This window comes from Sphaerodactylus townsendi, linkage group LG01 (genome assembly GCF_021028975.2).
Source record: "Sphaerodactylus townsendi isolate TG3544 linkage group LG01, MPM_Stown_v2.3, whole genome shotgun sequence".
NCBI classification, from domain to species: Eukaryota; Metazoa; Chordata; class Lepidosauria; order Squamata; family Sphaerodactylidae; genus Sphaerodactylus; species Sphaerodactylus townsendi.
In genome coordinates this window covers 15,657,795-15,728,986 of record NC_059425.1, presented here as the reverse complement: position 1 = coordinate 15,728,986, position 71,192 = coordinate 15,657,795, and the positions used below count along the sequence as shown (strand labels likewise).

General features: G+C 49.4%; 2 protein-coding genes across 2 annotated transcripts in view; both read left to right on the top strand.

The window, feature by feature from the left end:
- The first annotated feature begins 18,270 nt into the window (after nt 1-18,270).
- Nucleotides 18,271-39,545, top strand: LOC125436754 (vomeronasal type-2 receptor 26-like). The gene is made up of 8 exons (XM_048504021.1): nt 18,271-18,482; nt 20,446-20,737; nt 23,372-23,579; nt 25,481-25,614; nt 27,946-28,173; nt 35,227-35,350; nt 37,464-37,466; nt 38,365-39,545. Exons 1-8 carry the CDS (start codon nt 18,271-18,273, stop codon nt 39,258-39,260), a joined length of 2,097 nt encoding a protein of 698 aa, XP_048359978.1. The 3' UTR covers nt 39,261-39,545.
- Nucleotides 39,546-61,890: 22,345 nt separating this feature from the next.
- Nucleotides 61,891-71,192, top strand: part of LOC125436750 (vomeronasal type-2 receptor 26-like) — a 63,745-nt gene continuing 54,443 nt past the window's right edge. The window contains exons 1-3 of the mRNA XM_048504008.1: nt 61,891-62,052; nt 64,077-64,620; nt 65,801-65,966. Of these exons, the coding sequence (XP_048359965.1) occupies nt 61,891-62,052; nt 64,077-64,620; nt 65,801-65,966 (872 nt within the window). The remainder of the gene's footprint in view (nt 62,053-64,076; nt 64,621-65,800; nt 65,967-71,192) is intronic.

The following is a 71,192-nucleotide window of genomic DNA, read 5'->3' as shown; positions in this document are numbered from 1 at the left end:
TCCGGGATAGGTGGAAAACAGAAACGAGGCTTTTTGTGTGGCTGGTTTTTAATTTATGTATATTTGCAAACCTGGACGGGACTGAGATGGGTGGATTCGGAACCAGGGAAGAGCTCAATGCAAAGGCGTAGCTCCAAGGGGACAGGGGGGGTGCACGACGCACCGGGCGCGCACCCCTGTGGGGGTGTGGCGAGGGCGTTCCAGGGGCATGGCAGAGGCTGAGGACGCACCACTTCACCGGGCACTTTCCCCCCTTGCTACGCCTCTGGCTCAGTGGGTGGGATTGTAGCTTGCTAGCAGAGTATCTGCGCAGCATGCAAAAGATCCCCAGTTTAACCCCAACTCCAAGGGTCTTACCTTGCCCGATATGCTGCTAGCCAGAGGGCAAAATCTTGATGGATCAATGGATAATGTTATCAGCACTTGGTTGGAAAATAACCTGGAGATTTTGGGGGTGGAGCCTTGCCAGTGCAGGGTTTGGGAAGGGAGGAACCTCAACAGGATAGAATACCACATGGCCTACCTCGCAAAACAGCCATTTTCTCCACGGGAATTGATCTTGGTTGCCTGGAGATCAATTGCGATAGCGGGAGATCTCCAGGTGCCACCTGGAAGTTGGCAAACCTACCAGTGGACCAACGGTCTGTCACAGCATTAGACCGCTTTACATGTCTTTATAGGCCATTTATTTATGCATGCACTACTTACCTCACGGTCGATTCTCTAACTTTGCTTCGACGTGGGGTTTTCCTACAGTGTTTTTTTGTTTTATCCTCTGGTGAAGTGTCCCTAGGGTGGGGTAGGGCATGTGGGTGGGTAATATTTTGGATGTGTTTTATAGTGTTTTTATGATTGTTTTTATACCCTGTGGAACTATCTGATGTTGTGTTTTTTTGTAGTTTTGTAACTTTATTGTAGTTAAGAACATAAGAACAAGCCAGCTGGATCAGACCAGAGTCCATCTAGTCCAGCTCTCTGCTACTCGCAGTGGCCCACCAGGTGCCTTTGGGAGCTCACATGCAGGAGGTGAAAGCAATGGCCTTCTGCTGCTGCTGCTGCTCCTGAGCACCTGGTCTGCTAAGGCATTTGCAATCTGAGATCAAGGAGGATCAAGATTGGTAGCCATAGATTGACTTCTCCTCCATAAATCTGTCCAAGCCCTTTTTAAAGCTATCCAGGTTAGTGGCCATCACCACCTCCTGTGGCAGCATATTCCAAACACCAATCACACGTTGCGTGAAGAAGTGTTTCCTTTTATTAGTCCTAATTCTTCCACCCAGCATTTTCAATGAATGCCCCCTGGTTCTAGTATTGTGAGAAAGAGAGAAAAATGTCTCTCTGTCAACATTTTCTACCCCATGCATAATTTTATAGACTTCAATCATATCCCCCCTCAGACGTCTCCTCTCCAAACTAAAGAGTCCCAAACGCTGCAGCCTCTCCTCATAAGGAAGGTGCTCCAGTCCCTCAATCATCCTCGTTGCCCTTCTCTGCACTTTTTCTATCTGTTCAATATCCTTTTTGAGATGTGGCGACCAGAACTGAACACAGTACTCCAAGTGCGGTCGCACCACTGCTTTATATAAGGGCATGACAATCTTTGCAGTTTTATTATCAACTCCTTTCCTAATTATCCCCAGCATAGAGTTTTCACTGTGGTAAGCCACCCTGAGATCTCCATATAGGGCGGGTTTAAGTTCCAATAAATAAATAAATCTTGCTCGCCTCCTTTTGTCTCTTTCCATGCAACCATGTTGCCTGCTGCCTTTTGTGGTTGTTGTTGTGGCTGCCTTCAGTCTAGCATTAGTTTGCCAGACCAGCTTGTCAACGACACTGGGTATTTTCTTCGAGGTTCCTGTGTTGTAATGGAGAAGATGCCTCAATGGCACCAGAAAGATGTCAGCAGATTAGCCTGAGGGGCAGAGGCTGAGGCAATCAGGCTCTCAACATATTAGCTCCTTAATCCAGATTGTAAAAAGAACAACACCACCGACACAGATCTTGTCGCAGGCAGCTAACAATCAATTAATCTCAAGTCATGAAGGAACTTCGAAACAAGGACAAACTGAGCCCCAAAATAACTGTTGACAACTTGACAACGGAGGCAATTATGACTCATGGATGAATGGCTGTGTGTGGAAAGCTTGGCGGGGCAGGATTCCCAAATGGGTTTACCAGGGAGTAAGTCCGATTGAATGCTGTGGTAAGCATCCCTAGTGAGTGTCCCTAGTAAGGCCCCTTCCGCACATGCAGAATAATGCACTTTCGACCGACTTTCAATGCACTTTGAAGCTGGATTTTACTGTGCAGAATAGCAAAATCCACTTGCAAACAATTGAGAAAGTGGTTCTGGTGGGTTTTCCGGGCTGTGTGGCCATGGTCTGGTGGATCTTGCTCCCAACGTTTCGCCTGCATCTGTGGCTGGCATCTTCAGAGGTGTATCACAGAGGGAAGTCTGTTACACACTGTGTCTAGAGAGAAGGGAATGTTTAGTGGGGTATATATTGTCCATGTCCCAGGGTGGGGAACCAATCAGTAAGTGTTTGGGTAGAACTTGCTATGCAAAGATGTGGTTGATAGTATTGTATTGCGGGTGGGGATTATCAGTCCAGGGAGCGATTCACATTTTCATGCCTTGTGAAAGTGGATTGGAAGAAGAAGAGAAGAAGAAGAGTTTGGATTTATATCCCCCCTTTCTCTCCTGTAGGAGACTCAAAGGGGCTGACAATCTCCTTGCCCTTCCCCCTCACAACAAACACCCTGTGAGGTAGGTGGGGCTGAGAGAGCTCCGAGAAGCTGTGACTAGCCCAAGGTCACCCAGCTGGCGTGTGTGGGAGTGTACAGGCTAATCTGAATTCCCCAGATAAGCCTCCACAGCTCAGGTGGCAGAGCTGGGAATCAAACCCGGTTCCTCCAGATTAGATACACGAGCTCTTAACCTCCTACACCATTGCTGCTCTTATTCTGCATGTGTGGAAGGGGCCTAAGTATTGTAGGGGGGGAAGCTCGGGGCCAAACTGGGCAGGAGCTCAAGAGTTCATGGGGGATTCTGAAAAAAGCAATATTGGGGAGAAATTTTAGAAGCTCCAAAGGAAAGGGGGATTGAGAACAGGAAAACTGAACTTCGACCCCTGGTCTAAATATCCTCCCTCAACAGCTGCCTCTGCACAGGTGAAAAAAAGGGGACAAAGCATCAGAGATCCTGATCACAGAATTAGTGCATCAGGGTACTCAGTTTACCACAGTATGATGTAGTGCTTAGGATACTCTGGGCTCGAATCCCCACTCTATCTCGGCTGACCTTGGGGTAGTCATTCTCTGTGACCCTTTCCACACGGTCAAAACAATGTGGGGTGCAGCTGGGGTACATGAGCCTGGTGCCATTTGCACGCCTCCATGCAGGCGGCCCCATAGCTAACGCATCACCAACGCGCCTTCACAAGGAGGCGTGTCTTCCCCCCCCTTACCTCCCACCGATGCGCAGCTATGCAGGCAGGCACACTTGAACCCCCGGAGCCTTGCTGTCCCCAGAAGTGACTGCGCGTCTCTGCAGATGGGAGCTGGGAGTTGTTGTTTTTAAAAAAGCTCAGCCGCATAATGCGCCTTCTGCCTGGCCGTTCGTTCAGCAACGGCTGCAAGGTGCCTTAAAACAAAAGAATCGCACACATTGTGATTCTTGGAAAACCTGGGTTGGGGGCAGTGGTGGGATCCAAAATTTTAGTAACAGGTTCCCATGGTGGTGGGATTCAAACTGCGATGTAGCGCCAATGGGGCTGGGTGGGGCACGACGGGGGCGGGCATTCCGGGGGTGGGGCATTCCTGGGCAGGGCTGTGGCAAGGATGCAGCCACTGAGCCGGTGCTTGGGTGGGAAATGAATACACGCAGGCGCACCTCCTGCTAGACTGCTTCAAGTTCTGCGTGCTACTGCTGAGAGGAGGGGCGTAACTAAGGCAAAAATCATGTGGCAAAATCACCAATTAGTAACCCCCTCTCAGCCCACACAAATAATTAGTCACCTACTCTCAGGAACCTGTGAGAACCTGCTGGATCCCACCTCTGGTTGGGGGGGAGGGAAACGCAGAGTGGACTCGAGTTAGGAGCAGGATCTGTGTGAAGTCCTCCTCCCCCCCAACCCGGGTTTTATCCCGTCTTAACCCATGTTTATTGGCCTGTGCAGAAAAGGCCGCTGTCAGCCTAACTTAATTCGCAAGCTTGTTGTGAGGATAAATTGAGGGGGAAAGATGGCCACATTTACTGCCCTCCGGTGCCTCAAGGGAAAGGCAGATAAAAATGAGGCAGAAAACTAAGGTGTTCCTTTGAATCACCTCCTTCCTCTTTTCTTCATATTTTTTCTCCACTAGTCTATGTTCATCTCTCTTTCCCGCCTCAGCAACCAACTTCTACACTCCTGAGATGTCCCTCATGTCCTGGCTCTTTCGCTATCCCATAATCTTATAGGAGAAGGCAGTCCCATGACTGTTAGATACTGGGTTGCCAACTGGCCAGGAAAAAAATGACCATGCCTGTTCTTGTGCCTTTAGAAGCAGTTTGGTATGCTAGAATCATTCAGTGAAACTTTTCTCAGAGTTCAGACTGTCTTTTTAGTGTATTGAGGTCAAGGTACCAAGCTTATGAGAAAGGCAACAGGTACAGCAGCTCCGCTCGTGGAAAAGTTGGTGAGCCACGTTCATGCAGATCCGCGGGCTGAATGTAGCCAGCGAGGCAGTCAGAAAGCTTAGCTGTAGAAACTAGATTTTGAGAAACAGCCTGAGGTGGGAGTCTCCAAGGGCCTGCTAATTGCCTTGCGGGAAACTGAGTTATTAATAGTAAGGACTGCCCTGCTTACTTCCTGCCTACTCGCCTTGTACACTTGGAAATAAACATATTTTATAAAAGCTGCCAAGTTTTCCCTGTTCTACAAGGGATCGGATCCAGTGAAAAGGGATCCTCCCAGACCTATCATGCAATCTTGGAAGACGAACTATTAGCCCCAGGGCAAGCAGGGGGGGGGGGGGTCTGCTTTGTGTTCGAAAGCCATTTTCTCCTCTTTTTCTGCTTTTTCCCTAGCGTGCGAGGAGGTATTGTGCTTTTCGGTACCTCAAACTGCTTGGGATACCCAGAGCAGAAAAATGATATGAATAAATAAATAGCATTTTGTTTGGAGTAATAATTCACATTGATTTATGTCGGAGGTATTTATTTATTTGTATTGTCGAAGGCTTTCATAGGGCCTTTCCCCACTTTTCCTTCTACCACCGTTTGCTTACAGGCGCTTACTCCACTGGCAAGTATGCCATTTCTGGCATGCGCCAGGGCTTCCCCACGACCCCGCGCTCTGTGCGGGGTCATCAAAAGGCGCCGTTTTGAAGAGCGCCAGGAATGATGCGCACTGTGGGGGCGCGAGAGTGATAGCGTTGGGGCGGCTGCGTTGTCGCCCCCCCTGTAGTGGGGAGTGCTGCGGGACCCCGCGCTACTTGGCCTGAGTAGCGCACAGCAGAAGGTAAGTGGGGAAAGGCCCATAGTCGAATCAACTGGCTGGTGTGGGTTTTTCAGGCTATGTGGCCGTGGTCTGGTAGTTTTTGCTCCTAGTGGAGAGAAACACATCTTACTGTGACATGCCTCTAAAGAAGTCAGCTGTAGATGCGGGTGAAATATTAGGAGCAAAAACTACCAGACTACCGGCCACACAGCCCAGAAAACAGCCACTATTTGTTTGTTTGTTTAACTTATTCCGCCCTCCTCCTCCAATGCAGGGTTTGGGACAGCTCACAAAAAATTTTTTTACAAATAATTTAAAACTGTCAAAAGGTGGAACCAAAAATATACTCAATTGCATCTAAAACAACACAGTGGTGCTTAATAAACCGCACAACAACCCTTCCAGAGGTTAAATCTCAACATAAAATAAAAATTGTACAGAACGGGGTGGGGATAATAATATCTGCAAGAACCCAAGCAGTGATCTAGGGGACCAACAGGGTAGAGAGGCTGAATGGCAAACAATAAAGATGACTACCACCAAAGGGGATCCCACAATATGTGCGTCTGGAAGGGTTCCAATTTTATGGTTAACATGTAAGCAGTCCACATAGGGTTGCCAATCGCCAGGGGGTACCTGGAGTTCCTCCAGACTTACAACTGATCTGCAGACACACAAGCGATCAGCATTCCTGCAGAAAATGACTGCCTTAAGAACATAAGAAAGAGCCTGCTGGATCAGACCAGAGTCCATCTAGTCCAGCATTCTGCTACTCGCAGTGGCCCACCTGGTGCCTTTGGGAGCTCACATGCAGGATTTGAAAGCAATGGCCTTATGAGGACAGATCGGAGGTGGGTGCCTCTCTTTTCTCACTGAAGGGCAGGGCTTGAACAGCAACTGTCTCGTGGTCTCTTATTCCGCACTCTGCTAATTATCAAGTTAACAAAATAACTTGATAATTGGGATAGTGTGACCAGACGTCCTGCTTTTGGCGGGACAGTTCCACTTTTAACCAATTTGTCCCGCGTCCCGCGGGGTTTTTTAAATGTTCCGATTTTTGGAAGGCTGCCGCACTGTCTTCTGGGGCACTCCCCTTTTCCCGCCATGTCACAGGGCGCGTCCCAGAATGCAGTGCGCTCCTGTGGACATGTGCGCTCGTGCGTCCCGCTTTAAAAAGGTGAAAATCTGGTCACCTTACTTTGGGAGCCTTACTTTGGGATGTGAAAGCAATGGCCTTCTTCTGCTGCTGCTCTTGAGCACTTGGTGGATGCTATAGCTATAGCATTATACCTGTTGAGGTCCCTCCACCCCCTACCCCCGCAAATCTCCAGCTTTCTACAGGCAATTGTACACTCATGTAGGTCAAAGTTTGCTTTTGAAATAGGGGGAAAAGGAAGGAAAGCAACCCTCTTTGGTTGATCACAGGACTCCAGTATCATATGGTTTTTAAAAGGTCAGCTGGGGGTGAGGTAGAACTGATCCAGGATCTCACTCATGTGAGTAAGATTCACAAGCACCCTGTAGGAGCAGAGCGGGTGTCTCTGGGACATGCTTTCTACTTAGCTTCGTTTTTCACTTCCTCAACTTTAAACAAAATTGGGCAGTTCAGCGAAACCTAGATTGTTTCTTTCATTTCCAGTCCACCACTCGTCAGTCATTCCTGGCTCTTCAACCCTGCCACCTGGTGGCCACGTGCAGAAACTGCTCGTTTCAGCAGTTGCTTTGGCGATCAAAAATTGTTATACCATATTATGGGAAATCCCCATTAAATGCTTGGAAAGAACACAGGAATCTGCCGATCGAGATTCTTTAAAGTTTTATCTTCAAATATGGCACTAGCAGTCCTTAAAACCATGAAACTTCAAACCCATATTCACCTAAATTATGTCCGATAAAGTTAACAAAGTCAACAATAAAATAAAAGCACCAGAGGCGTAAAAAGATGTAACTCTCCCCCCCCAAACAACCATCTGAAAAAGTGAGTTTTAATTTAATGAGGAACATTTGGGAGGGAACCACAACAGACTTTTTCAAAAAGGGTTTTTTTTGGTTACCACTAAAAAGCCCCTATCCTTGATACCAGTGAACCTGACTTAAAACAGACCCAGAACCGGTTGGTTTTTATACCCACTTTTCTCTATCATTAAGGAGTCTCAAAAGTGTTTACAAACTCCTTTTCCCTTCCCTTCCCCTCCCCACAACAGATAAGTTGTGAGGCAGGAGGGGCTGAGAGAGTTCTGAGAGAACTGCGACTGGCCCAAGGTCACCCAGTTGGTTTCAAGTGGAGGGGCAGGGGTAAAAAACTGGTTCTCCAGATAACAGTCTGCTGCTTTTAACCACTATGCCATGCTGTCTTTTCAAGACTTTCAAGACAGACCTAAGCAGATAGAAGTGGGCATTCCTTTGGATATCCAGTGTCCAAAAATGTGCTGGATTTAAAAGTTAAAAACCAGCACCATGGATTGCACGTGATTGTTTGAAAGTGGATGTTGCTATTCCGCACAGTAAAATCCAGCTTCATTGAAGGGCTGGGGACTTCCAGTAACTCCGCCGTCGCCGAACGCAGCGGCCTATTTGGGACATATGGGGTAAGACGTTCCCACAGGTATGAGGGCCCCAAGCCACGAAGGGCCTTGAAGGTTAGTACCAACTCCTTGAAGATGATCTGGAATTCCATAGGGAGCCAGTGCAGACGGGGCAGCATGGGGGTAATATGATCTTGATAAGTACCCCTCGTAAGAAGCCGAGCCGCTGCATTCTGGACCAGCTTCAGCTTCCGGGTCAATCTCAAGGGAAGTCCCGCAGAAGTCCCTGCAGAAGTCAGATAGCTGCATCACTTGGTTGTTTCTGTTAAGGCAGGACAGGTGAGCTGTTAATTGCCCCTTCTGCATATGCAAAATAAAGCACTTTCAATCCACTTCAATCCACTTTGCAGCTGCGAAAGTGGATTGAAAGTGCATTATTCTGCATGTGCGGAAGGGGCCTCTATTTTAATTGGGGGTCACCTTCATTGTCTGCATATAATGGTGTAGCTTTGTCTGCGCCATCCCTTCCACTCCTCCACTGTCCCCCCTTTTCTCCTTAAGCTGTATTGTTGATGCTGTTTTACTGTTTGATTATGTAAACTTGTTTGCTTTCTTTTTGTTATATATTTTGTTATATATTTTTGTAGCCTAACTTTTAATAACCAGAATCCTAATAAAGGGTTTTTATTTTATAACTCTTGTTGCGTTTTACTCTGCTAAAGAACTGGGTAATTTCAGTTCTTCTATCATACCAAACTGGCTCTCTTTGTTGCTTTAGCTATCATTAATTTCCACAAGGCTTTCGGCCTATGCATCAATTCCCCACCCTCTTCTTTTGAAAAATACGCAATGCCAGGCGAACATTTTGCCTTCTCCCCAACGGCACTGGTCGCAACTTCACAGCTGCCTCCTAGTCAGAGAACAACCCCCTCCTGAAGTCTACAGACTGGAAAACATGTTTGTCAAAGTAACTTCTGTCTCGATGACTATTTCCTCAGGGACCTGATGTGACGAAGCACCTTCCTCCCAGTTTATAACTTTATTGGCGATTTCGACCTCATCCACGAAAGCGTAACCCTACAAGTAGCACCATCGTATGGAAACGGGCAGTGGCTCCAGATGCCGTCCTCTGGTGAGGCCCCATTAAAGATGAGCCAATTGGCATTTGTTGAATCATGGTTATTATTTCTACCAAGGGAGAGAGAGGTTTTTTGGAGCTTTCAACTCTGGCTCTGAGGAGCCTGGGCTGAATCTGGGCGCTAGCGCTTTGATCTCAAACCTTCCAAGAACATTAACAACACCCTCCCTTCTCAGCCAGATTGGTGCTGAGTTCCCACTGTGAATATTGCCAGTAGCCCTATAGACCTAACATAAAGTTGGTTCGAAGTGCACAAACAACCATTGCAATTGATCAGCTATTAGCCCGCTCCCCCTCCTTTCCTTTCATGCCAGTGGGAACAGCTCATATTCAGGGTTAATTGTGTCTAGTGAAGACATCTGCCTTTTCTCACTGCCATCATGGAGCCTGACCTTACAGTGCTCCATGATGGGGCCAGTATGACATCATGCCCTTAAGCTTACCAACCTCCAGCCGGGGGGGGGGGGTGCCTAGTTACCTACAAAGCAGCAAGCAAAAACCATGACAATACTACATGTGTACTATTAGGCATGTAAATGAACCAGGATACAGTATTGAAAACTGAGACTCTCACAGTTAAATTAAGCCACGAGATTTTAAGAGAGTTAAAATTACACAAGATAACAGAAACAATCCTGGTTGTCATGAGACCAAAGAGCCTTTCCCCAGGGGTTGGGATTCTGCAAGGAGTTAATCCTCATCAGATGCGGACACTTCTATCTTCCCATATCTTGCTGCAGTAGGAGCAGTCCTTCTTTGCTTCTGCAGCCGCTGCCTCTGCTTCTGCCTCCTGTGCACAGCTGGCTCATCACTGAGTTCCCTAGGAGGATCTTCAGGCTCCTCCACCTGCATATCATCAATCAGGGTTGGAAGTTGGCTTTGCTGCCAGGTCTTCCTCTGGAGCAGCATCCTCTGGCTGCACTGTGTCCTCAAGTCCTACCTCAGAGTCCTCTGTGTCCGGGTAGGTTCCCAGGAGCTGGCTCATGACATTCCGTGACGTGAAGCAGCCGTTTGGTGTTGGCCTGACAACTGTTGCAGAAGCCATCCACGAATTCTGCCTGGCCATAAGGATTGCCCTCTTCAGGAGAGTGGTCCGTTTTGCACATAGTGTGGAACAGATACATGGCCCCCTTGTGCAGAGACTGCGTGTATCAATCCACTTCTGGCTTTATGTTCTTGGTGTCAGCAATCTCGTGTATGAGTCCATGGCTGTCCCTCCTCAGAGCCCCTGTGCACCAAAGTGCCGAGCCCTCTCCCGCTCTGTGGCACTTTTCACTCTCTCAACAGGTCATGGTGGGATTTGTCAAGCTGGGCTTCCCCCAATGTGTGGTTGCCATGAATGTGTGTGGTTGCCATGAATGGATTGCATATTCCCATCAGGAATCCTTTCGATGCACCTGGGCAGTACGTGGATTGCAAAAACTTTGCCCCCGTTGTCCTGAGGGCAGTCTGCGACCACAAGGGACGGTTCTTCGAAGTCAAAATTGGACACCCAGGCAGGAGCCACGATGCCCACATCTTCAGGGAATGCCACTTCACCCATACCATGGAAAGGGGTGCATTTATTCCAGGGAATCCAACACTGATCATGGAGTGGGTGCCCATTCCCCCACTCATTCTGGCTAATGGTTCCTTTCCCGTGAGGAGGTGGCTTGTGAAACCATATGGTCCCCCGCAAGACACGAGGGAGTAAGGCTTCAATTACAGACTTCCCCAGGCTAGGAACTTGATGGAGCCAGCATTTGGGAGACTGAGGGCCGGGTGGCGTTGCCCAACAGTGTCAACCCAGTTGTGGCAGCATGTGTTGCACAACATTTGTGAGATACTCTGGCCACCTACCTGCACAGGAGCGAGGGCCAAGGACACCTGCTCCAACTGTGGGAAATGGCTGTTCATTGGTGGTGTTGGGAACATGGTCATTGACCATTTCACTTTAGCTTTCTTTTTATTTGTTTGTTTGTTTGTTTATTTAACGTTGTATACCGCCCTCTCCCTGAGGGCTCAGGGCAGTGTCCAGCAGTCAAATACAGACATTTAAAATCCATTATAAGTAATCAACCCCACTAAAAATAAGGAACCATAAAACATAATTTACTCCTGCCTCTTAATGTTTTGATTGCAGTCTCCTGTTTGTTCACGTTTTTTCCAGTGACAGGTTGGCACACGGGAACAAATTGTTCTTTTGAAACCATGCCAATAAAAAACGGAGTTTGCGATGGGGCTATGCAAACATTCACTTTTCTCCCTCGAGGATCTCCGGCTTGGTGGGTGGCGTGGTTCAGGCCCCAGTGTGTGTGTGGGGGGGAGGCCTACTCAGTGGCCTGCCAGTTGCCTCCTGTTGGATCCAGGGCTGGGGAGGGACTGCCCATGTGCCTGGCTGGCTGTATGGGGGCTCCCACCATTTGGTGGCTGTTCTTCCTTTCACAACATTGGGTGGGGAGGCCAAGGGGCCTCCATTGGCAGTGTTCTGGAAAACGGTTCTCCCGGAACGAGGCAATTATTGCTTCACCAGCATGAGTCCATGAGGGGGCGGCAGCAATTTTCACCACCTTGTTTAAAAGCTGGGCAGGCAGCATGCATGCCTGCTCAGCAAGAGAGCTCTTTATCCACATTGGATAACAAGCTTCCTTGCCGAGTGCTGGCCCAGCAAATTGCCTGGTTCTGGATTTCCGGTCCCCAGATACCTGCCTGAGCGAGGCAGAGGGGTCAGCCTTCCTTGCCCCTAACCTCCAGGTTTCGGTGAGCACACGGGATTGCCCGCAAACAGAAGTTCCGGGTCTCTCTCTGAAGGCAATAAGATCGGCTGGCCTGTGGTTGGGGATTTAGCTCCGCGGGGGGTCCACTTTACACCACGAATTGTCAGTGCCATTAATTATTCATAGCCCGCAATGCCTAGCCTTGGGCTAATGACCTCATGTAGCTGGCATGCCCACCGTGGCTACGTGCTTCCCGGGCTGCCTACAAGTCCCACTGGCCCTGGGGGAGTCTGCCGGAAGAAAGCTGAGCGACTTCGGGTCCCCTTGGCGGTGCCGGCAATAACTGGCACATCTCCAGCCTGAGTCTAGGGATTACGGGACATGCACAGAGTCGATCTTACTAACAGACTGACTTAATGTGAGTGGCACCGAGCAATCTGACGCATTGTTGAGCAGCTTACTCTGCATGCTGTGCGCAAAGGCCTGCACTTCTGTTTGAATAATATACGTTCACTTTGGACACTGGGGGTGGTGCTTCTCATTTTGTCACTCACATTATTCTGAAACATCGTTATCTGAAAAAAAAGAGTGTCTTCAGCATGAGACTGTGAGGCTGATTCCGCATGGGCCAAAAACAGCAGTGTGAAAACAGTGTGAAAATGGTGTAAAAGGGTTTAAAACGGTGTAAAAGGGTTTATACTGTTTTCACACCACTGTTTTTGGCCCGTGCGGAATCAGCCTAAGTGTGAGGGAAGTTTGTCAGGCTTCATTAAAAAGGGAAGAGATCTGGGTGTATCCCTTGAGGTTGGTCTGGAAACAGTGCATGCTGCTGCCCAAATCTTTCTCTCAGGCGAACTGTGAACAAGCAGCGTATCACAAGCACAAATGAGTCCTCAAGCTAGATGTGGGGTGGGGGAATGCCTGAGCTAAAAGTCTCTTGCCCCGTTCTGCTCGCCACATCAAGTTCCCTGGGTCAAAATCTAGTGGGGTAAGTGCTGTTGATGTCCACCGGCCCTCAAGTTAACAGTGCTGTTGTGAGCAGAAGGAACCGACTATTCCAAGGCCACTGAACACAACGGCCTAAGAAGGCTGTGATCATGCTTGGGATCTGTCTGTGAGAACCCTCTCTGGTGGTCACGCGCCCCTCCCTCCTCCTGACTGATCATCACGGCAAGCAAAAAAACCTGCCCCATTCTACTCAGAGGATTACATGGGTCTAATGGAACTCCTCAGTAGCAGAACTGGGCCCACTTTTCCCACCTTACCGCTCTGACCCGCCTCAACAAACGGCACCCCCCCCTTTGCCCTCCCCCCGCCCATGAGGAGTTTGCAAGGGGTGGACACGGCAATTTTCTCGCACGTGCACGAAGTTTAAAGGGGGGAAGTTGGTCAGTGATTCTCTCTCACACGCAAGCAGTTTGCAGGGAGGGGAAGCCGGCTGGCGATTCTCCTGCACACGTGAGCAGTTTGCAGGGGGGAAACTGCATGGTGATTGTGCTTGTAAAGCCAGACGGGGGGAGGGGGCGAGGGCGCTGATTCTCAGTGCCTGCCTGCGTTCTGTTTTAAACATTTTTAAAAGTACTGAAAGTGAGTCGGGCGAATAGGGAGAGATTCAGCAAATCCGAGCGCAGAAAACAGAGGCTGCCCACGCATGTGTGCGAGAGATTGCAGAAGAGCTCATGGTGCTTATGGGAAAGCCCCGGGCTTGTGGGGAACCATTCGGGGTCTCCCACACCGGCCCTGACTCGAGTAAAGGGAAAAGCTGGGCAACTGTGGGGAACTATGAGCGGGGTGAGAAGCCTCGCAGCAGGTACACACCCGGATATGCCACAGGGCATTTCGAATGTGCAAAACCAGATTGAGAGAGCGGTCGTGGAGCCGTTCTAGTCTTTCCTGGAAAAAGCTAAAGTGTTAGATCAATTCCAGTATGGCTTCTTGGCTGTTCATGGGACGGAGACCGTGCTGGTTGCCATTGTGGATGAGATCTGCCTCCAGATAGTAGTAGTAAAGCTTTTATTGGCATATACATATTAATACAGTACAGACCATAAAATACAGAAAGAGCTAAAACACAAATTGCTTCAGCTGAAAGAGCTCAAATAACAGACATAGAACATTGAATAAACAATATTATAATATTACTAACCATTTAATGAATTATATCCGTCTAGAGATATATCTGAGACATTTAATACGAAATTAGCTACATTCGCACAAACAGTAGGATCAGGGTTGTCTAAGCTTAAAGGAATCTTAAGAGTATGAATTAATTGATTATATAAGAATAAAGTAAGGAGAGACTGGTTCATCCTAACTTTAGCAAATCTTGCACAATGGAAGAAAGTGTAATTCAGCATCTCATCCGCCTCCAGATCAATCGGGGAGGGTCAGCGCTACTCGTGTTGTTAGATCTCACCACAGCACTCAATATGGTGGACCATGATTTGCTGGGGCACCACCTCACTGATACAGGAGTTCGAGAGACAGCCTTGAGCTGGATTATCTTGTACTGGAGAAACTGGGTTTGATTCCCCGCTCTGCCGCTTGAGCTGTGGAGGCTTATCTGGGGAATTCAGATTAGCCTGTGCACTCCCACACATGCCAGCTGAGTGACCTTGGGCTATCCACAGCTCTATAGAGCTCTCTCAGCTCCACCCACCTCATAGGGCGTTGGTTGTGTGGGAGGAAGGGAAATGAGATTGTAAGCCCCCTTGAGTCTCCTACAGGAGAGAAAGGGGGGATATAAATCCAAACTCTTCTTTTTCTCTTCTTCTACCTCCAGGGCCGTGGGGAGCATGTGGCATTGGGGGGAAGTTACTGGGCAGAACCCCATTAGATGTGGGGTGCTGCAGGAGGCCGTCCTTTCCCCGATGCTGCTTAATATCTACATGCGGCCCTTGGCCCTGTTGGTGCGGAATTTTGTTCTGGATTGCCATTCGTATGCGGATGATACCCAGCTCATTCTCACAAATGAAGGCCAGCCAGCAGTGGCGTAGTGGTTAAGAGCAGGTGCACTCTAATGTGGAGAAATGGGGTTGAATCCCCACTCTGCCACTTGAGTTGTGGAAGCTAATCTGGGGGACTAGATTAGCCTGTGCACTCTTACACATGCCAGCTGGGTGACCCTGGGCTAGTCACAGCTCTTTGGACCTCTCAGCCCCACCCACCTCATAGGGTGTTTGATGTGGGGGGGAGGGAAAGGAGATTGTAAGCCCCTTTGAGTATCCTTACTGGAGAGAAAGGGGGGTTTCTTCTCCTTCTCCTCATCCTCCTTCTCCCCTTGCTCCCCAGCACTGTTTGGAGGCTGTAGCTGGTTGGTTGGGTACAAGCAGGTTGAAACTGAATCCATCAAAGATGAAAGTTCTGTGGCTCGGTCGGGGGGAATGGCCAGGGAATATCCAGCTGCCAGCCTTGAATGGTGAGGCCCTCCATCTTGCCTCATCAGTAAGGATCCTGTGGGTGACTCTGGACTCCACTCTTTTGTTGGAGGACCAGGTCATCAAGACAGTTCGGGCTGCCTCTTTCCATCTGTGTCAAGCGCTGCAGCTGGCCGCCTACCTATCCTGAACCAACCTGGCTATAGTAATCCATGCAACAGTCACCTCTAGATTAAAGTACTGCAATTCGCTCTTCACTGGCCTGTCTTTGAAATCAATCCGGAAGTTGAAACTTGTATAGCACGCAGCCTCTAGTCTCTTAACTGGCACTTCTAGCAGGGACCATATTACACATGTCTTGAGAGAGCTACACTGGCTGCCTGACGAGTACTGGATCGTCTTCAAAGTTTTGGTATTAACCTTAAGGCCGATTACGGGTCTTGGAACTGCGTATCCATCCATCCATCCATCCATCCATCCATCCATCCATCCATCCATCCATCCATCCATCCATCCATCCATCCATCCATCCATCCATCCATCCATCCATCCATCCATCCATCCATCCATCCATCCATCCATCAGTCTAGTTATTTCGAGTTCATATACCACCCACCTCCAAAGGGCTCAGTGTGACCGCCTCTCCCCATATTGCCATTGGAGACCCCTCTATTCTGTGGGGAGAAATTTGTTGGTGGTCCTGGCCCCCGGGGCTGTTTGGCTGGCTTCAACATGGGCCGGAGCTTTTACGGCCCCGGCCCAGTGGAAAGCTCTTCCTAGTGAAATTTGGGCCCTGCAAAGTCTGTTTCAGTTCCACAGGGCCTGCAAAACACAGCTGTTCCAGAAGGCCTTCTCTGTCGAGCCAGCCGGACATCCCCTTTCTTCCTAAATTACCTCTGGTCCTCCTTCGAATACGACATATGCACCTGTTTTTGTATGCCCCACGTGTTGGACTTTTACACCATCTATTTGCATTTGTTTTTAAAACTTAGATGTTTATGATGTTTTAATGTTTTATATTTATTGTATTTATTGTATTCATTTTGTATGTTTAATTGTAAACAGCCTTGAGTCTTGAAGATATGATGGGATATAAATGCCAGAATTAAAAAAAAAACATAGTGGCCTCTCTTTGTTGCTTTAGGTGTCATTAATTTCCACATGGCTTTGGTCTATGCATCAATTCCATCCCCCACCCCCCCTTCTTTTGAAAAATATGCAATGGCAGGCAAAAGTTTTGCCCTCTTCCCAACGGTACTGGCCGTAGCTTCACAGCTGCCTCCAACTCAGAGAACAAACTTTCCCCCCAGACTATAGACTGGAAAACATGTTTGTCAAAGTTACTTCTTTCATGATGACTATTTCCTCAGGGCCCTGGTGCGCAAGAGCATTTTCCTCCCAGTTTATGTCTTTATTGGTGATTTCGGCCTCATCCCCAAAAGCGTAGTAGCATCATTGTACAAAAATGGGCTCTGATGCCCGTCCTCTGTTGAGGCGCCATTAAAGGTGAGCCAATTGGCATTTGTTGAATTATGATTATTATTTCTACCATGGGACAGAGAGGTGTTTTGGAGTTTCCAGCTCTGGCCTGAGGAGTTTGGGCCGAATCTGGGGGCTAGTGCTTTGATCTGAAATCTTGGTAGAACATTAAGTGATAAATACCCTCCTTTCTCAGCCAGATTGGTGCTGAGCACCCACTGTGAATATTGCCAGTAGCCTTGATGGTTAAATTAGTCCATGACATTTTAAGAGAGTTCTTTTCAGTTCAAGCCTGCTTTTCCTCACAGCCACACTTTAAGGAATTGTAGGCAATGTTCGTCCCTTGACCAAGAAAGAAAGAGAGATTGTCTTGAATGGATTTCCACAGCTGAAAGTAAGTAATCTTTGAGCTTTAGAATTCCTCTTTTTTTGGTCTTTGGAAGCAGGTTTAAGAGGCACAGACAAGACTGTACTCATTTAATCTGGATTTGTCAACTCAGATTTGTTAACTCAGATATTGCACATGGCTGGATCTTTTTTTCTAAGTCTGATGGGATGGTCAGCGGTTACTTTTTAAACCATTAAAACTTTTCCATGACTTGGAATTTTTGTACCACAGAAATGTTCTTTTGGCCAAGCTTACACCATTGCTTAAAGAAAGGGATTTGAATAAATTTTTGGACAGTTGGAAACCTATGACAGAATATATAGATAAAAAAAAGAACAAAATTGAACTGATGGTGAGTAGTTTTGAAGGATAATGGACTTTTGAAAGTAAGAACTAACAGAGAAAAGTTTGATGTTTCTCAATTTAAATGCAATGTTTACAAAGGTATAACTCTGTTCATGCTACCAAAGTTCAAGAAGTATATTACAACTAATGCTGTACAATGTTGGAAGTTCCTACAACAAATGTACTAATCTATAGTTGTAATCTCTGCAACTCCTTTTTTTATTGTCAAAGTGTTTCGAGGAACAAATAAAACATGAACCCAGAAATGTCCTTTTGGAACTGTGCATCTTATTCTGAATTGTACATTTTGTGCCTCGTTCAATGTTTTTAAAAGGTTGATGTGCAGTTTAAGCAATCTCTGAGCCCGTGCAGAGTCCCACTGAGGAAGCTCTCCTGCTAGGAAGCCTGATCTAAGAAAGGATTGTGGTCACGCCTCTCTCCACTGACCTTTCCTTCTTGATCTGGTTGCTGTTTATTGGCTATTCGGTGTTACTTACTGCCCTGGTTCTCTTTCCACTCTAGTTGCTTTCTTTTAATTTGCCTTCTTTTAATTTTCCTATGTCCTTTTCATCCACAAATTGTTCTTTCCCCTATAGGTCCCCTCTCTTTGCACTGCAGACGCTTTAAATATTTTAAATATTCTGAATCTGGACTGGTTAGAATGACAGGGTCATTTCACACTAGAATATTTTACATGTAAAAAAATAGCTGAAGATGAATGCTTATGGTGTGCTTCTGAAATTATATATATATTTGCTTGACAAAATCAACATGTTTCCTTTAGGTAGCATGATGTCAGAACTAAGGAACCAGGGAAATCTACGCCCAGACAAAAACTGACGATGCTATTTGGCTGGATCCTATTTGCGCTGCTGTTTCTCGAGGCTGACGGAGTGCCAAAATGGTCCATTTGTACCCTCAGGGGGAACCGCTATGAAGGCTACTACAAGGAAGGAGACAGGATCATTGGGGGCTTCATTCCCTTGACCAAACCTCCCAACCTCGAACACCGCAACTTCAGAAACCCTCCAAACCTTAGAAGGATAAATCAGACGTGGGTGCCTCTCTTTTCTCACTGAAGGGCAGGGTCTGAACAGTCAGGTCACCAACATTTATCACTGGTCCTGAGCCTTTAAGCAGCCTTCGGAGGCCAGGCTAACCTGATCTCATCAGAACTCAGAAGCTAGGCAAGGTCTTGTCGAAGGCTTTCATGGCCGGAATCAACTGACCATCTCTCTTGACAGACCCCATCTTGAGGTAATCCAAGGCAAGAAAGCTACAGAAGTGGGTTGGCAGGGCTTTCCTCTGCATAACAGTAGTCTTTCTTAGTGGTCTCCCAACCAAGTACTAACTGCAGCCGACCTTGCTTGGGTATTGTGGGTTTTCCGGGCTATGTGGCTGTGGTCTGGTAGTTTTTGCTCCAAATGTTTTGCCTGCATAAGAACATAAGAACATAAGAACTAGCCTGCTGGATCAGACCAGAGTCCATCTAGTCCAGCACTCTGCTACTCGCAGTGGCCCACCTGGTGCCTTTGGGAGCTCATGTGCAGGATGTGAAAGCAATGGCCTTCTGCGGCTGCTGCTCCTGAGCACCTGGTCTGCTAAGGCATTTGCAATCTCAGATGAAGGAGGATCAAGATTGGTAGCCATAAATCGACTTCTCCTCCATAAATCTGTCCAAGCCCCTTTTAAAGCTATCCAGGTTAGTGGCCATCACCACCTCCTGTGGCAGTATATTCCAAACACCAATCACACGTTGTGTGAAGAAGTGTTTCCTTTTATTAGTCCGAATTCTTCCCCCCAGCATTTTCAATGAATGCCCCCTGGTTTTAGTATTGTGAGAAAGAGAGAAAAATTTCTCTCTGTCAACATTTTCTACCCCATGCATAATTTTATAGATTTCAATCATATCCCCCCTCAGACGCCGCCTCTCCAAACTAAAGAGTCCCAAACACTGCAGCCTCTCCTCATAAGGAAGGTGCTCCAATCCTTCAATCATCCTCGTTGCCCTTCTCTGCACTTTTTCTATCTCTTCGATATCCTTTTTGAGATGTGGCGACCAGAACTGAACACAGTACTCCAAGTGCGGTCGCACCACGGCTTTATATAAGGGCATGACAATCCTTGCAGTTTTATTATCAACTCCTTTCCCAATTATCCCCAGCATAGAGTTTGCCTTTTTCACGGCTGCCATGCATTGAGTTGACATTCCCATGGAACTATCAACTAAGATGCCCAAATCCCTTTCCTGGGCTGTGACAGATAGCACTGACCCTTGTAGCGTGTATGTGAAGTTTGGATTTTTTCCCCTATGTACATCACTTTGCATTTTGCTACATTGAACTACATTTGCCATTTCTTAGCCCAATCACCTAATTTATTAAGGTCCGCTTGGAGCTCTTCGCAATCCTTTGTGGTTCTCACCACCCTACATAATTTAGTATCATCTGCAAACTTGGCCACCACACTATCCACCCCTACTTCCAGGTCATTTATGAATAAGTTAAAGAGCACTGGTCCCAAAACGGATCCTTGGGGGACACCACTCCCTACATCTCTCCATTGTGAGAACTTCCCATTTATTCCCACCCTTTGTTTCCTGTTTCTCAACCAGTTTTTAATCCATAGGAGGACTTCCCCTCTTATTCCTTGATTGCTGAGTTTTCTCAACAGTCTCTGGTGAGGAACTTTGTCAAAAGCCTCTGTCTGGCATCTTCAGAGCTATGTCATGGTGAGAAGTGTTTCTCGCCATTATGTGCTACAATGGAAAAACATATTACAGTGACATACCTCTGAAGATGCCAACCATAGATGCATATGAAACATTAGGAACAAAACCTACTAGACCATGGCCGCACAGCCCATAAAACCCACAATACATCCCTGAACATCTCTTGCCTTGAAAACCGTACGGGGTTGCCATGAGTTGGCTGAGACACGAGGTGCTTCCCTCCGCTGTTTCGCAAAGTGCTGATCTTTTGTTATTACTGATTCATCACTTTTTCTTCTCCTGCCAGATTGGACTGCGAAACCTATCCTCACCTCCTGGTCTTTGTCCATGCCGTGGAGGAAATTAATCGAAGCTCACACCTCTTACCCAACACATCTTTGGGGTTCCACATCTACGACGCTGTCTTCAGTGACGATATGGCGCAAGGGGGCATTTGTGAGCTTCTTTCAGGAGCGAGGAAAGCGGTGCCCAATTACCACTGTGGAGGAGGTCACAAGCTCATAGCCGTCATCGAAGGACCAACAGCCACCCTCTCGTTGGGGATCGCGACAATGCTAGGGCCCTACCAGCATCCACAGGTAAGAGATGTTTCTCCTTCCATGAGTTTTGGGCTGCTTCCACACGGTGATGATTAGGCAATACCCTAGAAATTCAATAAAATTTGGATTCGTATTTATTCGGGGATAAAATTATCTGTACGCCCAAATGAAAGAAATAACATATTCGGATATACCCAAAAAATTCGGGTCCATCTGATTGTTTTGTATTTTGGGGCTTTTTGCGATTTGGCCTAGAGGGGATGCATTTGTAAAGCTAGCGGCACCAAAATTTCAGGGTATCATCTGGAGACTGTCCTGATGATACCACCTGAGTTTGGTGAGGTTTGGTTCAGGGGGGCTAAAGTTGTGGATTGACAAAGGGTGTGCCCCATCCCCCATTGTTTCCAATGGGAGCTGAAAGGAGATAGGGACTACCCCTTTGAGGGTCCATAAACACACCCCTGACAGGCACCCCGAGAAATTGCCCAAGATTCTTTGCTCTGCACTGCATTGGCTCCATTGTAGCCAGTGAGGAATTTCTGAGTGTGTAAGCAGGCTGTACATTTTTGGAGACAGAGGCACCAGACTTCCAGGGTGGCTCCAGGAGGCCCTCCTGAAAATAGCATCCAGTCTTGGTGAACTTTGCTTCTGGAGGTGGTGGGATGGGGTGGGTTAAGAGAGTTCTGAGAGAACTCAGCCAGCAGGGTCCATGTGCAGGAGCAGGGAAACAAAATAAGCCTTTTGGGGGCCCATAAAATTGAACCCACAAAACAATCCGCTAGCTTTAAAAATGCGTCCCCTGCAGACTGAAACATGAAAAAACACCAAAAATATCCCCAAAAAAGGCCAAATACCTTGCATTCAGATTCATTCATATTCGGGCAGAACATATATGCTGATTATGGCCCGAATATGCCTGAATTTGCCCATATTCGGGTTGAATCTGGTATTTGTTGCACCCGAATCTCCAAGCCTAGGGATGATTCTCCACAGAGCTCTGGAGTGCTGGTGAAAAGTGTTGTCAAGCAGCAGCAAACTTATGGCAGGCTCTCATGGGATTTTCAAGACCAGAGATGACCAGAGGCCTCTGCGTAGCAACCCTGGATTTGTTGGGTGGTCTCCCATGTAAGTACTAACCAGGGTTGATCATACTCAGCCTCTGAAATTTGATGATATCAGGCTTTGCAAGCAATGGAGTTGCACCATAAAAATACAAATATAAATAAGGAGTTGATAATAAAACTGCAAAGATTGTCATGCCCTTATATAAAGCCGTGGTGCGACCACACTTGGAGTCCTGTGTTCAGTTCTTGTCGCCACATCTCAAAAAGGATATCGAAGAGATAGAAAAAGTGCAGAGAAGGGCAACGAGGATGATTGAGGGACTGGAGCACCTTCCTTATGAGGAGAGGCTGCAGCGTTTGGGACTCTTTAGTTTGGAGAGGAGACGTCTGAGGTGGGATATGATTGAAGTCTATAAAACTATGCATGGGGTAGAAAATGTCGACAGAGAGAAATTTTTCTCTCTTTCTCACAATACTAGAACCAGGGGGCATACATTGAAATTGCTGGGGGGAAGAATTAGGACTAATAACAGGAAACACTTCTTCACGCAACGTGTGATTGGTGTTTGGAGTATGCTGCCACAGGAGGTGGTGAGGGCCTCTAACCTGGATAGCTTTAAAAGGGGCTTGGACAGATTTATGGAGGAAAAGTCGATCTATGGCTACCAATCTTGATCCTCCTTCATCTGAGATTGCAAATGCCTTAGCAGACCAGGAAGAGAAGTCGATCTATGGCTGGGGGGAAGAATTAGGACTAATAAAAGGAAACATTTTTTCACGCAACGTGTGATTGGTGTTTGGAATATGCTGCCACAGGAGGTGATGATGGCCACTAGCCTAGATAGCTGTAAAGGGGGCTTGGATAGATTTATAGAGGAGAAGTTGATCTTTGGCTACCAATCTTGATCCTCCTTGATCTGACATTGCAAATGCCTTAGCAGACCAGGTACTCGGGAGCAGCAGCCGCAGAAGGCCATTGCTTTCACATCCTGCATGTGAGCTCCCAAAGGCACCTGGTGGGCCACTGCGAGTAGCAGAGTGCTGGACTAGATGGACTCTGGTCTGATCCAGCAGGTTTGCTCTTATGTTCTTATTAACCACAGCCAACCCTGCTTAGCTTCTGAGATCTGACAAGATCAGACTACCCTGGGCCAGTCAGGTCAAGGCCCAACTCTTGCAGGTACAGGTACACCCGCTGTGCAAGCACTGGGTCATGTTACAACACTGACTAAGCAGACTTACAAGGTGGTTTGCCATTCGATTCTCCAATCATCCACACTTCACTCCCAGCAAGTTAAGTACTCATTTTACTGACCTCGGAAGGTTGGAAGGCTGAACCAGTGGCTACCTCAAACTGACTTCTGTCAGGATCAAACTTTGGTTGTTAGCAGAACTCTGACTGCACTACTGCAGCTGTCCACTGCGCATCGTGGGGCAATGGACCACCTGCACACAGGCTTCCCCTGCCTTTTCTGGGCCTCAGCCTCCTGCTAAAAGGAAAAGAGCAAATTCTACCCCTCCCCGCATCCAAATGCTTGCGGGACAGTGGTTTTACATACCCAAATGCTTGCACGACAAAGCTGAAATCTTGCTTTCTCCTCCCCTGTAGCTCAGCTATGGACTCCTGAATCCAGCCCTACGTTCTAAAGTGCTGTTTCCTGCGTTGTTTGGGATGGTTCCCCATGAAAGCTTCCTCCTCTCTGGGATAGCCCGACTGATCCAGCATTTCAACTGGCGCTGGGTGGGGCTAATAGCTTCAGATGATGACCGAGGGGAGAGGGCAGTGGAGACCCTTGCCAGGGAAATCGCCAAGGGAGGTGGCTGCATTGCATTCACTTGGATGTTTAAGCAATCAGAAGCCAAAACCTTACCTACCGGGATCCTCCATGGGTCTTTGCTCTTGGTCAGACACAAGCAATGGATTCCAGGATTCCAGGATTCCCTCCAAGGGATTAAACCTTGGCATTACCCAGGTGACTTCTTTAAAATTTTACTTTTTGAGAAAGTGTGGAGATGAATCTAAGTAACAAATAGTTGAAAGACGTTTGGGCCTCAGACATACATGAGTCATATATATATATGAGAGAAACTGGACATCTTTCTAATGAAATGGGCTGGGGCTCCCACAAGCTGTTGCCACAATAAATTCCTCAGCCTTGAATACATCTGAAACTGGACATCTTTCTAATAAAATTCTAATAAATTCCTCAGCCTTGAATACCCTACAAGCCAGTGTGGTGTAGTGGTTACGAGCGGTGGACTCTGAACTGGAGAATCAGGTTTGATTCCTCATTTCTTCACGCAAACGATGGACTCTTATCTTTTGGACTGGATTCAGGGGTCCAAAACTTGAGAAACTGCGCCCGGGAGCACATGCGCGCCCTGTGCCCCTACCACGACCCTGCCCGCCCCAGCCCTGCCCTAGAACGTCCCCTCCTTGGCCCGGCCATGCCTCCACCGCTGCTCCGCCTGGGTGTCGCACCCCCCCGCCCTGCCCCATTGACGCAATGCCACTGACTGGATTTGTTTCCCGGCTCCTCCACATAAAGCTTGCTGGGTGAACCTGGCCAGTCACAGTTCTCACAGAACTCTCTCAGTCCCACCTACCAGGTGTCTGTTGTGGGGAGAGGAGGGGAAAGGCGTTTGTAAGCCACCTTGAGTCTCCTTACAAGAGAGAAAGGCAGGGAATGAATTCACACTTTTTTTCTTACAAGCTTCAAGTTAGAAAGATTATTTCCTGGAGCAGCAGCGGCGTAGGAGGTTAAGAGCTCGTGTATCTAATCTGGAGGAACCGGGTTTGATTCCCCCTACTCTGCCGCCTGAGCTGTGAAGGCTTATCTGGGGAATTGAGATTAGCCTGTGCACTCCCACACACGCTTGCTGGGTGACCTTGGGCTAGTCACAGCTTCTCGGAGCTCTCTTAGCCCCACCTACCTCACAGGGTGTTGGTTGTGAGGGGGGAAGGGCAAGGAGATTGTAAGCCCCTTTGAGTCTTCTGCAGGAGAGAAAGAGGGGATATAAATCCAAACTCCTCCTCTTCTTCTTCTTCCTCATAATGGGACGGGCTCCAAAGGATCCACAGATGGGAAGGAACGGGGGTTGCTGACTATGGCTGGGAAATTCTTGGAGGTCCGTGGGGGGAGGTGCAGCCAGTGGAGACGAGGGTTTGGGGAGCAGGGGGACCTCAGGGGGTCTCCTGGGAGGTGAATGTATGCATACAAGATGCAGTCTAAAGGTTCCATGTGATACACACACATCTCTCCAGGTGGGGATGAGTCCCTGTAGCTAGCATCTAACTTGCGCTGTATCCCTTGGAAAGAAAGAGAGCACTCAAGACCTGAGGCATTTTTGCAGTGTTTATTTTCTTTGCAGTTGTGCACCTAGATCACAGCTGACAGCAACTGGGCACCTAACGGACAGCATTTCCGCTAACCCACAGCAGATCCCCAGAGAAAGAGGTCTTACACCACCAAATGGACATGTTTTTATGTGGTGAAGCCCTGCCCTGGCCCCGGGGTTGGGGCCCACCGCTGTCCCTCCTTCCCTTTCCCGGGCGTTGGTCTGCCCGTCCTGATCCCCGGTGTCCTGGGGGCGGCTACCACTAAGTAACTTCTTTGCCCACAGCTTGCTCAGGCTTGGGGCTATCTAAGTTGCACCTAGGAGGTTATTTTTTTACCCTCTGTTTATTTTCTCCCATATACATGCACCCCCTCCCCAGGTGACAGGCACATAAAGAACTTCTGGGATTATATCCATGGGTGCACTTGGATGGATCAGCCCTGGCAGCCGCAGTGTAAAAGCGAAGAGGCCCCAAATGGAGACAGGGAAGCCTTCTCTCAGGGCTGCTGCCAGGTACCGGCTATTTTTAACCCTCTGTTTATTTTATCCCCTATCCATGCACCCACTCCCCAGGTGACAGGCACATAAAGGACTTCTGGAGTTCAATCCATGCACTTGGATAGATCAGTCCACGCTGCCGCAGTGTACAGGCAAAGAGAATCTTACCAGCTACGAATATCTCTCTCCAACATGGGGTTACAGCATATACAACGCAGTATACACCGTGGCTCACGCTCTACATGCCGCAGTCTCACATCATCCTCTGGGCAACGTAGGGGGCTCCCAATCATGGCAGGTATTGGTAATGAATCTTTGTCTCACTATTACACAGGAAACATAGCCAGGGCCTTGATATATCTCTCATGGCTTGCTTGTGTGTGTGTGTGTGTGTGTGTGTGTGTGTGTGTGTGTGTGTGTGTGTGTGTGTGTGTGTGTGTGGTGTGTGTGTGTGTGTGTGTGTGTGTGTGTGTGTGTGTGTGTGTGTGTGTGTGTGTGTGTGTGTGTGTGTGTGTGTGTGTGTGGTGTGTGTGTGTGGTGTGTGTGTGTGTGTGTGTGTGTGTGTGTGTGTGTGTGTGTGTGTGTGTGTGTGTGTGTGTAAAGGGTCACCAACTTGCAGCCAACTGATGGCAATCCCAGAAGGGGCTTTCAAGGCAAGTGGTTTGCTATTGCCTTCCTCTGCAGTGCCTTCCTTTGTAGTCCCTTCCAAGTCCCTGCTTAGCTTCTGACATATAACACCCCAGCAAGGGGCTTTCAAGGCAAGTGAGAAGCAGAGGTGGTTTGCCATGGCCTTCCTCCGCAGAGCCTTCCTTGGTGGACTCCCTTCCAACTCCTGACCCTACTTACCTTCCAGGCAGAGGTGGGATCCAGCAGGTTCTCACAGGTTCCCGAGAGTAGGTTACTAATTATTTGTGTGTGCCGAGAGGGGGTTACTAATTGGTGATTTTGCCACGTGATTTTTGCCTTAGTTACACCCCTCCTCTCAGCAGTAGCGCACAGAACTTGAAGCAGTCTAGCAGGAGGTGCACCAGCGTGCGTGGCAGCCTGGGCCTGCGTGCATTCGTTTCCTGCCCAAGGACTGGCGCAGCGGCTGCGTCCTTGCCACAGCCCCGCCCAGGAATGCCCCACCCCCAGAATTCCCGGCCACGCCCACATCGTGCCCCGCCAAGCCCCATTGGCACTACGCCACAGTTTGAATCCCACCACCATGGGAACCTGTTACTAAAATTTTTGGATACCACCGCTGCTTCCAGAATATAACAACACCAATAAGGAGCTTTTAAGATAAGTGACAACCAGAGATGGTTCGCCATTTCCTTTCTCTGCAGCTCCTTAAGAAGATAAGAACATAAGAATAAGCCTGCTGGATCAGACCAGAATCCATCTAGTCTAGCACTCTGCTTCTCGCAGTGGCCCACCAGATACTTTTGGGAGCTCACATGCAGGATGTGAAAGCAATGGCCTTCAGCTGCTGCTGCTGCTCCCGAGCACCTGGTCTGCTAAGGCATTTGCAATCCCAGATCAAGGAGGATCAAGATTGGTAGCCAAAGATCAACTTCTCCTCCATAAATCTATCCAAGCCCCCTTTACAGCTATCTAGGCTAGTGGCCATCATCACCTCCTGTGGCAGCATATTCCAAACACCAATCACACGTTGCGTGAAAAAATGTTTCCTTTTATTAGTCCTAATTCTTCCCCCCAGCATTTTTCTTAATTTTAATTCTTCCCCCCAGCACCTTCTTTGGTGGTCTCCCTTCCAGGGACCAAGCTAAACTTTCGAGATCTAATGAGTTCCACCATGTCGCCTTCTCTCCCTCATGCGTTTGTATTGGTATACAATGAACACTCCCAACCCTGAGGACCAGATGCAGCATTTCCAGGTTTCATAGCTTTTGGATGGTAGAGAACCACTTTTGAAATATCTACATTCTTTGCAAATATATAAGCAGAATGTCAATAGAGGTATAGAGGTACACCTGCACTAAAGCAGCAATTCCACATCCAAACCCCAGAAAGAGAACCTGCACCCCAGATTGCTTTAAAGTAGACCTCTGCAAGCCAGTGTCGTATGGAGGTTAAGAACAGTGGATTCCACTATGGTGAACAAGGTGTGTTTTCCCCACTCCTTTACATGAAGCCTTCTGGGTGACCTTGGGCCAGTCACAGTTCTCTCAGAAGTCTCTCAGCCACACCAATCTCACAAGGTGTTCACCTGAAGAAAATGGGCCACACCTGGAAGTTGGGAACTCTTGTTGTAGGCCACTTTAAGTCTCCATGGGGGCGGGGGAGGAGTGAAACATAGATATACAATTAATTAATTAATTAATTAATTCATGTGTATTTCAGCTCCTCCCTTTCTTGACAAACGTGAACTTCACGAACCCAGCTGGAGAGAAGTTGTTCTTCGATAAAAACGGGGACTTGGTGGCAGGATATGACATTCTGAACTTGATCATTTCGTCTGATGAAATCGTGCCTCTTGTCTCTGTTGGATCTTTTCACTCTCAAGCTTCTTTGGCATATGAGCTCATTGTTAACAAGAGCGCAGTCCAGTGGAACAAAAAGTTCAAACAGGTGACACGCCAATTGCTTCCCCCAACCTCAGAGCAATCTAGTAGTTCTGTTCGGCATGGTGTAGTGATTAAGAGTGGCAGACACTAATCTGGAGAACCAAGTTTGTTTCCCTGCTCCTCCATGTGAAGCCTGCTCTGTGATCTTGGGCCAATCACAGTTCTCTCAGAACTCTCTCAGTCCCAACTACCTCACAAGGTGTCTGTTGTGAGGGGAGGAAGAGAAGGAATCTGTAAAGTGCTTTGAGACTCCTTAAAGGTTGGAAAAAGCAGGGTATAAAAATCAAACTGTTCTTCTACACTTCAGGTGGTGATAGAGTGCCGTCAAGTCTCAGCTGATTTATGGCAACCCCTCAAGGAGTTTTCATAGCAAGAAACGGTCAGAGGTGGTTTGCCATTGTCTCCTCTGCTTAGCAACCATGGACTTCCTTGATGGTCTCCCTGCCAAGTCCTCACCAGAGTCCACCTGCATTTCTTTTACTTCTAGCTAAGGTTGCCAATACTGGGTTGAGAAATACCTGGAGATTTTGGGAGTGGGGCCTGAGGAAAGGGTAGTTTGATGAGGGGAGGGACATCAATGGGAAATAATGCCATACAGCCCATCTGTCAAAGCAGCCATTTTCTTCAGGTGAGCAGATCCCTGCTGTGTAGGAATCAGGTATGATCCCAGAAGGTAGACAAGGAAGAAGTTCTGGCAGCCATTGATAAACTAAATGCTACCAAATCCCCTGGCCCACATTGCATTCACCCAAGAGTTCTTAAAGAGCTCAAGCATGAAATTGCTGATCTTCTCAATTTAATATGCAACTTATCCCTGAAATCAGCCTCCATCCCTGAAGATGGCCAATGTCACACCAATCTTTAAGAAAGGATCTAGAGGGGACCCAGGAAATTACAGGCCACTCAGTTTGACATCTGTTCCTGGTAGATTAGTAGAAACTATCATTAAAGATAAAATTATAAAACATGTAGAAAAGCAAGACCTGCTGAGGAAGAATCAGCATGGCTTTTACAGAGGCAAGTCCTGCCTTACAAACTTACTAGAGTTCTTTGAGGCGGTAAACAGGCATGTGGATAAGGGGGAACCAGTGGACATTGTATACTTGGATTTCCAAAAGGCTTTTGACAAAGCTCCTCACCAGAGACTATGAGAAAACTCAGCAATGAAGGAATAAGAGGGGAAGTCCTCCTACGGATTAAATACTGGGTGAGAAACAGGAAGCAAAGGGTAGGTGTAAATGGGAAGTTCTCACAATGGAGAGATGTAAGGAGTGGTGTCCCCCAAGGATCCGTTTTGGGACCAGTGCTTTTTAACCTACTCATAAATGACCTGGAAGTAGGGGTGGGTAGCGTGGTGGCTAAGTTTGCAGATGATACCAAATTATGTAGGGTGGTGAGGATTGCGAAGAGCTCCAAGCGGACCTTGATAAATTAGGTGAATGGGCTAAGAAATGGCAAATGCAGTTCAGTGTAGCAAAATGTAAAGTGATGCACATAGGGGCAAAAAATCCAAACTTCACATACACACTACGGGGGTCAGTGCTATCAGTCACAGACCAGGGAAGGGATTTGGGCGTCTTAGTTGATAGTTCCATGGGAATGTCAACTCAATGCATGGCAGCTGTGAAAAAGGCAAACTCTATGCTGGGGATAATTAGAAAAGGAAATGATAATAAAACTGCAAAGATTGTCATGCCCTCATATAAACCAGTGTTGCGACTGCAATTGGAGTACTGTGTTCAGTTCTGGTCGCCACATCTCAAAAAGAATATGGAAAACGAAGAGTGTGCACTGGGCGCAGTATAGCCCAGCTACGCCCGCAACAAACGGACCAACCATCAAAGAGACAGAAGCATAGTGCACAAGAAAATCCTGTCATCATGGCCTCTTATTACAACTCAGAGCCCGAAAAAAGAGGATACTTGAAGCTAATGTACGCAAGAATTGCATCAGGATGGTTAAAAACTGGTGGGAACATTGTCCAAAAAAGGTCTTGAAAATTAGAACATAAGTAGGAATATATTATCGTCCCCCAGACCAAAGTGCACAAGAGGATTCTGAGATGGAAAAAGAAATTAGAGAGGCCAACAAAAGCAAAAATGTCGTGGTAATGGGCGATTTTAACTATCCCCACATAAACTGGAAAAATGCATGTTCAGGTCATAGTAAGGAGAGAACATTCCTGGATATGCTAAATGACTGTGGCTTAGAGCAGATGGTTGTGGAACCAACCAGGGGAGAGGTGATCCTAGATCTAATTCTATGTGGGACCCAGGACCTGGTCTGGGGAGAGTCAGTGTTGTTGAGCCTATAGGGAACAGCGACCACAATGCTGTCAGATTCAGTATCTCTGCATGCTTGAACAAGTGACAACTACTAATGTAGTTACATTAAGCCTTCAGAAAGGAAATTTCTCAAAGATGAGGGGATAGTCATGGGAAGCTGAAAGGGAAAATCAAGAGAGTCAAAATGTCCAAGGTGCTTGGAGGTTATTTAAAAACACAGTCTTAAAAGCTCAGCTGGAATGTGTTCCTTAAGGTTAGGAAGAGCAGCGTGATCCAAAGAAAGCCACCATGGTTAACAAGGGAGGTTGAGGAATTCATTAGGAAAAAAAAAAAGATGTCTTTTAGAAAATGGAAGTCCAACTTAACTGATGAAGAATACCAGAGAGAACACAAATGGTGGCAAAGAGAGAAGCAGAAGTTAGCTGTAAGGGAGGCAAAAAAGGATTATGAGGCATGTTTCTGAACATCAAAACCAGCAACAAACAGTTCTTCAAGTACATCCAAAAGCAGGAAGCCAGCTAGGGAAGCGGTGAGCCCGTTAGATGATGAAGGAACAAAAGGTGTGCTAAAAGATGACAGGAGATTGCAGAGAGCTGAATGAATTCTTTGCATCTGTGTCTTCACCCAAGAGGAGGTGAGGAAAATTCCTGCACCTGAACCAAGCTTCTTAGGAGGTGAATCCGAGGAACTAGCGAAGATAGTGGTAGACAAGGGAAGAAAATTCTGGCAGCCATTGATAAACTAAATGCTACCAAATCCCTGGCCCCAGGTGCATTCATCCAAAGAGTTCTTAAAGAGCTCAAGCATGAAATTGCTGATGTTCTCACATTAATATGCAACTTATCCTGAAATCAGGCTCCATCCTGAAGACTGGAAGATGGCCAATGTCACACCAATCTTTAAGAAAGGGTCTAGGGGGGACCCAGGAAATTACAGGCCAGTCAGTTTGACATCTGTTCTAGTAAATTATTAGAATCTATAATTAAACATAAAATTATTAAACATGTAGAAAAGCAAGACCTGCTGAGGAAGAGTCAGCATGGCTTTTGTAGAGAACAAGTCTGTCTTCAAAGCTACTAGAGTTCTTTGAGGGGTGTAAACAGACATGTGGATAAGGGAACCAGTGGACATTGTCTACTTGGATTTCCAAAGGCTTTTGACAAAGTTCCTCACCAGAGACTGTTGAAAACTGAGCAATGAAGGAATAAGAGGGGAAGTCCTCCTATGGATTAAAACTTGGTTGAGAACAGGAAACAAAGGGTGGGTATAAATGGGAAGTTCTCACAATGGAGAGATGTAGGGAGTGGTGTCCCCAAGGATCGTTTTGGGACCAGTGCTCTTTGCTTATTCATAAATGACCTGGAAGTAGGGTGGGTAGTGTGGTGGCTAAGTTTGCAGATGATACCAGAATTATGTAGGGTGGTAGAACCACAAAGATTGCGAAGAGCTCCAAACGGACCTTGATAAATTAGGGGAGCGGGAGAAGAAATGGCAAATGCAGTTCAGTGTAGCGAAGTGTAAAGTGATGCACATAGGGGCAAAAATCCAAACTTCACATACACGCTACAGGGGTCAGTGCTATCAGTCACAGACCAGGAAAGGGATTTAGATAACAGTTGATAGTTCCATGGGAATGTCAACTCAATGCATGGCAGCTGTGAAAAAGGCAAACTCTATGCTGGGGATAATTAGGAAAGGAGTTGATAATAAAACTGCAAGGATTGTCATGCCCTTATATAAAAGCAGTAGTGCGACACTTGGAGTACTGTGTTCAGTTCTGGTGCATACACATCTCAAAAAGGATATCGAAGAGAGATAGAAAAAGTGCAGAGAAGAGACAGGGATGATTGAAGGATTGGAGCACCTTCCTTATGAGGAGGCTGCAGCGTTTGGGACTCTTTAGTTTGGAGAGGAGACGTCTGAGGGATATGATTGAAACCTATAAAATTATGCATGGGGTAGAAAATGTTGACAGAGAGAAATTTTTCTCTCTTTCTCCTAATACTAGAACCAGGGGCATACATTGAAAATGCTGGGGGAAGAATTTAGGACTAATAAAAGGAAACACTTCTTCCGCACTTAGCGTGTGATTGGTGTTTGGAATATGCTGCCACAGGAGGTGGTGATGGCCACTAACCTGGATAGCTTTAAAAGGGCTTGGACAGATTTATGGAGGAGAAGTCAATCTATGGCTGCAATCTTGATCCTCCTTGATCTCAGATTGCAAAATGCCTTAGCGAGACCAGGTGCTCAGGAGCAGGAGCAGCAGCAGAGAGCCATTGCTTTCACCTCCTGTGTGTGAGCTCCCAAAGGCACCTGGTGGGCCACTCGCAGTAGCAGAATGCTGGACTAGATGGACTCTGGTCTGATCCAGCAGGCTAGTTCTTATGTTCTTATGTTCTTAAGAACATAAGAACATAGGAAGCTCAGCCAACTGGATCGAGGCCAAAGTGTTATCTGTCTCTATACCATGGTAGCCAGAATCCACATGTAGATAATGTTGCAATGGCCTTCTGTGGCTGTTGCTCCGAGCACCTGGTCTGTTAAGGAATTTGCAATCTCAGATCAAACAGGATCAAGATTGGTAGCCATAAATCGACTTCTCCTCCATAAATCTGTCCAAGCCCCTTTTCAAGCTATCCAGGTTATTGGCCATCACCACCTCCTGTGGCAGCATATTCCAAACACCAATCACACGTTGCGTGAAGAAGTGTTTCCTTTTATTAGTCTAGTTCTTCCCCAGCATTTTCAATGAATGCCCTAGTTCTAATGTGTGAAAGAGAGAAGAAATTTCTCTCATCCTTCTCATCCCATGCATGGCTATAGACTTCAATCATATCCCCTCAGAGCCTCCTCTCAAACTAAAGAGTCCCAAACGCTTGCAGCCTCCTCATAGGGAAGGTGCTCCAGTCCCCTCAATCATCCTTGTTGCCCTTCTCTGCACTTTCCTCAACTATCCTTTTTGAGATGCGGCGACCAGAACTGGACACAGTGCTGATCTTTTCACTGCTTTTATATAAGAGGCATGACAATCTTTGCAGTTTTATTATCAACTCCTTCCTAATGATCCCCAGCATGAGAGTTTGCCTTTTCTGGCTGCCATGCATTGAGTTGACATTCCCATGGAACTATCGGCTAAGATGCCTAAATCCCTTTCCTGGTCTGTGACTGATAGCACAACCCCTGTTTATGCAGTGAAGTTTGGATTTTGCCCCTGTGTGCATCACTTACATTTTGCTACATTGAACTGCATTTGCCATTTCTGAAGCCCACTCACCTAATTTATCAAGGTCCGCTTGAGCTGCAAGAATCCTTTGTGGTTCTCACCACCTACATAATTGGTATCATCTGCAAACTTGGCCACCACGCTACCCACCCCTTACTTCCAGGTCATTATGAATAGGGTAAAAGAGCACTGGTCCCAAACGGATCCTTGGGGACACCACCTTGCATAACATCTCCATTGTGAGAGAACTTCCCATTTACACGACCCGCTCTTTGTTTCCTGTTTCTCAACCAGTTTTAATCCATAGGAGGACTTCCCCTCTTATTCCCTTCATTGCTGAGTTTTCTCAACAGTCTCTGGTGAGGAACTTTTGTCGAAGCCTTTTTGAAATCCAAGTAGATACCGTCCACCGGTTCACCCTGTCCACATGCCTGTTTACGCCCTCAAAAGAACTCTAGTAAGTTTGTAAGACAGGATTTGCTCTGCAAAAGCCATGCTGACTCTTTCTCAGCAGGTCTTGCTTTTCTACATGTTTAATAATTTTATCTTTAATGATAGATTCTACTAATTTACCAGGAACAGATGTCAAACTGACTGGCCTGTAATTTCCCGGTCCCCCCCTAGATCCTTTCTTAAAGATTGGTGTGACATTGGCCATCTTCCAGTCTTCAGGGATGGAGCCTGATTTCAGGGATAAGTTGCATATTAAAGTGAGAAGATCGGCAATTTCATGCTTGACTCTTTAAGAACTCTTTGGTGAATGCAATCTGGGCCAGGGATTTCGAAGGTGGTAACATTTAGTTTATCAATGGCTGCCAGAACTTCTTCCTTGTCTACCACTATCTTCGCTAGTTCCTCGGATTCGCCTCCTAAGAAGCTTGGTTCAGGTGCAGGAATTCCTGCACCTCTTGGGTGAAGACAGATGCAAAGAATTCATTCAGCTTCTCTGCAATCTCCCTGCCATCTTTTAGCACACCCTTTGTTCCTTTGTCATCTAACGGGCCTACCGCTTCCCTTGCTGGCTTCCTGAAGGTCAACATCTTGTGGGACTTTTGAAACCAAATGGACAAAAGGTTGATGCATAACACATTGGACATCACAGTGTTCGAGGACAAGAAAATGACCATCATCAACATAGCAATACTTGGTGACAGCAGGGTTGATGAAAAAGAACAGGAGAACATCACTAAGTACCATGATTTGAAAGTCAAGATTCAGTAACCATGGCGCAAACCAGATGAGGTCATTCCAGTGGTGATCGGCACCCTGGGCGCCATTCCGAAAACACTAGAGCTGCACTTGAAACATCTTCAAAATGACAAAATCAACATCAGTCAGATATAGAAGGCAGCCCTGCTGGGATCCACAGGAGTACCACACCGAAACATTACCATTTCCTAGGCCTCTGGGTGGGGCTCAAGTTGTAATGAAATGCAAACAACAATCAGATAAAGAAGTGCCAGCTGTGATATTAAACAACAACAATAACAATAATAACAATGTGAGCCATCTGAGAGGTTTTAACCATCCTCATCTTCATCCCCAGCTTCCCTCTTCAGTGTGCAGCAAAAACTGCCTTCCTGGATATCGAAAGAAAGTCCACAGAGGGAAGCCAGACTGCTGCTTTGACTGTGTGCCCTGCATGGCTGGAGAGGTTTCCAACCAAAGTGGTAAGTCCATACACAGAGTGCATTTCTGATGTTGCCCCTCCCATATTTCTGTGTCATGTCTGTCTCTTTCTTTGTTTTGTAGGCTGCCCCCAGGAATAAAATTCCAAAAACTCTTTTATTTTATTCTTTTCTTTGTAGTAGTGTGTACGTGAGGTAAGGCAAACGGATGGCATTTGTGGAATTAAGGGAAATCATGTGGGAGTTCCAATATTTCATTGATCCAAAAATTAGATTTTATTTATAACTGGTAGGTAACTTCAAGGTGCCAAACAAGTTGTTTTCAAAAACTGAGGCCCCAACTGCTTTAAATAACTTCTAGTCAATGTGAAGTCATTCTGACCCTTTTCACTCTTACGATGAACTTTTGTCACCCTTTGTCACATTCATGTATTTTCTGTCCTTTCTTGACAGACTCCAATTCTTTCTCAGATAGCGTTCTGACACTTTAACTCTAACAATCTCTATATTTGTTACAGATTAATACATCTCAGATCTATCTTCAATTTCTCCCTCTTTTGTTGTAAAAACTACAGCCGAGATTCCTTTTTCACACAGCTTCACCCCTTCACTCAGAGATCGATTTCTCTCTCTTTCTCTCTCTCAGACCTCTCTGACTAAAAGCTCTCTGTATCCACCCCCTTTTATATTCTTACTCACTTTTTCCTCCAGAAAGCTTTTCTCCAGCCTTCTCCAAAACAACCTGCTCTGCCGAGGCTTTTTATTTCATGAGCAAAGTGAAATGTAAACAAAAACTTCCAGTTGGCAGTGGTCATAAAGTCCAAAAGCTTTTTATTCAAAGAGGTTAAAACAAGAAAAAGCAAGATGGAGAACAGGGACCTTAAGATTATTCAATAATTCTCAGCAAATCAAACCTTTCGGTATACCGAGGAAAAGATCAGGGCTCTTTGCCCTAAGGAGTTGCCAAAATACCAAGCAAAGCTTAAATTAAATTTTCCTCCCCTTCCTGTTTTAACTTACGAAATCTGACCTTCATTAGCACAGAACTAGGTGCTTTCATTCTAAGCAGATAGTGGTCGATTTCCCACTCACCATTAGATGTGCGCTCCTGGCGGCAAATATCCCGGGGTCCTGCAGCACTCCCCACTACACCAGCGGTGACAATGCAGTCACCTCGATTCTGCCGCTCCTCCCACCCCTCGGCGCGCGGTATTCTGGAACCTCATTGGAGGTACACCCTTTTTGGAAACCACGCACCGAACGCGTATCTACCTTCTTTTTTGAAGTGGGGAATCAACCAGTCTTTGTTTCTTACAGGCAGTATTTCGACTGGTGATGCTATTTGGAGCTATTATGCAACCCTTGCATACAACCAGTGGTGGGATTCAAGTAATTTAACAACCGGTTCCGGTGATGGGATTCCAATAATTTAATGACTGGTTGTTTACAAGCACCATTTTAACAACCGGTTCTGCCGAAGTGGTGCGAACCGGCTGAATCTCACCACTGCATACAACTCCTCGCAAAACCCAGTTACAGCTCACCTGCCTTTTTATGATCACTCTCTCTCTCTCCTATTCAGCACTCAGTTTAAAGCCACACAAACCTATAATCATTTCAGTCCAACCTTAAAACCGTTACAGTATTTCATTCAATCATAGACTTGGAAGGGGCTTACCCAACTATTTTAATCTCTACTGTTGACTTCTGTTGGTACTGAGCTCAGGCCTGGTGGCACCCATCTCGCCCAACAAGGCCAGCCAGAGTTTCCTCCTGCTGCTGCAGGCTGGCATGACCTACCCAGGGTGCTGATAGGGGCCTACGCTGGACATCTGCCACAGTTCCTGCTGCTTGGCAGGAAGCAGGACCCAGTGGCATATCTAAGGGGAGAAAGGGGGGGTCTCGAGCCGCAGGCACCATTTCTGCGGGGGAGCATTTTGCAGCATGGCCCTGCCCCCCCCCTCAACTGTGCCCCAGTCTGAAAAGAGAGAAATTGGTTAGAAAACGTGCAGGGGGTTCAATTTCCTGGGTCCAGTCTTTTAAACACCAGTTGATTTTGATTCCTTGACCAGTGACTTCTCTAAAAGAACAAAATAATCCACAGTGAATGTGAGTGGGGTTTCTTTCTTTCTGTTGGAGGGGCATTTCCTCTCAGCAGGTGCAACCTTGGCCCCTGTAGTTTACATTTATGGACAAACACACCCACCACCCCATACAAATCTTCCTAAAATATCCTGAGGAAAACCATTCCCTTTCTTCTCAGGGGGAAGAAGAATTCATTCCTTTAATTTATAGCATGCCTTTCTCCCCATAAGAAACCCAAAGCAGATGATAGTCATTCTCTTCTTTATTTTAAGCTCACGACAACCCTGTCAGGTTGGTTGGGCTGAGAGTGTATGCCTAGCCTAAGGCTCACCCAGCAAGTTTCCATGGCAGCGTGGGGATTCAAATGGGAGCTTCCCATTCTGACTGCTATGCTACACTGGGCATCTTAGATGCACATGTAACCCCCATGCTCAGAATGGGTTGACCCAGAAAGGGGTGGAGACTCAAAGCTGCAGAGCTCATGTAGTTTGGAGGAGACAAGGCTACCAGACTCGGACCTTGATTTGTATAAGCCCTTAACACCTTGTTAAGGTAACTGCAATGTTGTTGGGAACTAGTGGGAAGGTAGTTGTTTATTTTTGCTATGCTGTAATTGTTGGAGTTTATTGTTTCAAGGTTTCTTTTTGTGGTTGTAATGGGCGAGAGTTCTCCTGGAAACCTTCATCATGTTGAATTCTGTTCACCAAGCCCTTGGAGTCTTCAGGAGCCAACCCACTTGCAGGAAGAATTGGACTTGGCAATATCAGAAGACTGTAACTAGAAACCTAAACAGGACCTTGAAGTGTGACGTTAAATGTTGATGTTTGATGTTATATGTTAAGAAAGTAAACCATTTTTTTATTTGTTGTTGCAAACTCATTCCCAGTTCTGCCCCACAGAACCCACAGATAGAGGTTATACACACACAAAATGGTCAAACCAGATACTAACACCGCAATTCACCTTTTCAGACACGGAAGGTTGTTTGCAGTGTCCGGAAGACCAGCATGCAAATGAGGACCAGGACCAATGCCTCCCAAAAGACTTTACATTCCTGGCCTATGGTGACCCACTGGGGCTAACCTTGGCATCTCTGGCAATCTCCTTCTCCTTCCTCACCGCTTGCGTTCTGGTGACATTTGTCCAGTACCGCAACAGCCCCATCGTCAGAGCCAACAACCGACATCTCAGCTACGTTCTCCTCATCTCGCTCCTCGTCTGTTTTCTCTCCTCCTTGATGTTCATTGGCCGCCCTACAAAAGGGACTTGCCTGCTACGGCAGACTGTCTTTAGGGTTGCTTTTGCTGTGGCCATCTCTTCCGTCTTGGCTAAAACCATAACGGTGGTCTTGGCCTTCAAGGGCCCCGAGATGGGCCACAGACTGAGGACCTGCTTACAAAATGGGATATCCTATTTTATTGTCCTTCTCGGGGCCCTCGTTCAAGTCCTCCTTTGCTCTGTCTGGCTGGGAACATCTCCTCCTTTCCCTCAGAATAACACCCAAGCAGAAGTCAGGCAGATCGTGGTCCAGTGCAATGAAGGATCCGTAGGTATCTTCTTTGGCACACTGGGCTACCTGGGTTTTTTGGCTGCCATTAGCTTCATAGTTGCCTTCATGGCCAGGAGGTTGCCGGACTCATTCAATGAAGCCAAACACATCTCTTTCAGTATGGTCATTTTTTGTTGCGTCTGGATCTCCTTCGTCCCCGCATACCTCAGCTCTCAAGGGAAGACTGCCGTTGCTATAGAGATCTTCTCCATTTTGGCTTCCAGTGCTGGGATTCTGGCCTGTATCTTTACTCCAAAACTCTTCATTATTTTGGTGAGGCCAGACAGGAACAGCAAGGAATTTCTGAGGAGGAAATGAAATCCCTTCTATCTAATCCAAGGGCCCTTTTTATTTCAGGTTGAACAGTCAGCCCCCATGTAATATCTGTGTGGTAAATATCTGGTGAAACAGCCTCTATATTGTAGAATGATTTAAATGGCACAGGAGCAGAAAGAACATTAATTCGTCGAATGTAGAACTGCCGTATTGCCTGACCTTCCCATTGAAATCAAGGGGGCCTTAAACAGCTTCACTTCTGCTGGATTATGACCATCCGAGCAAAAATAATGACACCTTATTTCAGCACATTTGTATCTTTCGAAATTACCTGTGCTTTGCATCGTTTCAGGAATGATTAAATTTTCCTTCTGAGTGTCTGAAAGAAATTGCAGCATTTTTACACTTTTTGTGCATGTTATACTTTGAGACAAACTAAGTCCAACAGTTTTCTAGTTCTCATCGGAGCCATGGAATATTGCTCTAAATAAAATGGGGCATCGGCACAAATGGGTGATAACAATCTATGTATATAAAAAGCTAACAGTTCGTTTGTTCCTCGCTGTCTATCTCCGAAAGTACTTGACCAATTGCTTTGAAATTTTCACACAACATCGCATTCGCGTGCGGCCAGGTTTTCATACTGTTTCCACACCTCCTGTTGTGTACATGTCACAACTGTGCCAGTTATTGTGTATATGCCACACCTGTGACAGTTGGAACCACAGTTCTGATCCACAACACTGCCATCTGCTGGACATCAAAGCAACACCCTCTGATACAAGGGAAACAACCATGCCTTCTTTGAAACCCCCTGCCATCTGGAGTGAAAGGGATGGTGTCCACCATCTGGACATGGCCCACCCACCCTAGCGGAGGAAGGGAAGGTGAGGGAGGGGCTGGGGCTTGCTGGCCCAAACGCTTTGAAATCTGAACACACCATAGCTCATGCCTCCCAGCGTGTTTTCAGCTACTTACCTAGCTCATGTACCACACCTTGGCCAGGTAAACCATGATAACAAGCTTCCACACAGGCTGGAAACCTCCGCTCCCTATGAGGCAACAGGGGAGAGGCAAACTCCTGGAAACTCCTCTCCTTGTGAAGCAACAAGGGAGAGAGAGGGGGGGTTAGGGTTAGGTCAGCCAGGGAAAGGAGGGCAGAGAGACTTGTTAGGAAGAGGGTGGTGTGGGGCAAGGGCTGCCGCATGCACCAGGCGCCCTGTGGCCATGGTTGTTTCTTAGCCCGATACATGTTGCAAGAATTTACAAAATGCAAACAATGGCACTTGGTTGAGATACAAGGAAATAATTGTATGTGAAGGGAATACGGTAAGATTGAAAGAAAGAGGTAAAATCAAATTTCAGGGAAAAGAATGCCACTGGTTCACATATCAACAAATTCAGCAACCACTGCAACAAGATCTAAAAGAGTGGGGTATAAGCAATACTCCCACGGAACTGGATCAGATAATATTCCTTAGACCGAAAAAGAAATTGAGTCAAATATATAAACTATTATTATCTATGATTTCAGAAACAGAAATAGTGAAAGAAACAATGATAAGATGGGCGACAGATTTTAATAAAGAAATTCAATTGCAAGACTGGGAAGGAACCATGGAACTGCACAAAACCTTCTCAGCCAGTTTGGAATTGAGAGAAAACTTTCTAAAGATCTTTCATAGATGGTGTCTAACACCTACAATATTGGCAAAGATATATAAAGATCAATCTCCAAAATGCTGGAGATGTAAGGAGGAGACAGGCACATTGTTACATATGTGGTGGGACTGTATTAAAATAAGGAAATTTTGGAAACAATTACACATAGCAATACAAGACATACTAAAAATTTCATTCGAAGTGACCCCAGAATTGTACCTGCTAGGAATAGGATTAAAAACTACATTAAATATTAATAAATATTTTTTTTCTTTACGGTTCCACCTCAGCAAGAATAATAATAGCGCAACGTTGGAGAAAAGAAAAAGTACCGAAAATAGAAGAATGGTTCCTGAAAATGACAGAATATCTCCAACTCGATGAGATCTCCACCAGAATTAAGGAAACACCGTGGTCAAGATTTCAAAGGACCTTGAAACATTACGTACATTATATAGAAGGGGGACAACAAAACACCGTAATAATAGATAGTATACTTCATATGAGTTGACAAATGACACAGAAAAAGATACCAATTAGGAAGAATTACATTTGGAAAATTAATACCTCAGCTGATTTTTCAGTGTAGACGTCACTGACGATAGGTCAATTTGTGTCAGTCGTAGGGGAAGTCTGGAATACAAGATAGAGATAAAAGTTACAAGATAATATAACAAGGAATATATTATCTGAGTTAAGATAAGAGATTAGTATTACATGTAATGTAAGAAGTAAATTTAGAAGTAAGAATACTATTCATGGTAAAAGATTAATGTTATTATACATATCTTGCGGAAAGTAAATCCGAAGTAACATTCTAAACACTACTATCTTGTAAAGCATGGGTGAGGGGCACTATGGGGTGAGGGGGGGTAGAGGGTATTATATGTATTTATGGATCTATATATGTATGTAGGGAATGTCAATACTATGTTGATTTTATGTATGATTCTGAGCACTTGTATCATCTGTTTTGTAAGTTTAATCTTTTATATTAATAATTAATAAAAACTTTGTTTTTAAAAAAGATTGGTAGCCATAGATCGACTTCTTCTCCATGAAACTGTCCAAGACCCTTTTAAAGTTATTCACGTTAGTGGCCATCACCACTTCCTGTGTCAGCATATTCCAAACACCAATCACACGTTGCGTGAAGAAATGTTTTCTTTTGTTAGTCTTAATTCTTCCTCCCAGCATTTTCAATGAATGCCCCCTGGTTCTAGTATTGTAAGGAAGAGAGAAACATTTCTCTCTGTCAACATTTTCTATCCCATGCATAATTTTATAGACTTCAATCATATCCCCCTCAGATGTCTCTTCTCCAAACTAAAGAGTTCCAAACGCTGCAGCCTCTCCTCATAAGAAAAGTGCTCCAATCCCTCAATCATCCTCGTTGCCCTTCTCTGCACTTTTTCTATCTCTTCAATATCCTTTTTGAGATGTGGCGACCAGAACTGAACACAGTACTCCAAGTGCGGTCAGACCACTGCTTTATATAAGGGCGTGACAATATTTTCAGTTTTATTATCAATTCCTTTCCTAATTGTCCCCAACATAGAGTTTGCCTTTTTCACAGCTGCCATGCATTGAGTTGACATTCCCATGGAAATATCAACTAAGACGCCCAAATCCCTTTCCTGGTCTGTGACCGATAGCACTGACTCCTATAGCGTGTATGTGAAGTTTGGATTTTTTGCCCCTATGTGCATCACTTTACATTTTGCTACATTGAACTGCATTTGCCATTTAATAAAATTGTATTATTAATAAAATTTAAAGTCTCCATAGCTTGAAAACTATGGCAGTGTGTTTTTTTAAACAACCATGGGCCTTCCCCTCGATGCCGCGCGCTGCTCTCAGAGCGCGGCATCCCAGGCGCGCGCCCGGCTGTCCCCACAACCCCGCACTCTGCGCGGGGTCATCAAAAGGCGCCGTTTGGAACAGCGCCTGGGATACCGCGCGCTGAGGGGGCGCGACAGCGGCAGCGTCGGGGCGGCTGCGCTGTCGCCGCCCCTGTCGTGGGGAGCGATGAGGAACCCCGCGCTACTCTTCTCAAGTAGCGCGGGGCTTACGGTAAGTGGGGATTTTCATTTTCCCATGCTATGTGAACAAAAAACAAGAACGTGATTCTTTATGCAATACCTTCTGGTTTTTTTTTCAACCTCCTGAATAAGCTTGCAATTGTATTATTAATAAAATTGCTCTGTCAAGATGAAACCAGGCATACTTTGTTGGAGTTATTAGCCCATTATCACGACAGGCTCTATTTTCAGAAGCCCCGACCATTTTGAGTCTGCAGATATCGTTGCAATTCTGACACAGGGAGGTGGGTGCAGTCATAAAATGGTTGCTGAAGAAGGCACAGCCAGCCACAAAATGGCTGCCATGGCCTCCCTCCAGTCAGTGAATATCCTGGGGTTGTGGTGGCAGCTGCTGCCAAAGTAACGTGTTTTATAAATATGCACAGCCAACCAAATCTCCAATGGCCAATCAGAAGCCTTGGTGGGCAAAACCCCCACTTGAGCCGCCTAAAAACACTTGGCGGGCTCCGAGAAAGGTGCTAACGGGCACCTGGTTTCCCATGGGTGCCGTGTTGGAGGCCTCAGTCAGTCTCATTTCAGAACTGGAGCAGGATTTTTCTTTCCTTATTCATGCTGGTGAAATTTTACAGGGGGGGTGCCATGGCACTGCTTGCTGTGGGGGCTATTTTCTGTAGATGGGCCCCTCCCTGATCCCTGAGGCCAGCAGCCCCCCCCCCCAGGAGGTTGGCAACCATCCCTCAGAGACAAGATGTTTTTCTATGCTTATTGAAAACAGGAGTTAGGCGTCAAATGAAGATGAGCACAGATTAATGCTTTCTTTACATTTGGTAAATGTTTCCCTGGATTTGAAGAAAGGGTGACTTGTATATGTATAAAGCACCATCACTTCACAGCCTGCCTCTGTGCAGCCAACCTGGACTGCGTTGGTGGTCTCCCATCCCAGTACCTACCAGGGCCGACCTTGCTTAGCTTCCAGACCCTGATGCAATTGGACTGGCCTAGGCCAGGTCAGACTGGGCGACGGCAATCAATAAATCACATGTAGTTTTTTAAAGCCCTTAAGAATGCATTCAGAAAGTCCAATTACACCGATGGCGTACCTAGGCAAACTAGAGCCCTGGGAAAAACCTGAGTTTGATGCCCGCCCCCCCCCCCCATGGGCGGCCACCCTACCCCACCGTGTCCAAACAATGATTTTCTCCACCAGGTCGTTTCAAAGTCACCATCACATTATAGAACATGCCCCAACTCCCAAATCTGAACACAGCGATGGGCCATGCCACACAGCAGAAATATTTTTTAAAAAACATTTTCAAAATGCTTTCAAAGTGTTTTATTATAGCTATGAAAACATTTTATGGTGTTGTATCCAGTCCCCCCAATTGGGGGAAACAGCATCTCTTTCAATGTTGTTTAAACTGGGGACCCCAGATCCTCCCTTTAAGGTGGATTTAAAAGGAGAATCTGGGCTCCCTAGTTTAAACAACTGATGCTGGAATCCACCCCCAAACAGCATCATTTTCAATGGTGTTTAAACTAGGGAGTCCAGATTCTCTTTTTAAATCCACCTTAAAGGGAGAATCTGGGGTCCCCAGTTTAAACAACATTGAAAGCGATGCTGTTTTGGGGTGGATTCTCCCCTACCCTGAAACAGCATCACTTTCAATGTTTAAACTGGGGACCTCAGATTCTCCCTTTAAATCCATGCCACGGGGGTGGGGGGATAAAAGGAAAATCTGGGGAAATTTGGGGGGTGCCTGCTGTCAGGGGAACAATTGTTATGCTAGCAGCACCAAACTTTCAGGGTATCTTTAGGAGATTCTCCTAATGATACCACTCACGTTTGGTGAAGTTTGGTTCAGGGGGTTCAAAGTTATGGACCCTCAAAGGTCCATAGCCCCCATCTTCTATTAGCTCCCATTGGAAACAATGGGGGATGGGGGCACCCCCTTTGGACCCACTGGACCAAACTTCACAAAACCTTGGTGGCATCAGTAAGAGACTCTCTTGATTATACCTTCCAGGTTTGTGAAGTTCTGTTCAGGGGGTCCAAAGTTATAGACACTCAAAGGTGTAGCCCCTATCTCCTATTAGCTCCCATTGGAAACAATGGGGATGGGGCACCCCCTTTGTGAGTCCATAACTTTGGACTCCCCAAACCAAACTTCACCAAACCTGGGTGATAGCATCAGGAGAGTCTCCAGAAACACCCCTGAAATTTTGGTGCTGCTAGCCTAAAAACCGTGCCCCCTGCAGCCCAAAAATGGAAAAAAACACTGAAAATACAAAAAAAATCCCACAAACGAAATTTTTGGCGCCCACCACAAGGTGGTGCCCAGGGCAACTGCCCACAAAGGTCCTCTTTAATGGGAGTGAGTGAGTGCGCAGAGCTCCCACACTCAGGATTCTGAATCAGCAGGTTCTCTTTAAGTAGGCACCTTTGCTTTGCTGGGTGAAGATTTAAATTGCTTCTGTTTTGACAGTTTGTCCACATCAGCCATGGCGGTAGGGTTCCCAAGTTCCCCCTGGCCACCAGCAAGGGAGGGGGGAAATAAGGTTGCCAGATCCAGATATGGAAACTTCTGGAAATTTGGAGATGGAGGAACCAATCAGCATTTCCCCTCCTCCCGGCTCCTGGTCTCCCATTGGTTCTGAAGCTCCGGTGGAATGTAGCTGCTCAGTTTGTTTTCCCGTACTTTTTGGGAAAAGGCGGGAACTGGTGCATGTTGGGAGTTGCAGTCCAGACAGCAGGAATCCAACCTTGGGTTTCCCAGATCCTAGGCCCAGAGGTGGGATCCAGCAGGTTCTCACAGGTTCCCGAGAGTAGGTTACTAATTATTTGTGTGTGCCGAGAGGGGGTTACTAATTGGTGATTTTGCCACGTGATTTTTGCCTTAGTTACGCCCCTCCTCTCAGCAGTAGCGCGCAGAACTTGAAGCAGTCTAGCAGGAGGTGCACCAGCGTGCGTGGCAGCCTGCGCCTGCGTGCATTCGTTTCCCGCCCAAGGGCGGCACATGCAGCGGCTGAGTCCTTGCCACAGCCCCGCCCAGGAATGCCCCGCTCCTGGAATGCCAGGCCATGCCCCCATCATGCCCGGCCCCAGCCCCATTGGCGCTACGCCACAGTTTGAATCCCACCACCATGGGAACCTGTTACTAAAATTTTTGGATCCCACCACTGCCTAGGCCTCTTCTGCACAGCAAACGTACAGCGGATTGCAGTTGGGATAAAGCAACCCGCTGTCCAGTCGGCGTGTTTGCATGCCTCCATACAGGCAGCGAACGGAGCCCACGGAAGCAATGCAGATTTCTATTGCACCGTTACACGGAGGTGCTTTTTAAAAAATCTGCTTCCCACCAATGTATAGCTATGGAGGCATGCACGACTAGACCCCCAAAGCCACGCCGACGGACGTTAGACCCCTGTGCATCTGTGGCATTCCTTGGGGTCTCCCATTTCCAGGATGGAGGCTGAAAGTGTGTGACTGGCCCAAAGTCACCCAGCAAGTTTCCATGGCATTTGACCTTGGGTTTTCCAGATCCTAGTTTGACACCTTAACCACTATATACCATGTTAGACTATTTGGCATCCCTTGTGATTCTTCCTGTATTTTATTTATTTATGTATTGGATTTTATAGACCGCCTTGTCCCCGAAGGGCTCTAGGTGGTTCACAATACAATACCGTCTCCAATAAATTACGTAAAATACATTTAAAACATTTAAAATTCAGTATGCAGCATAACAAATCAACTGACGGCAGTCTAAAAACCATGTTGGTGGCACCCAGTCTTAAGGCCGGGAGGGGCTGGCAGCGCCTAAGGATGAAACCAATATAGGGCACTGCCAGGGATGACAAAATATTGCAGGGGCCTCATGAGGGGGCAGCCAATCTGCGGCCAGCCTGACCCAAACCCCAGTGGAACAGCTCAGTCTTGCAGACCCTGCCAAACTCGCCAAGGTCTCACAGGGCCCAGACAGCTGGAGGAAGAGCGTTCCACCAGGCAGGGGTCAGAGCTGTAAAGGCCCTGGCCCGGGTAGAGGCCAGCCACATCATTGAAGGGCTGGGGATTTCCAGTACGCCGTCGCCGAACTCCGCAGCAGCCTATTTGGGACATATGGGGTAAGACGTTCCCGCAGGTATGAGGGCCACGAAGGGCCTTGAAGGTTAGTACCAACACCTTGAAGATGATCCGGAATTCCATAGGGAGCCAGTGCAGACGGTGCAGCACGGGGGTAATATGATCTTGATGAGTACCCCTCGTAAGAAGCTGAGCCGCTGCATTCTGGACCAGCTTCAGCTTCCGGGTCAATCTCAAGGGAAGGCATGCAGAAGTCCCTGCAGAAGTAAGATAGCTGCATCACTTGGTTGTTTCTGTTAAGGCAGGACAGGTGAGCTGTTAATTGCCCCTTCCGCATATGCAGAATAATCCACTTTCAATCCACTTTCAATCCACTTTGCAGCTGTGAAAGTGGATTGAAAGTGCATTATTCTGCATGTGCGGAAGGGGCCTCTATTTTAATTGGGGTCAACTTCAGTGTCTGCATATAATCTTTCCCCCCACAAACACACCGGGGCCTGAACCACGCCACCCACCAAGCCAGAGATCCTCGAGGAAGAAAAGTGAATGTTTGCATAGCCCCAGCAAAAACTCTGTTTTTATTGGCATGGTTTCAAAAGAACAATTTGTTCCCGTGCGCGAACCCGTCACTGGAAAAAAAACGTTAACAAACAGGAGACTGCAATCAAAACATTAAGAGGCAGGAGTAAATTATGTTTTATGGTTCCTTATTTTCAGTGGGGTTGATTACTTTTAATGGATTTTAAATGTCTGTATTTGACTGCTGGACACCGCCCTGAGCCCTCAGGGAAAGGGCAGTATACAACGTTAAATAAATAAATAAATAAATAAATAAATAAATAAATAAATAAATAAGCTAAAGTGAGATGGTCAATGACCATGTCCCCAACACTACCAATGAACAGCCATTTCCCACAGTTGGAGCAGGTGTCCTTGGCCCTCGCTCCTGTGCAGGTAGGCGGCCAGAGTATCTCACAAATGTTGCACAACACATGCTCCCACAACTGGGTTGACACTGTGGGGCAACTGTGGGGCCCTCAGTCTCCCAAATGCTGGCTCCATCAAGTTCCTAGCCCGGGGAAGTCTGTAATTGAAGCCCCACTCCCTCGCGTCTTGCAGGGGAGCATGTGGTTTCACAAGCCACCTCCTCACGGGAAAGGCACCATCAGCCAGAATTAGTGGGGGAATGGGCACCCCCTCCATGATCAGTGTTGGATTCCCTGGAATAAATGCACCCCTTTCCATGGTGTGGGTGAAGTGGCATTCCCTGAAGATGTGGGCATCATGGCTCCTGCCTGGGTGTCCAATTTCGACTTCGAAGAACCGTCCCTTGTGGTCGCAGACTGCCCTCAGGACAACGGGGGCAACGTTTTTGCAATTCACGTACTGCCCAGGTGCATCGGAAGGATTCCTGATGGGAACATGCAATCCATTCATGGCAACCACTCATTGGCGGAAGCCCAGCTTGACAAATCCCACCATGACCTGTTGAGAGAGGCACAAGAAAGCATCACTCCACAGAGTGAAAAGTGCCACAGAGTGGGAGGGGGCTCGGCACTTTGGTGCACAGGGGCTCTGAGGAGGGACAGCCATGGACTCAAACACGAGATTACTGACACCAAGAACATAAAGCCAGAAGTGGATTGATACACGCAGTCTCTGCACAAAGGGGCCATGTATCTGTTCCACATTATGTGCGAAATGACCACCCTCCTGAAGAGGGCAATCCTTACGGCCAGGCAGAATTCGTGGACGGCTTCTGCAACAGTTGCCAGGCCAACACCAAACGGCTGCTTCACGTCACGGAATGTCATGAGCCAGCTCCTGGGAATCTACCAGGACACAGAGGAATCTACCAGGACACAGAGGACTCTGAGGTAGGACTTGAGGACACAGTGCAGCTGCTCCAGAGGAAGACCTGGCAGCAAAGCCAACTTCCAAACCTGATTGATGATATGCAGGGGGAGGAGCCTGCAGATCCTCCTAGGGAACTCAGTGATGAGCCAGCTGTGCACAGGAGGCAGAAGCAGAGGCAGTGGCTGCAGAAGCAAAGAAGGAGTGCTCGTATTGCAGCAAGATATGGGAAGATAGAAGTGTCTGCATCTGATGAGGATTAACTCCTTGCAGAATCCCAACCCCTGGGGAAAGGCTCTTTGGTCTCATGAGAACTGGGATTGTTTCTGCTATCTTGTGTAATTTTAACTCTCTTAAAATCTCATGGCCTAATTTAACTGTCAGAGTCTCAGTTTTCAATACTGTATCCTGGTTCATTTACATGCCTGATAGTACGTATGTAGTATTATCATGGTTTTTGCTTGCTGCTTTGTAGGTAACTAGGCACCCCCCCGGCTGGAGGTTGGTAAGCTTAAGGGCATGACCTCATACTGGCCCCATCATGGAGCACTCCATGATGGCAGTGAGAGCACTCTATGATGGCAGTGAGAAAAGGCAGATGTCTTCACTAGACACAATTAAACCTGAATATGAGCTGTTCCCACTGGCATGAAAGGAAAGGAGGGGGAGCGGGCTAATAGCTGATAAATTGCAATGTTTGTTTGTGCACTTAGAACTGACTTTATGTTAGGTCTATAGGGCTACTGGCAATATTCACAGTGGGAACTCAGCACCCATCTGGCTGAGAAGGGAGGGTGTTGTTAATGTTCTTGGAAGGTTTGAGATCAAAGCGCTAGCGCCCAGATTCAGCCCAGGCTCCTCAGAGCCAGAGTTGAAAGCTCCAAAAAACCTCTCTCTCCCTTGGTAGAAATAATAACCATGATTCAACAAATGCCAATTGGCTCATCTTTAATGGGGCCTCACCAGAGGACGGCATCTGGAGCCACTGCCCGTTTCCGTACAATGGTGCTACTTGTAGGGTTACGCTTTCGTGGATGAGGTCGAAATCACCAATAAAGTTATCAACTGGGAGGAAGGTGCTTCTTCACATCAGGTCCCTGAGGAAATAGTCATCAAGACAGAAGTTACTTTGACAAACATGTTTCCCAGTCTGTAGACTTCGGGAGGGGGTTGTTCTCTGACTAGGAGGCAGCTGTGAAGTTGCGACCAGTGCCGTTGGGGAGAAGGCAAAACGTTCGCCTGGCATTGCGTATGTTCTTTAGCAGAGTAAAACGCGACAGGGTTATCAAAAGGAATGATCCTTTATTAGGATTCTGGTTATAAAAAGTTAGGCTACAAAAATATATAACAAAATACTCATGTGCAAAATTCACAAGAAAGCAAACAAGTTTACAAAATCAAACAGCAAAACAACATCAACAATACAGCTTAAGGAGAAAAGGGGGGACAGTGGAGGAGTGGAAGGGATGGAGCATACAAAGCTACACCATTATATGCAGACACTGAAGGTGACCCCAATTAAAATAGAGGCCCCTTCCGCACATGCAGAATAATGCACTTTCAATCCACTTTCACAGCTGCAATGGATTGAAAGTGGATTGAAAGTGGATTATTCTGCATATGCGGAAGGGGCAATTAACAGCTCACCTGTCCTGCCTTAACAGAAACAACCAAGTGATGCAGCTGTCTTGCAGGGACTTCTGCGGGCCTTCCCTTGAGATTGACCTGGAAGCTCATCCAGAATGCAGCGGCTCGGCTTCTTACGAGGGGTACTTATCAAGATCACATTACCCCCGTGCTGCACCGTCTGCACTGGCTCCCTATGGAATTCCGGATCATCTTCAAGGTGTTGGTACTAACCTTCAAGGCCCTTCGTGGCTTGGGGCCCTCATACCTGCGGTAATGTCTTACCCCATACGTCCCAAATAGGCCGCTACATTCGGCGATGGCGGAGTTACTGGAAGTCCCCGGCCCTTCAATGATGTGGCTGGCCTCTACCCAGGCCAGGGCTTTTATCAGAGGTGGGATCCAGCAGGTTCTCACAGGTTCCCGAGAGTAGGTTACTAATTATTTGTGTGTGCCGAGAGGGGGTTACTAATTGGTGATTTTGCCACATGATTTTTGCCTTAGTTACGCCCCTCCTCTCAGCAGTAGTGCGCAGAACTTGAAGCAGTCTAGCAGGAGGTGCACCAGCATGCGTGGCAGCTTGCGCCTGCGTGCATTCGTTTCCCGCCCAAGGACCAGCGCAGTGGCTGCGTCCTTGCCAAAGCCCCTCCCAGGAATGCCCTGCCCCTGTCATGCCCAGCCCCGCCCCTGTCATGCCCCGCCCAGCCCCATTGGTGCTACGCCATAGTTTGAATCCCACCACCATGGGAACCTGTTACTAAGCTAGGATCTGGAAAACCCAAGGTCAAATGCCATGGAAACTTGCTGGGTGTCTTTGGGCCAGTCACACACTTTCAGCCTCGATCCTGGAAATGGGAGACCCTCAGGTACCTGGCCTGGGGGATGGGTTGGTTCTTCTCCTATTGGCTGGCCATGCAGCTTGTTGGTGTCTCAGGGTGGTGGGAGCCTCTCTCTGAACTTTGGCTTGGTGTGGGGCAGGAATGGTGCCACGCGTGGCTGAGCGGTGCCAAGGAGTTGGGCTACTGGCAGAGAGAGGCAAGGAACATGGACAGTGCAGCTGCAGCAGGTGGGCAGGCAGGCAGGGATGGTGCCTCCCCCCCCCCCGAGCACCTGCCACACCTGCTATACCTTAGATACGCCACTGTCTAGGAATGACAGCTGATCCCAAAGGGGGGGAGGGGTGGTAGGGTCTACTTGATATTATAAGAGAGGAGAAGAAAAGGGCCCCCCCATCAACGGCTGGTCTCCCCAATGGCCCGGCGGAACAGCTCAGTCTTGCAGGCCCTGCGGAATTCAATAAGATCCCGCAGGGCCCGGACAGCTGGTGGGAGAGTGTTCCACCAGGCCGGGGCCAGAGCTGTAAAGGCCCTGGCCCGGGTGGAGGCCAGCCGTATCATTGAGGGGCCAGGGATCACCAGTAGGTTGGCCTCTGCCGAACGCAACCTATTTATTTATTTATTTATTTATTTATTTATTTATTTGACATTGGATACTGCGCTCTCCCTGAGGGCTCAGGGCGGTGTCCAGCAGTCAAATACAGACATTTAAAATCCATTAAAAGTAATCAACCCCACTGAAAATAAGGAACCATAAAACATAATTTACTCCTGCCTCTTCATGTTTTGATTGCAGTCTCCTGTTTGTTCACGTTTTTTCCAGTGACAGGTTCGCGCATAGGAACAAATTGTTCTTTTGAAACCATGCCAAAAAAACGGAGTTTGTGCTGGGACTAGGCAAACATTCACTTTTCTTCCTCGAGGATCTCTGGCTTGGTGGGGGGCGTGGTTCAGGCCCCGGTGTGTTTGTGGGGGGGGGGGAGGCCTACTCAGTGGCCTGCCAGTCACCTCCTGTTGGATCCAGGGCTGGGGAGGGACTGCCCATGTGCTGCCTGGCTGTATGGGGGCTTCCACCATTTGGTGGCTGTTCTTCCTTTCACAACATTGGGTGGGGAGGCCAAGTGGCCTCCATTGGCAGTGTTCTGGAAAACGGTTCTCCCGGAACGAGGCAATTATTGCTTCACCAGCATGAGTCCATGAGGGGGCTGTCATGATATATAAAAAAGAAAGGTTCACAAAAGGTCCATCTTCTAATCAGCAGAGGTTTGTCAAAACAGCAAGGCCGGAGACAGTAAGTCTAGGGCGAAGGAGCAACAGTTAACCTTTAACATGATTGGTGAGTTCAACTGTGACTCTAGACCAGACCTGGGCATTATACGGCCCGGGGCCGGATGACCCTGACTGGCCCCCCCTGCCTTGCTGGGGAGCGAGGCGCCTTTGAAAGCCCCGCAGAAGCCGGTTGCCTTGGCTGCCGGCTTCTGTGGAACTTTCAAAGAGTACCCTCGCCGCCCTTAGCTGAGGAGTTGAGGCACCTTTGAAAGCCCCGCAGAAGCCGACAACCAAGACAACTGGCTTCTGCGGGGCTTTCAAAAGCACCAGTCGATTAAAAAAGTAGGTCAAGGGACTTAAGTCTCCCCACTTGTTTGATTGTCACAGTGGACAACTATGCAGGTAGGTTGAGCCTGTGATTCTTTGTGCCAAATAGTGTTGTATGCAGAACTGTTGCCACTGATTCCAAGTTGATCTGTGCACCTGTCTGTCACTTATCAGCCCCTATTATGCAGAACTGAGTTCAGCCTTTTGGCCCGGCCCTCCACAATATTTTCTGTTTCTTATGCGGCCCCATGCAAAAAATAATTGCCCACCCCTGCTCTAGACCAATGAGAGGCTGTTGCTGGGGGGGGGGGGGGAGTATCCTTGTTTGAATGTATAAAATGCAATGCATTCTACATGCTAAGTTCAGATTCAGTCTAAGTTCTGAGTCTAAGTTCAGTGTGTGTGTTCAACTTTGTTCTTGCTGAAAAGTTCTTTTATAGTCTTATATAGCATAGACCAGTGATGGTGAACCTTTTTGAGACCGAGTGCCCAAATTGCAACCCAAAGCCCACTTATTTATTGCAAAGTGCCAACACAGCAATTTAACCTGAATACTGAGGTTTTAGTTTATAAAAAAATGGTTGGCTCCAAGGTGTGCATTACTCGGGAGTAAGCTTGGTGGCAGTCGGTGGCTTTGCTTTGACGCAACCGGCAACTCTTCCAACAGGTGAATCACGACCCTAGGAGGGTTTACTCAGAAGCAAGCCCCATTGCCAGCAACCAAGCTTACTCCCAGGTAAGAGATTGCACTTTCGTTCTTTGCATGAAAATCAATGGGGTTTAACAGCACTTAACAGGGTTACCTACACTGCCTCCCCAAAACTAGGACTTAGGTTTAATGCTAATTATCAAGCTCAGTGGCCCAGGCTAGCCTAGATGGGGGGGGGGGCACTCTGTTTGCACGTGCCCACATAGAGGGCTCTGAGTGCCACCTCTGGCACCCGTGCCATAGGTTCGCCACCACTGGCATAGACTTATGCAACCTTGCAACTGCGAAAGTAAAACCTTCCTGTGGAAAGAACATCTTGCATGGAGAGTATTTTTTTCCAAGAGTGCTGAGAGACTGCAGTGAGTGCAAGAAGACTATAGGCCTTCTCATCTTACAGCTCCGCTGTAAACTCTGCTGATGGGGCGGTGGCAATTTTCACCACCTTGTTTAAAAGCTGCCTTTTGCTACATGCCTGCCCAGCAAGAGAGGTCCTTTATCCGCGTGGATAACAAGCTCCCTTGCCGAGTGCTGGCCCAACAAATTGCCTGGTTCTGGATTTCTGGTCCCCAGATACCTGCCTGAGTGAGGCAGAGGGGTCAGCCTTCCTTGCCCCTGACCTCCAGGTTTCGGTGAGTACACGGGATTGCCCGCAAACAGCAGCTCCGGGTCTCTCTCTGAAGGCAAGAAGATCGCCTGGCCTGTGGTTGGGGATTTTGCCCCGTGGGAGCCCGCTTTACACCACTAATTGTCAGTGCCATTCATTATTCATAACCCACAATGCCTAGCCTTGGGCTAATGACCTCATGTAGCTGGCATGCCCACCGTGGCTACGTGCTTCCCGGGCTGCCTACAAGTCCTGCTGGCCTGGAAGAAAGACTGCCGGAAGAAAGCTGAGCGACTTCGGGTCCCCTTGACAGTGCCGGCAATAACTGGCACATCTCCAGCCTGAGTCTAGAGATTGCGGGACATGCACAGAGTCGATCTTACTAACAGACTGACTTAATGTGAGTGGCACCGAGCAATCTGTCGCATTGTCGAGCAGCTTACTCTGCATGCTACGCGCGAAGACCTGCACTTCTGTTTGAATAATATACATTCACTTTGGACACTGGTGGTGGTGCTTCTCATTTTGTCACTCACATTATTTTGAAACATCGTTATCTGAAAAAAAAAGAGTGTCTTCAGCATGAGACTGTGAGGCTGATTCCGCATGGGCCAAAAACAGCAGTGTGAAAAGAGTGTGAAAATGGTGTAAAAGGGTTTATACTGTTTTCACCCGTGCGGAATCAGCCTAAGTGTGAGGGAAGTTTGTCAGGCTTCATTAAAAAGGGAAGAAATCTGGGTGTGTCCCTTGAGGTTGGTCTGGATACACTGCATGCTGCTGCCCACATCTTTCTCTCGGGCGAACTGTGAACAAGCAGCGTATCACAAGCACAAATGAGTCCTCAAGCAAGACGTGGGGTGGGGGAATGCCTGATCTAAAAGTATCTTTCCACGTTCTGCTCGCCACATCAAGTTCCGTGGGTCAAAATCTAGTGGGGTAAGTGCTGTTGATGTCCACCGGCCCTCAAGCTGACAGTGCTGTTGTGAGCAGAAGGAACTGACTATTCGAAGGCCACTGAACACAACGGCCTAAGAAGGCTGTGATCATGCTTGGGATCTGTCTGTGGGAACCCTCTCTGGTGGTCACGCGCCCCTCCCACCTCCTGACTGATCATCACGGCAAGCAAAAAAACCTGCCCCATTCTACACAGAGGATTACATGGGTCTAATGGAACTCCTCAGCAGCAGAACTGGGCCCACTTTCCCCAGCTTACTGCTCTGGCCCGCCTCATCAAACGGCACCCCCCTTTGCCCTCCCGCCGCCCATGAGGACTTTGCAAGGGGTGGACATGGCGATTTTCTCGCACGTGCACGAAGTTCAAAGGGGGGAAGTTGGTCAGTGATTCTTTCTCACACACAAGCAGTTTGCGGGGGGGGGGGGGAGCCGGCTGGCGATTCTCCTGCACACGTGAGCAGTTTGCAGTGGGGGAAGCCAGCTGGCAATTCTCCTGCACACGTGAGCAGTTTGCAGGGGGGAAGACAGCTGGTGATTGTGCTTGTAAAGCCAGATGGAGGGGGGGGAGGGGGCGAGGGCGCTGATTCTCAGTGCCTGCCTGTGTTCTGTTTCAAACATTTTTAAAAGTACTGAAAATGAGTGGGGGGAATGGGGTGAGATTCAGCAAATCCAAACGCGGGAAACAGCGGCTGCCCACGCATGTGTGCAAGAGATTGCGGAAGAGCTCATGGTGCTAATGGGAAAGCCCTGGGCTTGTGGGGAACCATTCGGGGTCTCCCGCACAGGCCCTGATTCGAGTAAAGGGAAAAGCTGGGCAGCTGTGGGGAACTACGAGCGGGGTGAGAAGCCTCGCAGCAGGTACACACCCAGATATGCCACAGGATTCCCCACTCTGCCACTTGAGCTGTGGAAGCTAATCTGGGGAACTAGATTAGCCTGTACACTCCAACACACACTAGCTGGGTGACCTTGGGCTAGTCACAGCTCTTTGGAGCATTCTCAGCCCCACCCCCCTGTTGTGGGGGGAGGAGGGAAAGGAGATTGTAAGCACCTTTGAGTCTCCTTTCAGGAGAGAAAGGGGGGGTTCTTCTTCTCCTTCTCCTCCCCCTGCTCCCCTGCACTGTTTGGAGGCCGTAGCTGGTTGGTTGGGTCCAAGCAGGCTGAAATTGAATCCACCAAAGATGGAGGTTCTGTGGCTCGGTCGGGGGGAGTGGCCGGGGAATTTCCAGCTGCCAGCCTTGAATTGTGAGGCCCTCCATCTTGCCTCATCAGTAAGGAGCCTGCGGGTGACTCTGGACTCCACTCTTTTGTTGGAAGACCAGGTCATCAAGACAGTTCGGTCTGCCTCTTTCCATCTGCATCAAGCGCTGCAGCTGGCCGCCTACCTATCCTGAACCAACCTGGCTATAGTAATCCATGCAACAGTCACCTCTAGATTAAAGTACTGCAATTCGCTCTTCACTGGCCTGTCTTTGAAATCAATCCGGAAGTTGAAACTTGTATAGCTCACAGCCACTTGACTAGGCTCTTAACTGGAGCTTCTAGCAGGGACCATATTACATATGTCTTGAGAGAGCTACACTGGCTGCCTGATGAGTACTGGATCGTCTTCAACGTTTTGGTATTAACCTTAAGGCCGTTTACTGGTCTTGGACCTGCGTATCTATCTATCTATCTATCTATCTATCTATCTATCTATCTATCTATCTATCTATCTATCTATCTATCTATCTATCTATCTATCTATCTATCTATCTATCTATCTATCTATCTATCTATCTATCTATCTATCTATCTATCTATCTATCTATCTATCTATCTGCCTGCCTGCCTGCCTGCCTGCCTGCCTGCCTGCCTGCCGTTCTATCATCCATCATCCACCCAGCCACCCGCCCACCCATCCGTCTAGTTATTTCGACTTCATATACCACCCACCTCCAAAGGGCTCAGTGTGACCGCCTCTCCCCATATTGCCATTGGAGACCCCTCTATTCTGTGGAGAGAGATTTGTTGGATGTCCTGGCCCCCGGGGCTGTGTGGCTGGCTTCAACATGGGCCGGGGCTTTAATGGCCCCGGCCCAGTGGAAAGCTCTTCCTAGTGAAATCCGGGCCCTGCAAAGTCTGTTTCAGTTGCACAAGGCCTGCAAAACACAGCTGTTCCAGAAGGCCTTCTCTGTCGAGCCAGCCGGACATCCCCTTTCTTCCTAAATTACCTCTGGTCCTCCTTCGAATACGACATATGCACCTGTTTTTGTATGCCCCACATGTTGGACTTTTACACCATCTATTTGCATTTGTTTTAGATATTAGATATTTATGATGTTTCAATGTTTTATATTTATTGTATTTATTGTATTCATTTTATATGTTTTATTGTAAACAGCCTTGAGTCTTGAAGATATGATGGGATATAAATGACAATTTTTTAAAAAAAAAACATAGTGGCCTCTCTTTGTTGCTTTAGGTGTCATTAATTTCCACATGGCTTTGGTCTATGCATCAATTCCATCCCCCCCCCCCTTCTTTTGAAAAATATGCAATGGCAGGCAAAAGTTTTGCCCTCTTCCCAACGGTACTGGCCGTAGCTTCACAGCTGCCTCCAACTCAGAGAACAAACTTTCCCCCCAGACTATAGACTGGAAAACATGTTTGTCAAAGTTACTTCTTTCATGATGACTATTTTCCTCAGGGCCCTGGTGTGCAAGAGCATTTTCCTCCCAGTTTATGTCTCTATTGGTGATTTCGACCTCATCCCCAAAAGCGTATTAGCATCATTGTACAAAAATGGGCTCTGATGCCCATCCTCTGTTGAGGCCCCATTAAAGGTGAGCCAATTGGCATTTGTTGAATTATGATTATTATTTCTACCATGGGACAGAGAGGTGTTTTGGAGTTTCCAGCTCTGGCCTGAGGAGTTTGGGCCGAATCTGGGGGCTAGTGCTTTGATCTGAAATCTTGGTAGAACATTAAGTGATAAATACCCTCCTTTCTCAGCCAGATTGGTGCTGAGCACCCACTGTGAATATTGCTAAACGCCTTGATGGTTAAATTAGTCCATTACATTTTAAGAGCGTTCTTTTCAGTTCAAGCCTGCTTTTCCTCACAGCCACACTTTAAGGAATTGTAGGCAATGTTCGTCCCTTGACCAAGAAAGAGAGAGAGATTGTCTTGAATGGATTTCCACAGCTGAAAGTAAGTAATCTTTGAGCTTTAGAATTCCTTTTTTTTTTAATTGTGGAAGCAGGTTTAAGAGGCACAGACAAGACTGTACTCATGTAATCTGGATTTGTCAACTCAGATTTGTTACATATTGCACATGGCTGGATCTTTTTTTTCTAAGTCTGATTGGATGCTTAGCAATTACTTTTTAAACCATTAAAACTTTTTCATGACTTGAAATTTTTGTACCACAGAAATGTTCTTTTGGCCAAGCTTACACCATTGCTTAAAGAAAGGGATTTGAATAAATTTTTGGACAGTTGGAAACCTATGACAGACTATATAGATTAAAAAAAGAACAAAATTGAACTGATGGTGAGTAGTTTTGAAGGATAATGGACTTTTGAAAGTAAGAACTAACAGAGAAAAGTTTGATGTTTCTCAATTTAAATGCAATGTTTACAAAGGTATAACTCTGTTCATGCTACCAAAGTTCAAGAAGTATATTACAACTAATGCTGTACAATGTTGGAAGTTCCTACAACAAATGTACTAATCTATAGTTGTAATCTCTGCAACTCCTTTTTTACTGTCAAAGCGTTTCGAGGAACAAATAAAACATGAACCCAGAAATGTCCTTTTGGAACTGTGCATCTTATTCTGAATTGTAAATTTTGTGTCTCGTTCAATGTTTCTAAAAGGTTGATGTGCAGTTTAAAGCAATCTCTGAGCCCGTGCAGAGTCCCACGGAGGAAGCTCTCCCCTGCTAGGGAAGCCTCTGATCTAAGAAAGTGATTGTGGTCACGCCTCTCTCCACTGTCCTTTCCTTCTTGATCTGGTTGCTGTTTATTGGCTATTCGGTGTTACTTACTGCCCTGGTTCTCTTTCCACTCTAGTTGCTTTCTTTTAATTTGCCTTCTTTTAATTTTCCTATGTCCTTTTCATCCACAAATTGTTCTTTCCCCTGTAGGTCCCCTCTCTTTGCACTGCAGATGCTTTAAATATTTTAAATATTCTGAATCTGGACTGGTTAGAATGACAGGGTCATTTCACAAGAGAATATTTTACATGTAAAAAAATAGCTGAAGATGAATGGTTATTGTGTTTCGGAAATTATATGTATATTTGCTTGACAAAATCAACATGTTTCCTTTAGGTAGCATGATGTCAGAACTAAGGAACCAGGGAAATCTACGCCCAGACAAAAACTGACGATGCTATTTGGCTGGATTCTATTTGTGCTGCTGTTTCTTGAGGCTGATGGAGTGCCAAAATGGCCCATTTGTACCCTCAGGGGGAACCGCTATCGAGGCTACTACAAGGAAGGAGACAGGATCATTGGGGGCTTCATTCCCTTGACCAAACCTCCCAAATATGATTTCAACTTTAGCAAGCCTTATTATTTTCCCAGGGAACGAGAGAGGTGGGTGCCTCTCTTTTCTCACTGAAGGGCAGGGCTAGAACAGTCAGGTCACCAACATTTATCACTGGTCTTGAGCCTTTAAGGAGCCTTCGTAGGCCAGGCTAACCTGATCTCATCAGAACTCAGAAGCTAGGCAAGGTCTTGTCGAAGGCTTTCATGGCCGGAATCAACTGACCATCTCTCTTGACAGACCCCATCTTGAGGTAGTCCAAAGCAAGAAAGGAACAGAAGTGGGTTGGCAGGGCTTTCCTCTGCATAACAGTAGTCTTTCTTGGTGGTCTCCCATCCAAGTACTAACTGCAGCCGACCTTGCTTAGGTATTGTGGGTTTTCCGGGCTATGTGGCTGTGGTCTGGTAGTTTTTGCTCCGAATGTTTTGCCTGCATAAGAACATAAGAACTAGCCTGCTGGATCAGACCAGAGTCCATCTAGTCCAGCACTCTGCTACTCGCAGTGGCCCACCTGGTGCCTTTGGGAGCTCACGTGTAGGATGTGAAAGCAATGGCCTTCTGCTGCTGCTGCTGCTCCCGAATACCTGGTCTGCTAAGGCATTTGCAATCTGAGATCAAGGAGGATCAAGATTGGTAGTCATAGATCGACTTCTCCATAAATCTGTCTAAGCCCTTTTTAAAGCTATCCAGGTTAGTGGCCATCACCACCTCCTGTGGCAGCATATTCCAAACACCAATCACACGTTGTGTGAAGAAGTGTTTCCTTTTATTAGTCCTAATTCTTCCCCCCAGCACTTTCAATGAATGCCCCCTGGTTCTAGTATTGTGAGAAAGAGAGAAAAAAATTTCTCTTTCTGTAGGCACTTCCTACCCCATGCATAATTATATAGACCTCAATTATCTCCCCCCTCAGACACCTCCTCTCCAAACTAAAGAGTCCCAAACGCTGCAGCCTCTCCTCATAGGGAAGGTGCTCCAATCCTTCAATCATCCTCGTTGCCCTTCTCTGCACTTTTTCTATCCCTTCGATATCCTTTTTGAGATGTGGCGACCAGAACTGAACACAGTACTCCAAGTGCGGTCGCACCACTGCTTTATATAAGGGCATGACAATCCTTGCAGTTTTATTATCAATCCTTTCCTAATTATCCCCAGCATAGAGTTTGCCTTTTTCACAGCTGCCATGCATTGAGTTGACATTCCCATGGAACTATCAACTAAGATGCCCAAATCCCTTTCCTGGTCTGTGACTGATAGCACTGACCCTTGTAACATGTATGTGAAGTTTGGATTTTTTGCCCCTATGTGCATCACTTTGCATTTTGCTACATTGAACTGCATTTGCCATTTCTTAGCCCAATCACCTAATTTATTAAGGTCCGCTTGGAGCTCTTTGCAATCCTTTGTGGTTCTCACCACCCTACATAATTCAGTATCATCTGCAAACTTGGCCACCACGTTACCCACCCCTACTTCCAGGTCATTTATGAATAAGTTAAGTCTTGGTCCCAAAATAAGAATAAGTTTTGGTCCCAAAACGGATCCTTGGGGGACACCACTCCCTACATCTCTCCATTGTGAGAACTTCCCATTTATACCCACCCTTTGTTTCCTGTTCCTCACCCAGTTTTTAATCCATAGGAGGACTTCCCCTCTTATTCCTTCATTGCTGAGTTTTCTCAACAGTGTCTGATGAGGAACTTTGTCAAAAGCCTCTGTCTGGCATCTTCAGAGGTATGTCATGGTGAGAAGTGTTTCTCCCCATCATGTGCCACAATGGAAACACATCTTACAGGGACATACCTCTAAAGATGCCAACCATAGATGCATATGAAACATTAGGAACAAAGCCTACTAGGAACAAAACCTACTAGACCATGGACACACAGCCCATAAAACCCACAATACATCCCTGAACATCTCTTGCCTTGAAAACCGTACGGGGTTGCCATGAGTTGGCTGAGACACAAGGTGCTTCCCTCCACTGTTCCACAAAGTGCTGATCTTTTGCTATTACTGATTCATCACTTTTTCCTCTCCTGCCAGATTGGACTACGAAACCTACCCTCACCTCCTGGTCTTTGTCCATGCCGTGGAGGAAATCAACCGAAGCCCACACCTCTTACCCAACACATCTTTGGGGTTCCACATCTACGACTCTGTCTTCAGGGACGATATGGCGCAAGGGGGCATTTGGGAGCTTCTTGCAGTAACGAGGAAAGTGGTGCCCAATTACCACTGTGGAGGAGGTCACAAGCTCATAGCCGTCATCGAAGGACCAACAGCCACCCTCTCGTTGGGGATCGCGACAATGCTAGGGCCCTACCAGCATCCACAGGTAAGAGATGTTTCTCCTCCCATGAGTTTTTGGCTGCTTCCACACAGTGATGATTAGGCAATACCCTAGAAATTCAATAAAATTTGAATTTGTATTTATTCAGGGATAAAATTATCTGTATGCCCAAATGAAAGAAATAACATATTCGGATATACCCCAAAAATTCAGGTCGATTTTTTTTTGTATTTTGGGAGTTTTTGCATTTTAGCCTACAGGGGATGCATTTGTAAAGCTAGTGGCACCTAAATTTCAGGGTATCATCTGGAGACTGTCCTGATGATATTACCTGAGTTTGGTGAGGTTTGGTTAAGGGGATCTAAAGTTATGCACTGCCAAAGGGTGTGCCCCATCCCCCATTGTTTCCAATGGGAGCTGAAAGGAGATAGGGACTACCCCTTTGAGGGTCCATAAACACACCCCTAACAGGCACCCCAAGAAATTGCCCAAGATTCTTTGCTCTGCACTGCATTGGCTCCCTTGTAGCCAGTGAGGAATTTCTGAGTGTGTAAGCAGGCTGTACATTTTTGAAGACAGAGGCACCAGACTTCCAAGGTGGCTCCAGGAGGCCTCCTGAAAATAGCATCCAGTCTTGGTGAGCTTTGCTTCTGGAGGTGGTGGGATGGGGTGGGTTAAGAGAGTTCTGAGAGAACTCAGCCAGCAGGGTTCATGTGCAGAAGCAGGGAAACAAAATAAGCCTTTTGGGGGCCCATAAAATTGAACCCCCAAAACAAGCCGCTAGCTTTAAAAATGCGTCCCCTGCAGGCTGAAACATCAAAAAACACCAAAAATATCCCAAAAAAAGCCCGAATACTTTGCATTCGGATTCATTCATATTCGGGCAGAACATAAACGACTGATTTTGGCCCGAATATGCCCGAATTCGCCCATATTTGGGGTGAATCCAGTATTTGTTGCACCTGAATCTCCAAGCCTAGGGAAAATTCTCCACAGAGCTTTGGAGTGCTGGTGAAAAGTGGCAACCTCTCATGGGATTTTCAAGACCAGAGATGACCAGAGGTGGTTGCCATTTACTACCTCTGTGTAGCAGCCCTGGATTTGTTGGGTGGTCTCCCATTCAAGTACTAACCAGGGTTGATCATGCTCAGCCTCTGAAATCTGATGATATCAGGCTAGCTTGGGCGATCCAAGTCAGGCTTTGCAAGCAATGGAGTTGCACCATAAAAGTACAAATATAAATAAGGAATTGATAATAAAACTGCAAAGATTGTCATGCCCTTATATAAAGCCGTGGTGTGACCGCACTTGGAGTACTGTGTTCAGTTCTGGTTGCCACATTTCAAAAATGATATCGAGTAGCAGAGTGCTGGACTAGATGGACTCTGGTCTGATCCAGCAGGCTAGTTCTTATGTTCTTATTAACCACAGCCAACCCTGCTTAGCTTCTGAGATCTGACAAGATCAGACTACCCTTGGGCCAGTCAGGTTTAGGAACAACTCTTGTAGGTACAGGTACACCCGCTTAGTCATGTGGAAAAGGCAAACTCTATGCTGGGGATAATTAGGAAAGGAGTTGATAATAAAACTGCAAGGATTGTCATGCCCTTATATAAAGCAGTGGTGCGACCGGACTTGGAGTACTGTGTTCAGTTCTGGTCACCACATCTCAAAAAGGATATCGAAGAGATAGAAAAAGTGCAGAGAAGGGCAACGAGGATGATTGAGGGACTGGAGCACCTTCCTTATGAGGAGAGGCTGCAGCGTTTGGGACTCTTTAGTTTGGAGAGGAGACGTCTGAGGGGGGAAATGATTGAAGTCTGTAAAATTATGCATAGGACAGAACTCTGACTGCACTACTGCAGCTGTCCACTGCGCACCGTGGGGCAATGGACCACCTGCACACAGGCTTCCCCTGCCTTTTCAGGGCCTCAGCCTCCTGCTAAAAGGAAAAGAGCAAACTCTACCCCACACCCACCCACCCCGTCCAAATGCTTGAGGCACAGTGGTTTTACATACCCAAATGTTTGCACGACAAAGCGGAAATCTTGCTTTCTCCTTCCCTGTAGCTCAGCTATGGACTCCTGAATCCAGCCCTACGTTCTAAAGTGTTGTTTCCTGCGTTGTATGGGATGGTCCCCCATGAAAGCTTCCTCCTCTCCGGGATAGCCCGACTGATCCAGCATTTCAACTGGCGCTGGGTGGGGCTGATGGCTTCAGAAGATGACCGAGGGGAGAGGGCCGTAGAGACCCTTGCCAGGGAAATCGGCAACGGAGGTGGCTGCATTGCATTCACTTGGATGTTTAAGCAATCTATCAATTACGATGAATTGTCCTTTCAAAAAGGAAGAGAACTTCAGGGGATCTTCCAGAAGCCTTCAGCCAATGTGACAGTTCTCTATGGGACACCACACCACATGATGATATACTTAATACTATCGACGTCGTACAGTATATGGATGAGAGGGCAGGTGTGGATCCTCACAACCCTCTCAGAAGTCAAAACCTCAGATTACATGATTTTCCATGGGTCTTTGCTCTTGGTCAGACATAAGCAAGAGATTCCAGGATTCCAGGATTTCCTCCAAAGAATTAAACCACGGCATTACCCAGGTGACTTCTTTAAAATTTTACTTTTTGAGAAAGTGTGGAGATGAATCGAAGTAACAAATAGTTGAAAGACGTTTGGGCCTCAGACATTCAGCCGCATAAAGCTTGGTAGGTTCAAGATCCAGAAAGTGAAAATGTGGAACCCTCATAGTTCAATAAACCCACATGAGTCAAATATATATATATCTGAAACTGGACATCTTTCTAATAAAATGGGCTGGGGCTCCCACAAGCTGTTGCCACAATAAATTCCTCAGCCTTGAATACCCTACATGCCAGTGTGGTGTAGTGGTTACGAGCAGTAGACTCTGAATTGGAGAATCAGGTTTGGTTCCCCATTTCTTCACACAAGCGATGGACTCTTATCTTTTGGACTGGATTCAGGGGTCCAAAACTGGAGAAACTGCGCCTGGGAGCACACTCGTGCCCTGCGCCCCTACCACGACCCTGCCCGGCCCAGCTCTGCCCTAGAATGCCCCCTCCTTGGCCTGGCCATGCCTCCACCGCTGCTCCTCATGGGGCGTCGCCCCCCCGCCACGCCACGCCACGCCCCATTGGTGCACTGCCACTGACTGGATTTGTTTCCCGGCTCCTCCACATAAAACCTGCTGGGTGACCCTGGCCAGTCACAGTTCTCACAGAACTCTCTCAGTCCCACCGACAAGGTGTCTGTTGTGTGGAGAGGAAGGGAAAGGCGTTTGAAAGCCACCTTGAGTCTCCTTACAAGAGAGAAAGGCAGGGTATGAATTCACACTCTTTTTTCTTACAAGCTTCAAGTTAGAAAGATTATTTCCTCATAATGGGACGGGCTCCAAAGGATCCACAGATGGGAAGGAACGGGGGTTGCTGACTATGGCTGGGAAATTCTTGGAGGTCCGTGGGGGGAGGTGCAGCCAGTGGAGACGAGGGTTTGGGGAGCAGGGGGACCTCAGGGGCTCTCCTGGGAGGTGAATGTATGCATACAAGATGCAGTCTAAAGGTTCCCTGCGATACACGCACATCTCTCCAGGTGGGGATGAGTCCCTGTAGCTAGCATCTAACTTGCGCTGTATCCCTTGGCAAGAAAAAGAGCACTCAAGACCTGAGGCATTTTTGCAGTGTTTATTTTCTTTGCAGTTGTGCACCTAGATCACAGCTGACAGCAACTGGGCGCCTAACGGACAGCATTTCCGCTAACCCACAGCAGATCCCCAGAGAAAGAGGTCTTGCACCACCAAATGGACATGTTTTTATGTGGTGAAGTCCTGCCCTGGCCCCGGGGTTGGGGCCCACCGCCGTCCCTCCTTCCCTTTCCTGGGCGTTGGTCTGCCCGTCCTGATCCCCGGTGTCCTGGGGGCGGCTACCACTAAGTAACTTCTTTGCCCACAGCTTGCTCAGGTTTGGGGCTATCTAAGTTGCACCTAGGAGGTTATTTTTTTACCCTCTGTTTATTTTCTCCCATATATATGCACCCTCTCCCCAGGTGACAGGCACATAAAGGACTTCTGGAATTATATCCATGGGTGCACTAGGATGGATCAGCCCTGGCAGCTGCAGTGCAAAAGCAAAAAGAGTCTTACCAGTGTCGAATTTTCCAAGCTTCTCTCTCCAAGTTGGGGTTACAGCATATACAATGCAGTATACACCGTGGCTCACGCTCTACATGCCGCAGTCTCACGTCAGCCCCTGGGCAATGTAGGGGGCTCCCAATCATGGCAGGTATTGGTAATGAACCTTTGTCTCACTATTACGCACGAAACATAGCCAGGGCCTTGTTATATCTCTCGTGGCTTGCTTGCATGTGTGTGTGTTTGTGCGTGTGTAAAGTGTCACCAACTTGCAGCCAACTGATGGCAATCCCAGCAAGGGGCTTCCAAGGCAAGTGGTTTGCCATGGCCTTCCTCTGCAGTGCCTTCCTTTGTAGTCCCTTCCAAGTCCCTGCTTAGCTTCCAACATATAACACCCCAGCAAGGGGCTTTCAAGGCAAGTGAGAAGCAGAGGTGGTTTGCCATGGCCTTCCTCCACAGAGCCTTCCTTGGTGGACTCCCTTCCAACTCCTGACCCTACTTACCTTCCAGGATATAACAACGCCAATAAGGGGCTTTTAAGACAAGTGAAAAGCAGAGGTGGTTTGCCATGGCCTTCCTCCACAGAGCCTTCCTTGGTGGACTCCCTTCCAACTCCTGACCCTACTTACCTTCCAGGATATAACAACGCCAATAAGGGGCTTTTAAGACAAGTGAGAAGCAGACTTCTCCTCCATAAATCTGTCCAAGCCCTTTTTAAAGCTATCCAGGTTAGTGGCCATCACCACCTCCTGTGGCAGCATATTCCAAACACCAATCACACGTTGCGTGAAAAAGTGCTTCCTTTTATTAGTCCTTATTCCCCCACTCCCCCAGCGCCTTCCTTGGTGGTCTCCCTTCTAGGGACCAAGCTTAGCTTTCGAGATCTAATCTGATTAACTTAAACCATTCTGCCTTCTCTCCCTCATGCCTTTGTATTGGCATACAACGAACACTCACAAACCTGAGGACCAGATGCAGTGTTACCAGGTTGAATAGCTTTTGGATGGCAGAGAACCACTTTTGAAATCTCTGCATTCTTTGCAAATATATAAGCAGAGTGTCAATAGAGGTACACCTGCACTAAAGCAGCAATTCCATATCCAAACCCCAGAAAGAGAACCTGCACCCCAGATTGCTTTAAAGTAGACCTCTGTGAGCCAGTGTCGTATGGTGGTTAAGAACAGTGGATTCCACTATGGTGAACCAGGTGGGTTTCCCCACTCCTCTACATGAAGCCTTTTGGGTGATCTTGGGTCAGTCACAGTTCTCTCAGAAGTCTCTCAGCCACACCAACCTCGCAAGGTGTCCACCTGAAGAAAATGGGAACTCTTGTTGTAGGCCACTTTAAGTCTCCATGGGGGTGGGGGAGGAGTGAAACATAGATATACAAATAATTAATTAATTAATGTGTATTTCAGCTCCTCCCTTTCTTGACAAATGTGAACTTCACGAACCCAGCTGGAGAGAAGTTGTTCTTCGATAAAAACGGGGACTTGGTGGCAGGATATGACATTCTGAACTTGATCGTTTCGTCTAAGGAAATCCTGCCTCTTGTCCCTGTTGGATCTTTTCGCCCTCAAGCTTCTTTGGGATATGAGCTCATTGTTAACAAGAGCGCCATCCAGTGGGACAGCAGCTTCAAACAGGTGACACCCCCAACCTCAGAGCAATCTAGTAGTTCTGTTCGGCATGGTGTAGTGCCCCACCCCCCCCCCCCCCCACCCCCCCCCCCCCCCACCCCCCCCCCCCCCCACCCCCCCCCCCCCCCACCCCCCCCCCCCCCCACCCCCCCCCCCCCCCACCCCCCCCCCCCCCCACCCCCCCCCCCCCCCACCCCCCCCCCCCCCCACCCCCCCCCCCCCCCACCCCCCCCCCCCCCCACCCCCCCCCCCCCCCACCCCCCCCCCCCCCCACCCCCCCCCCCCCCCACCCCCCCCCCCCCCCACCCCCCCCCCCCCCCACCCCCCCCCCCCCCCACCCCCCCCCCCCCCCACCCCCCCCCCCCCCCACCCCCCCCCCCCCCCACCCCCCCCCCCCCCCACCCCCCCCCCCCCCCACCCCCCCCCCCCCCCACCCCCCCCCCCCCCCACCCCCCCCCCCCCCCACCCCCCCCCCCCCCCACCCCCCCCCCCCCCCACCCCCCCCCCCCCCCACCCCCCCCCCCCCCCACCCCCCCCCCCCCCCACCCCCCCCCCCCCCCACCCCCCCCCCCCCCCACCCCCCCCCCCCCCCACCCCCCCCCCCCCCCACCCCCCCCCCCCCCCACCCCCCCCCCCCCCCACCCCCCCCCCCCCCCACCCCCCCCCCCCCCCACCCCCCCCCCCCCCCACCCCCCCCCCCCCCCACCCCCCCCCCCCCCCACCCCCCCCCCCCCCCACCCCCCCCCCCCCCCACCCCCCCCCCCCCCCACCCCCCCCCCCCCCCACCCCCCCCCCCCCCCACCCCCCCCCCCCCCCACCCCCCCCCCCCCCCACCCCCCCCCCCCCCCACCCCCCCCCCCCCCCACCCCCCCCCCCCCCCACCCCCCCCCCCCCCCACCCCCCCCCCCCCCCACCCCCCCCCCCCCCCACCCCCCCCCCCCCCCACCCCCCCCCCCCCCCACCCCCCCCCCCCCCCACCCCCCCCCCCCCCCACCCCCCCCCCCCCCCACCCCCCCCCCCCCCCACCCCCCCCCCCCCCCACCCCCCCCCCCCCCCACCCCCCCCCCCCCCCACCCCCCCCCCCCCCCACCCCCCCCCCCCCCCACCCCCCCCCCCCCCCACCCCCCCCCCCCCCCACCCCCCCCCCCCCCCACCCCCCCCCCCCCCCACCCCCCCCCCCCCCCACCCCCCCCCCCCCCCACCCCCCCCCCCCCCCACCCCCCCCCCCCCCCACCCCCCCCCCCCCCCACCCCCCCCCCCCCCCACCCCCCCCCCCCCCCACCCCCCCCCCCCCCCACCCCCCCCCCCCCCCACCCCCCCCCCCCCCCACCCCCCCCCCCCCCCACCCCCCCCCCCCCCCACCCCCCCCCCCCCCCACCCCCCCCCCCCCCCACCCCCCCCCCCCCCCACCCCCCCCCCCCCCCACCCCCCCCCCCCCCCACCCCCCCCCCCCCCCACCCCCCCCCCCCCCCACCCCCCCCCCCCCCCACCCCCCCCCCCCCCCACCCCCCCCCCCCCCCACCCCCCCCCCCCCCCACCCCCCCCCCCCCCCACCCCCCCCCCCCCCCACCCCCCCCCCCCCCCACCCCCCCCCCCCCCCACCCCCCCCCCCCCCCACCCCCCCCCCCCCCCACCCCCCCCCCCCCCCACCCCCCCCCCCCCCCACCCCCCCCCCCCCCCACCCCCCCCCCCCCCCACCCCCCCCCCCCCCCACCCCCCCCCCCCCCCACCCCCCCCCCCCCCCACCCCCCCCCCCCCCCACCCCCCCCCCCCCCCACCCCCCCCCCCCCCCACCCCCCCCCCCCCCCACCCCCCCCCCCCCCCACCCCCCCCCCCCCCCACCCCCCCCCCCCCCCACCCCCCCCCCCCCCCACCCCCCCCCCCCCCCACCCCCCCCCCCCCCCACCCCCCCCCCCCCCCACCCCCCCCCCCCCCCACCCCCCCCCCCCCCCACCCCCCCCCCCCCCCACCCCCCCCCCCCCCCACCCCCCCCCCCCCCCACCCCCCCCCCCCCCCACCCCCCCCCCCCCCCACCCCCCCCCCCCCCCACCCCCCCCCCCCCCCACCCCCCCCCCCCCCCACCCCCCCCCCCCCCCACCCCCCCCCCCCCCCACCCCCCCCCCCCCCCACCCCCCCCCCCCCCCACCCCCCCCCCCCCCCACCCCCCCCCCCCCCCACCCCCCCCCCCCCCCACCCCCCCCCCCCCCCACCCCCCCCCCCCCCCACCCCCCCCCCCCCCCACCCCCCCCCCCCCCCACCCCCCCCCCCCCCCACCCCCCCCCCCCCCCACCCCCCCCCCCCCCCACCCCCCCCCCCCCCCACCCCCCCCCCCCCCCACCCCCCCCCCCCCCCACCCCCCCCCCCCCCCACCCCCCCCCCCCCCCACCCCCCCCCCCCCCCACCCCCCCCCCCCCCCACCCCCCCCCCCCCCCACCCCCCCCCCCCCCCACCCCCCCCCCCCCCCACCCCCCCCCCCCCCCACCCCCCCCCCCCCCCACCCCCCCCCCCCCCCACCCCCCCCCCCCCCCACCCCCCCCCCCCCCCACCCCCCCCCCCCCCCACCCCCCCCCCCCCCCACCCCCCCCCCCCCCCACCCCCCCCCCCCCCCACCCCCCCCCCCCCCCACCCCCCCCCCCCCCCACCCCCCCCCCCCCCCACCCCCCCCCCCCCCCACCCCCCCCCCCCCCCACCCCCCCCCCCCCCCACCCCCCCCCCCCCCCACCCCCCCCCCCCCCCACCCCCCCCCCCCCCCACCCCCCCCCCCCCCCACCCCCCCCCCCCCCCACCCCCCCCCCCCCCCACCCCCCCCCCCCCCCACCCCCCCCCCCCCCCACCCCCCCCCCCCCCCACCCCCCCCCCCCCCCACCCCCCCCCCCCCCCACCCCCCCCCCCCCCCACCCCCCCCCCCCCCCACCCCCCCCCCCCCCCACCCCCCCCCCCCCCCACCCCCCCCCCCCCCCACCCCCCCCCCCCCCCACCCCCCCCCCCCCCCACCCCCCCCCCCCCCCACCCCCCCCCCCCCCCACCCCCCCCCCCCCCCACCCCCCCCCCCCCCCACCCCCCCCCCCCCCCACCCCCCCCCCCCCCCACCCCCCCCCCCCCCCACCCCCCCCCCCCCCCACCCCCCCCCCCCCCCACCCCCCCCCCCCCCCACCCCCCCCCCCCCCCACCCCCCCCCCCCCCCACCCCCCCCCCCCCCCACCCCCCCCCCCCCCCACCCCCCCCCCCCCCCACCCCCCCCCCCCCCCACCCCCCCCCCCCCCCACCCCCCCCCCCCCCCACCCCCCCCCCCCCCCACCCCCCCCCCCCCCCACCCCCCCCCCCCCCCACCCCCCCCCCCCCCCACCCCCCCCCCCCCCCACCCCCCCCCCCCCCCACCCCCCCCCCC

Excerpts from the sequence above, each read along its gene's own strand:
- LOC125436754 (XM_048504021.1), top strand. The coding sequence starts at position 18,271 with ATGCTATTTGGCTGGATCCTATTTGCGCTGCTGTTTCTCGAGGCTGAC. Across the intron at positions 18,483-20,445 it reads CTTAGAAGGATAAATCAGAC|ATTGGACTGCGAAACCTATC; the intron begins GTGGGTGCCTCT and ends TTCTCCTGCCAG. Across the intron at positions 28,174-35,226 it reads GGAACAAAAAGTTCAAACAG|CTTCCCTCTTCAGTGTGCAG; the intron begins GTGACACGCCAA and ends CTTCATCCCCAG.